Here is a 72089-nt window from a genome sequence, read left to right on the forward strand (position 1 = left end):
TTTTTTAATTTTCTGTGTGTGTAGGTGTGTGGGTGTGCTCAGTCATGCCTGACTTTTTTGACCTCATGGGTTGTAGCCTGCAAGCTCCTGTGTCCATGGAATTTTCCAGGCATAAAACTGGAGTGGGTTACCATTTCCTTCTTCAAGGGATATTCCCAACCCAAGGATTGGACCTGTCTCTTGCATCTCCTCCTTTAGCAGGCAGATTTTTCACCACTATGCCACCTGAAAAGATTAGATGCCAAAGCTTTATCACTACTGTGTAATCTCTTTTTATCAAGCTGATCAGAAAGGATAATTGACAAATTAGTTAGAAATATTGATACAGCAGGGAAATATAACATTTTAAACTTAAAACATATACAGACAATGTGCCTATGTCTGTCTTTGCACCCCCTTACTTTTCTTATATAGGGCTTCCTTAGTGGCTTAGAGAGTAAAGCATCTGCCTGCAATACAGGAAACCCGGGTTCGATTCCTGGTTCGGGAAGATCCCCTCGAGAAGGAAATAGCAACCCACTCAAGTGACCTTGCCTGGAAAATCCTATGGATGGAGAAGCCTGGTAGGCTACAGTCCATTGGGTCGCAAAGAGTCGGACACGACTGAGCAACTTCACTTTCACTTTACCTTTCTTACATATTTCACCCGAAATGTGTCTTATATGGTTACCAATTCCAGTTTCTTAAAATTGAAGGAAGAATTTAGGTGTGCTCATGACACATATCAGACTTTCATATTTATCTTACAGTGTTATTATTTTCCCTATCTCATCAACTGTCTCTATTATACCTAATTCCACAGTATTCTAAGGAATTCTCTTTATTGAGTCTTTTAACATTGTTTTTATTACAAAAACTTCTTTCACATGTTTATTTAATTAATTTATGTAAATTTTAGCAGAATTACATCAGTATAGTAACAAGGAATACTGACACCATCACACTGGGGAAGTAAATTGGCTCTGGGTAAATGTACACAGTCAGCAAATTAAAGTATTAGTATGCCAACACACTAGAAGAGAGACTTCAAACCCTGAGACTGAACGTGTTAAAATGTTAATGTGGCTTACACCATGGAGCAGGAACTACATTTGCCTCTTGAATCTATTATGTGAAGCTTGATTAAGAGAGCTTGTTTCAAAGTCTTATTGTGGAAATGTATGTTGGGTGGCATATTACTCATAATTTTATATGTTCTTGTTTAGTCACTAAGTTGCATCTGATGCTTTTTTGACCCCATGAACTGTAGCCCACCAGGCTCCTCTGTCCATTGGATTTCCCAGGCAAGAATACTGGAGTATGTTGCCATTTTCTTCTCCAGGGGATCATCCTGACCCCGGGATTGAGCCCTCATCACCTGCATTGGCAGGCAGATTCTTTACCAGTGAGCAATCAGGAAAACTCCATTATATGTATTCATTTCATATCACCAAGATGAAGGGTATCTTGCAAAAGAAGAGAAAAATGTCTGAAATCTTGTATAAAAGTCCCATAATATTTAACTAGAAACTAATGATTTATGAATAAAGTTTATCTGAAGAGTAATTTGTGAACCTTGTTGGAAAGGCCACCCACATGCAAAGTTACAGCAGACGAACTTAAATTTCGTTTAAGATCTGAGATGGGATGCAAAGCAGGTATCTCCAATGATTTCCCTGTCCTGTCCTGACAATGGTGTCTAATCAGTCTCCTGGGTGAATAACTGACACATTGTACATATGTCTGTACAGGGGCCAGTACTTAATTAAATCATGAAATTATAAATGATACTCTAGAGTATGATCCACAAGGATTGCTCCACATGAATATTTTATCTGGAGTTAAGAGCCACATTTACAGAATGTCTGAAAGGATAAAAGACATTGTAAAGCCCTTGGCATATAGATGGTGATAAAAATGTCAATCATCTTTATACTCACTTTTTTCCTCAAGTAGTTCCTCCTTGAAAAGACTCAGTAGAAAGATTGTTAGGTCCTAGTATTTGCAAACCTTCAGCTCTACTAGTTAAGTAAGTTGTTAGAGTTGTGCTGTTTTCTCACCACCATGGGTCAGAGTTTCTATTCTGCCACATTGTACTAGTATTTAATATTGTCAGGCTTTAAAAATAAATGTGTCCATTTAATAGGTAAATTGGTATCTCATTATGATTTTATTTACATTTTTCAGATTACTAGTGAAAATGAAAATCTTGCTATATATTTAACAGTTATGTTTTTTCTTTTATGAAATGTCTGCTTACATCTTTTTAAAAATTTTTTCTATTTGAAATTTTTGTCTTTCATTTTCTTAATTCTTATGGGTTCTTTATCTTCTAAACTTTCATATTATCCTTGAAGCATGGATGTGATTTATTTCTTTTACTGCTGAGAATTAAAGGAGTAAGAAACTAAGAGATGTGTGGCAGGGTTGCTGAGACAGCAAATGATGGAGGCCAATCCAAACTCAGCTCTGGATCCAAACTTCAAATCTTGGGTGGCTTCCAGTAAACAATTCTTTATTTTTGTTCATGCCTTCTTAATTTCTGTACCACAAGCTCCCCCTAGATTCTCTGCAAAGAATAATCTCAGTGTGAGCCACATTGCAGTAAGAAGCAGAGAATGGAAATGATTAAAGAAATGGCTGGGGAATAAACAGCATGCAAAAATGAAATAGTGAAAATATTTGGGAGATCTTACTTCTCACTGCTCTCAGCCCATCATTTCCTCTATCATCGATAACAATAATAATGATACTAAAAATAATAAAAAGATTGAATATTATTTACTGAGCACTTAAGATGCACAAAACTGCACTAAGCAGTTTAGAGGCATCCTTGAAGTTAATCATTTGTTAATCCAGTAAATTGGAAAATTGACTCAGTTCTATTACAAAAAAGTAGAAATCCAGTTGTACAGGAGTTAGAGAAACTCTCCCAGGGTCACACAACAAGGAAATAGTAGATCATAGATAAATAATTTTTACTCTGGAGAAGGCACTTCTAATTATCAAGATTAAAGGTCAAATGTCACTAATTAAAATACCTTATTATCTAGTTCAAGTCTCTTTGTCTCACACATATATATGTCTGTCTGTTGTCACATTAACTAGCAGATAATCCTACACTGAGAACTCAAAACCACTGTTGGTATTCAAATAACAAGCCCATTTGAGGCTAATTTTCCAAAGAGAATTATTATTGACACATGTGCATGTTAATAAGAAGTGCACAACTAGGTCTTTTGGAGCAAAGTCATGGCCTCAGAGCTCCAGGAGTCCATGAGAAAAAAATATTTTGACAGACAGAAGAGGTAGGACCTGCATCAACCTTTTATTTAAATGACTCTGCTCCAGAATTGGAGCCGTTTTTCTTTCAAACTCAGTGGAAAATGGCCATCAAGTTTATAGAAAGTCCAGGCACTTCATAAATACTCTTCAGAGAAGGTTTCAGTCTTTATCTGACTTACCTGAAGCATATTATGTTGTCAACTATGAAGAAGACCCCTAGATACAGAAAGTAGCACCCGACCTTTGGTTAGCATCCCTTCAAACATAGCATTTACAGTCCTGAAATGCCTTTTTTATATTTCATTTTTTATACCAAATGTAGCTTATGATATAATGGTCAGATAACCAAATATTTATAATCAGGTAATTACTTTGCTTGATGAATTTTTTTATTGACATCATTTTAAACTGTATGGAAAGAATGCTTTCAAACAGCCTAGAATAAATTAGCATCCAGAGCAGATACCTTCACATGTAGATAGTCAATATTAGTTGAATAAATGAATAAGTGGTTAATCCATATAAGGGATTAATGCCATTCTCACCCAGAACATTTCCTGATGGTTGTTCAGAAAAGTAATTCAAGGTGAGGTTAATCTAGTTATAGTTTCAGAAATATATACTGAAAATATTATTAATATAATGAAGCAAAAAACAGATTGAATTTACTTATATATTAAAAGCACCATACTTTTTAGCAGTATTACCTCAAAAAATAAACAACATTTTTTAAAAATGCATTACCTGGTTTAATCCTCTCAAGGATATTTGTACTATTTCAAGAATGAGAAAATTGGAGAAGCCTGAAGGTATATCGCAAGCATTAATGAGTTGGTGAGCCATGATTCACTCCAGAGGCTCCTTGATTCCAAAGCTTATGCTCTCTCTCCAATGAAACAGGTTTTCATCTCAATACTGTCTCTTCTTTTGGGCAAATACAACCAAAATCAGGATGGGGTATACAGAGAGAAAATAACCAGCATATATAATGACATATTTGAGAAAGATATTTCCTATACATGATCTCACCTGAACATCAACAAATAGTAATAGAATCATTATATTAACTCCACACTTGTAGATGAAGAAGCTGAATCAGAAAAAAAATCTAAGTAATTTACCTAAGGATGAGATCAAAATTTAAGACCATATCTATTAATTTAAAGTTTTCTTTAAGCCATGAGTAGGAGGAAAAGACAAGAGGAAAATGACACAACTTAGGTATATTTAAGTTAGAAATTCTGTACATTTAAAAAATATCATTATATTCAATTAATTTCTACTGATCAAGAAATTGAGTCTCAGAGATTTTGGTAATTTGCATAAAGTAATAGGATCAAAACTTAAAATCCTATTTCTATCCTATTAGAAAATATAATTTTTTAGATGGAAGAGACATTTTAGTTGAGGCTAGGCTTCTACTTTCATTTGTTTTTATAGTATAAAACAAGGTATAACAGGAAAGTTATTACTTGGAGGCTAGTGGAAAGGCAGAGATGCAGAGAGAACACCATTGTTTGCTGTTCACTGGGAAAGAAGTTTCAAGCTATGCTATTGGAAAATTATTTAACAACCTTTAAAGGAATTTAATTTTTTATAAATATTTATTATGATAATCTTTAACTTGGAAACAACTATTTTCAGTTAACTCCTAAAAATTTCTTGGGAGTATGGTGGGAGACATAGTCCCCTTTAACATGATAACAGTTCATCATACATGCTGGGCACTTTATTTATGTTTATTGTATAAATGATAAATGAAACCAAAAAATAAAAGAAAATACTGTCTTTTATGAGAGTAGCTATATATTCAAAGGCATGTTCTATTTTCAACTCTTAAAGAACAAATAATATCCATTTTTTAATCTATTAGTGTATGCATCATCCTTTCCCAGAAATCAAATTTATTTATTTCTAGAAGACACTCTCCTCACTTTGTCAATAGTCCCTCCCATGAGTGTGGAGTGAAAAAATGGTTGCTACAGAATGAAGGTAAGAAAAGTGGGATGGGAAAAGATTGGAAAAACTAAAGATTCTGAAGTTGAGGAGAGTAAATCAGGAAGAAAAGGAAGGAGGTGGTAAGAAGTGAAAACTTCCTGCTTCATGAAGGTTATATATATATCTGTACATGCTGTGGATATATACCTACATGTGCATTTATGTGACAGCAATTATCTAAGAAAGGACAGCTAGAGATAATACAATTATAAGAGGAAGCCATTTTTATTAAATAATTTAAGAGGATGCTGTGCTGTGTGCTATGCTCAGTCGCTGAGTTGTGTCTGACTCTTGGCAACCCTATGGACTATTATAGCCTGCCAGGCTCCTTTGTCCATGGAATTTTCCAGGCAAAAATACTGGAGTGGGTTGCCATTTCCTCCTCCAGGGGATCTTCCTGACCCAGGGATTGAACCCAGGTCTCCTGTGTCTCCTACATTGGCAGGCAGATTCTTTACCACTGTGCCACCTGGGGAGCCCCAATTTAAAGGGATATTTTGATCATAAATAAAGAATTTACAAATAGTTATAAGACAGCAAAATTTTATTACAGAATAATTCTTAATTTCAACTGTCAGGAAGGCAGAATTTAGATTCTCTCCAACTTCCTTGAAAAATATGCTAACTTAGGGGTTCTTTGCAAAGAATAGCACAGGAAAGGGAGAAAATAATAACTGTACAATGAGGAAACCTTCAAAAACACTATGTTATTCAACTGGTGAAGCTTTACATCATCAGTGATGGCATGCACCCCTGATATAAAGAAAAGAGAGAGGCACTTTGCTTCTGTGATATTCTTCCCCAAGCCTATAGTCCCAGTCTAATCATAAGAAACACATCAGAGAACCCAAATTGAGGGAAATTCTAAGAGTATTAACAAGACTGTCAAAGCCATGAAAAACCAGAAAGATTCTCATAGACAAGAAGGACAGTGGAGATAGAACAGCAATGAAAGGTGGGTGGGACAAGCTGGCTACTGAGAAGGAGGATTTTAATGGAAAAAATGGTGAAATCAAAATTGAGTCTGGACTTCAGTTAACAGTAATGAACCAATGACAATTTCTTAATTTTGCCAAATGAACCATGGAAATGTAAAGTGTTGACAATGGGGAAAACAAAGCAAAGTATATGTGGGAACTCTATATTATCTTTGCAACTTTACTGTAAGCCTAAAAGTATTATAAAAGTAAACATAGTTTCTGGTCTTACATTTAGATCTTTAATCCATTTTGAGTTTATTTTTATGTATGGTGTTAGAAAGTGTTCTAGTTTCATTCTTTTACAAGTGGTTGACAAGTTTTCCCAGCACCACTTGTTAAAGAGGTTGTCTTTTTTCCGTTGTATATTCTTGCCTCCTTTGTCAAAGATAAGGTGTCCATAGGTTCGTGGATTTATCTCTGGGCTTTCTAGTTCCTAGAGGAGAACATAGGCAAAACACTATCCGACATAAATCACAGCAGGATCCTCTATGACCCACCTCACAGAATATTGGAAATAAAAGCAAAAATAAACAAATGGGACTTTAATGAAACTTAAAAGCTTTTGCACAACAAAGGAAACTATAAGCAAGGTGAAAAGACAGCCCTCAGATTTGGAGAAAATAATAGCAAATGAAGCAACAGACAAAGGATTAATCTCAAAAATATACAAGCAACTCCTGCAGGTCAATTCCAGAAAAATAAATGACCCAATCAAAAAATGGGTCAAAGAACTAAACAGACATTTCTCCAAAGAAGACATACAGATGGCTAACAAACACATGAAAAGATGCTCAACATCACTCATTATCAGAGAAATGCAAATCAAAACCACAATGAGGTACCATTACATGCCAGTCAGGATGGCTGCTATCCAAAAGTCTACAAGCAATAAATGCTGGAGAGGGTGTGGAGAAAAGGGAATTCTCTTACACTGTTGGTGGGAATGCAAACTAGTACAGCCACTATGGAGAACAGTGTGGAGATTCCCTAAAAAACTGGAAATAGAACTGCCATATGACCCAGCAATCCCACTTCTGGGCATACACACTGAGGAAACCAGATCTGAAAGAGACACGTGCACCCCAGTGTTCATTGCAGCACTATTTATAATAGCCAGGACATGGAAGCAACCTAGATGCCCATCAGCAGACGAATGGACAAGGAAGCTGTGGTGCATATACACCATGGAATATTACTCAGCTGTTAAAAAGAATTCATTTGAATCAGTTCTAGTGAGATGGATGAAACTGGAGCCCATTATACAGAGTGAAGTAAGCCAGAAAGATAAAGACTAATACAGCATACTAACGCATATATATGGAATTTAGAAAGATGGTAACAATAACCCTATGTGCAAAACAGAAAAAGAGACACAGATGTACAGAACAGACTTTTGGACTCTGTGGGAGAAGGCGAGGGTGGGATGTTTCGAGAGAACAGCATCAAAACATTTATATTATCTAGGGTGAAACAGATCACCAGCCCAGGCTGGATGCATGAGACAAGTGCTCAGGGCTGGTGCACTGGGGAGACCCAGAGGAATCGGGTGGAGAGGGAGGTGGGAGGGGGGATCGGGATGGGGAATACACGTAAATCCATGGCTGATTCATGTCAATGTATGACAAAAACCACTACAATATTATAAAATAAATAGCCTCCAACTAATAAAAATAAATGAAAAAAAAATAAAAATGAGCAGGAAAAAAAAAGAAAAAAAAAGTAAACATAATTTTTAAATAAACGATGGCAGAAAATATCTTAAACAGAATGGCAGAGTGTGGATGTGCTGTGCACAGGAGTGGATAAGATACAAAGTAAAAGCCTAAAAATATATTACATGCAAGCGTAAGAATTTTCTGTGGACCTGGTTAAATTTCACTCAGGGAACTCTTCTCTAGCCTTGTGCAAAATCTGAAAATCCCCTTCACATACTGGGCTGATTATCTGTGTCAGCAACTATGATTATAATGAATACAGACAAGTTTATAGCAATAAAAGCAAAAGTGAGATGATGGAGAAATATGGGTTTTGTTTTTGAAATAGGTGACAAAAGGTTCTACCATGTGAGAACTTATTTTCCAGGCCTAGAGTATCACTTGCTAGATACACATATTTGGTGGGGGAAAAAAATCCTAAAATAAAAAACACGTGTGAGTGAAGAGCTATGAAAGGATAATTTATATCTCCAGGGATTTGGAGAAGTAACTAAAATAGTCAAGAAAGGCTGTATTTCATTCATTTAACAAAAGCTGGAGTGAAACTCACTGGATTATGCTTAGGGTATGTATTTCTATCTTCCTGGTGCCCCAAACATGGGAGGTATGAATGAATGAATGAATATGGTAGAAAAACTGGAATTGTAGGAAATACCACCACATTCATTCTACCAAGGGTAATTCTCATGAACAGTTTTGATTTAAAAAAGATAGTACAAGAACTAAGAAGTTTAAATAAAGAAGCATAGGAGTTCAGAAGACTGAGGTTTTAATTCAAGATAAGATAAAATCCTGTTATTTGTATTGAGCTTGTCAGGACTTGACCATGTGATACGTTAAGTTTTATTTATTCTCTGGTTTGTGATGTACAGACAAAATGCTTACTTAAAGCAAGAACATCAAAGTTTGAATCTCAATTCCACACTTGATCCTCACACATTTAACTCCCTGTGGTTTCAATAACTTCATCATTTAACATACAGAAGACAAGAATACTCTCTCTCACTGATTTGTTGGGAAAATTAAATTAGACAAAGTTTGTAAAGATATCTGGCAGTGCAGGGTGGCTAGTAAGAGCTGGTGACTATGAATTTCAGTTCAGTTCAGTTGCTCAGTTGTGTTTGACTCTTTGCAGCTTCATGGACGGCAGCACACCAAGCTGCCCTGTCCATCACCAACTCCTCCTGGAGCTTGCTCAGACTCATGTCCATCGAGTTGGTGATGCCATCCAATCATCTCATCCTGTCATCCCCTTATCCTCCTGACTTCAATCTTTCCCAGCATCAGGATCTTTTCCAATGAGCCAGTTCTTCGCATCAGCTGGCCAAAGTATTGGAGTTTCAGCTTCACCATCAGTCCTTCCAATGAATATTCAGGGCTGATTTCCTTTAGGATGGACTGGTTTGATCTCCTTGCAGTCCATGGGACTCTCAAGAGTTTTCTCCTCTAGATAGAGATAAATGATTAAAAGTTCACTCTTCCTAGTCTAGCATCAATTTGATACAACCACAAGGTAATATTGTCATATTACCGATGCTGCAGGGACTACACTGCTTCCAACAGTGTGATTTTAGAAATGGAGAGCAGGTAGGAACTTCCCAGATGCTTGTTAAGCACAGTGTTCAGGTGACCAGCCCAGAATAGAAGTATTTTTCTCTACTGTTAAGATTCAAATTGGTGGTTACCACAACACTCCTATATTGGTTTCCAAAAGTATAGGTTACAGTCTCTCTTCATAGGCTGGTTGATAACAAACATTGATTTTATACATGTAATGGATGGTTTTCAGTAGCACTTCCCTGAGTTAATATAGTAATATAACTTCCATTTTGGACTTTAAAAGTTCAATCAGAAGCTGAATAATGACTCCTATTTTTCAGATACAAAGGGGACAGACAGAAGTCTGGAAGGGTCATGGGTAGTTGGTAGGAAGTACAATAGCTAGACGGTAGATAAACATTTTTGCAGTTCTATTATTAGCCAGTTGGCCTTCAATTTTCTCTCAGATATTCCAGAAATCCTGCAAACTCCTTATTTAATTTTTTTTTAAATTCAGATTACTGTGGCTAAAACTTTGAGGTCCTTGGAATTTATTTTAAAGATCTCCATCTTAGGCATTTAGTGGTTTTATATCCTAGGTTTTTAGTTAGAAGAATGTCACAAAAGCTTAAAAAACAGCAATATTGGCCTTTAAAAATATTTTTACTTGCATTACATTATTTAATGCTCAAAATAGGAATCTGTGGGTCAACTTCATCATTCCTATTTTCCAGAAGAAGAGATTCTAACTGAGAGAGGTTAAGTGACTTGTTCAAAGCAATAAGGTAAGTAAGTCTTCTAACTCTGTGTCTGCAGATTTTCCACACTGTGCCCTGCTATTGGGACTTCCTAATACCTCAGTGTGAATTAATTTTAATTAGCACTTCCTTCCCAGGGCTTTTGGCTTTTAAAAGAACATAACATGTAAAAGGATTCATTTATTAATGCTGGAATTTAAGACCTTACAGCTTTTGAGTAAGTACATATTTAAAGGAAGCAAAAGGACTTTCTGGGTGTTCCACAGATCACATAAAATAAAGGTAAAAAATACCTACTTGTATGTAAGATTTATTTTGATGATATCATTAGACTGTGACCCTGCCTTATTAGTAAGTGTTATATATATATTCCTAAATAATTTAAGATTCTTTTCTGGCTCCAGAAAACTTACTTTACTAAATAAGTACCATAAAATGTTATAAACCAGTGTTTCTCAAATGGGCCATGTCCAAGCTTGCTCTGCTCAGTGGGAATCTGAGGGATGAGGTATTAAGGCAAGGGATATGACTTTAATTGGAAGGCTGGCTGACCCAGAAGATGGCAGACTAATGTCTCAAAATAACCATCTTGTTTGGGTCTGGATACCAGTTACTTTTATGGATCAGAAATGGAGGGAGGTGAGGAAACAAAGTGAAAAATCTATTCAATCTTAAAAATATCTCCTAGAATGGCAAGCCTCAGGCAGGGGATGTGTTAATGTCTTCTTTCCTGCCATCTACAGGTGGACAGAGCTCAGAACAAAGGCACTTTAGCTTAAAAGTCAGGCAGAAGGGCAGGATTCTCTGAGCCAAGCCATTATGTGTGATTATAATAACAAAAGCAGCCAAAGGAACAGATCTAGCATGGAAGAGTCATAATTGACTCTTTGTTATATAACCAGGGAAGATTTAACAGTACCTAGAGACATTTTTGGTTGCCACACTGAAGAATGCTACTGGCATCCTGTGGGTAGAGTTTGGGGATGCTGAAAAATGTTCTACAATAAACAGGACAGATACCCATAACAAAGAATTATCCAGTCTCATATGTCAGTAACGCCCAGGCTGAGAAATCCTGGTATAGCCAGAAGAGCAGAGCAGCAAAAAGGACCAAAGATTCAGTATTATTTGGGTTGCTTAGATGCAAGGAGAATTGTAAAGGTGAAGGTATATAGGTGTTTGAGAAAAATAAAAGCCATCCCAGGCCTGTAAGATCCCATGACCAAAAGAGTTGACAATGAAAGTCATGTGTGGCCTGAAACCCTGGGAATTTAAAACTTGTTAAATTACTTTGTATGTTATCAAAGAGCTTAGAGTTAATGGTGAAGGTAGCATTTTACAATTAACACTTCACTTTATTAATTCGTTTGGTCCTCATCACAACACTATAAACCTTATAATCGTCTTTTTACAGATGAGAAAACAAAAGCATAGAAAAGTTTTAAAACTTGCCAAAGATGACACAGCTTGTATTGATTTTAGTATAGCTTATGGCTTCCTTGGTGACTCAGATGGTAAAGAATCTGCCTGAAATGTGGGAGACTTAGGACTGATCCCTGGGTTGGGAAGATCCCCTGGAGAAGGGAATGACAACTCACTCCAGTATTCTTGCCTGGAGAATTCCAAGGACAGAGGAGCCTGGCGGGCTACAGTCCATGGGGTCGCAAAGATTCAGACACGACTGAGTGACTAACACTTTCACTTTCATAGCTTGTGGTTAAATCTATAATTCAAAACTTGTGACTTGAAGTTCACATAATATAAAAAGAAATGTCCTGTGGTTTACAATACACATACTCACACAAATAAGACAAAATAGAAAAGGGAGAATCAAATCATGTTTAAATGTTATACATAAAAAGCCTTCAGCAAGCAGAAGGGAATAAATAGTATGAAAACTCCTTGGTCCTTATGAAATCCATAGCAGAGCAAGAGATTTGACCCTGTGCTCCTCCTAAGCTAAAATAAGGATGAAAACATCATTAAGTCCATAGATATCATGGTCTGATAAAAGGAAATCAACTGATGTTATTCAAGAGGTGAGAAATATTCCCTGGAACTCTTTTCTAAAAGGAATGCAACCTAAGACAGGCTGTCTTTCAAGGTAAGATGAAGGACTGTTACACAGGCACTCAGGCTGCATGTTTTGAAGCAGACTTAGGCTATTTGTTCTCTCAATAATTAAACATTTAGTCACTTGAGGATGCTGGGAGAGTTTCCTAACTTCTATTCATTTTGACCTTAAAAACGGGGTGATGATGTATAGGATTTAATCAATATGTGAACAACCAGACATTTCCTTAACAGTCTTCATCTCACTCTGTTAGTTTAACTCAGCTGGAAAACCTGAAGCAATGATTAAGTCTGTTGCTAAGGATTAAGCCACTGAATTATGGATGGAAAGAATGTCACCTCCTCCTCCATAAAGGGCCATTTCTCACAGCTGGACAACCAAAGGCCCAATTCTTCTCCTGCTCCAAATCAAGGAAAACATTTTAATTATGACTTCAACAACTGTTCTAGACAAATCCAGAAATAGATTGCCCTGGGAACTATTTTCTCTAAAAGGAATTACAAGTGTCTACCATAAATATATGTTAGATGCATGTTCTTGCTTATGTCTGAGGTCAAGCAGCATGCAATTACTTTACTGGCAATAGTTTCCAGTAGTGAATTTTACATTTATCCAGCCAACATGCATTGAACACCTAAGTTGAGTTGGCGTCTTCTCTAACTAGTTTTGATATTTTTTCTAAATATCACAGGGACTCATTACTGGTCAATTACTTAGATCAAGGGTAGAATACTAAAAAAGTTACGTAACATGTGTTATGTAAACATAGCATAGTAGGTAGCTTCATTCTAGTCATTTATCAAGCACCTACTAGGCCCTGAAATTTACACTGAAATCAAATAGGAGACAGAAACACACTATTTCTCCAAAATGCTCTTATTGACATGGACTGAATCTTTTCTCCCCACATCTGTGAGTTTACTCTCCAGTTGGCAAATTAATTTTTCAGCTGCTTTTCTATAGGGTAACAGGTCTCAAATATCTTCACTCAGTATGAAGTTATTCTGAGCCACAGGGTGGACTTGCAACACCATAAGGTAAACCTTAACCCTAAAGCCACTGGACACCAGAGCAATTCCTATCCCTTCAGATATTTTATTTACTAACTGCAGAAGCAGGTATCAAAGTGTAAAGTCTGACAGCTGTGCCCTGTTCTCTCCCAGCAGTCAAACTCTCAGCATGGTGATTTGCTTGAAAAATATAACCATGCTATTCTTCCAAATATCTGCTGTTTTTTTAATCAGCAGGGCTATAAGCATACCCCCACCACACACATACATACATGCACATACACATGTACACACATGAACACACTCAAAGACACACAAAACAGGTTTCCTTTCTTTTCTCTTCTTTCCCCTATACAAATTTGTTCGCCAAGAAAATGTTAATAGAAGTAAGCTCAAGACAAGCATTCTTCTGACATCTTCTGCAAACCAAATGTGCCCTTTCAACTGAGGTGCTGGGAGAGAAGCAACTGGTCCCATCTGGGCTACAGCTTAGAAGATCCAAGCATGAAAAAGAGCTTGGAAGGTGACCTGGAAGAGGTCACCATTTCCACACTTGAAAGGAGTGTCCAGGCAAGTTTGAATCAATTTGACACATTTCAAACTCCTGGAAAGCCAGGTGCTTGAGAGCCAAATTTTGAAATCCAAAGGTCCTTGAGGGGAGCCAGGGGAAGGAAGGTGTTTATTTTCCTGACTCATAATTTAGTGTTGCTACTTATGGAGACAATGCAATCAAAAGTCAAAAGGATGGATTTCCATGGCAGTCCAGTGGTTAATACTCCACGGTTCCAATGCAAGGGGGACAGGAGTTCAGTCTCTGGTCTGCGAACTAAGATCCCATTCGTCATGTGGCATGGCCAAAAAATTTTTTTTAAATGTCAAGGGATGCTCCTTTGTTTTTAGTGGAAGGGAAGAAAATTACAAAAGAGTATCTTGTTTATCTTTTTACCTTTTGCAATGAGGCTGCCCTTTCCTGCCTCTAGAGACATTATCTCCTGATCTCCCTCATGGAAATTAGACAGACAGTCTAGGGCTCAGCAGGCAAAGTAACACTGATTTATATTTGACAAGTTTTGACAGATAAATAATTCTTGGCTGGTGTCCTAAGTTAAATATCATCAGCTCCTCCTTGTGACTGCCAGGACAGCTGCAGAATATCTGACCCTGGCAACTAAGGTCCAGCGCATGGGAAAGTGGCAGTATAACCACCAACAGATCCCTGGGGTGGTTTGTTTTCAGAGACACTCCTCAGGACAACTTTAACCCTTCAAAGAATGTAGCTGGAATTTGTGACTCAGTATATTTCTAGGGGACAGGCTGGTCTTCACACTATTTTTAAATATTTTTCCATCAACATGGAACCGAGCCTTTGTACATTTTAAGACTCCTTGTGAGGAATTTCATCAAGGAATGGACAGGCTACAATACCTGCTTTCTTTCAGTGAGCATGGTCAGGAGTTGAAATCATTCTTTGTTTTAATACAAAATATATTATGTATGCCACGAGAACTGGAATCTCTGGTTTTGAATACCTTGGAGAGAAAAGTCATGAAGCATAAGGAGAAGAGATATGCTGTTTTGGAAGCTGGACCGAGAGATCATTGTGGGAAAAAAACACAGAGAGAGAGAGAAATAGAGCATAAAGTATGGTGTATATTTACAGTTGTCAGTGACTGTAGAAAAATATTAAGTTTATTACAGGACAATGAGAATAAAATTAATGTGGATATGAATTTTCAAAATTGATCATTTTGTCATTGAATGAATATTACTTTAACCTTGGAATTAAGATAGATGATCACAGTAATAGTAATAATAATAGTTTCCAGTTACAGAGTTGTAACCATGTGCTAGGAATTGTACCTGCAAGAAAAGTATCTGCATCTCTTCTTTAAAGATTGAGGCTCAGTTGAAATAATTTGCTCAAAACTGTATACAGTCTTTAGGCACAGGACTGTCTGAGTAAAAACTAGACATACTTTTAGTTGGGTCAATGTTGTTCAACCACTCTTTTTAATCAGTGTCCTTCACTTGCTGGCAAAGATTTTCCTTTCTGTAGTCTTATATAAGGAAAAAAACAGTCATATGAATGTGCTTTTCAATGTATCCCTTTTCTAGAAGTGCTAACATGACTCCAAAGAGACTTCACTCCTGAGGCTCCAGTCCCCCTCTCTAACCATATCCCTATGTCACTTTCTCTGCTTTTTCAGATGTGACTGAGAATAACCTGTATAGTCAGTGAATTTACTTTTACATTGTACTTAGTCATGTGTGTTTGTCTGGGGGCTGCCAGTTTGCATCATCATAAAGTTTAAGAACACTTCGCATTCTAAAACCCAATGGCTGTGTCTTGCAAATCTAATCAAATGTAAGTACAGCGGAAGGTGGATTCAAGAGGCATCCATGCTTATCCTGGGTTTGAATGGAAAGGAAAGAGGGGGAGCATATAAGACAGTACTGGGTTTGAGTCTCAATCCATCAGGCACCACCTGTGAAAGGAACATGACTCAGGGGTCTGACTGCCTGGATTCAAATCTTGTCTCATCCATTCAATAACTCAGGCTTTCCATATATTACTTTACCTCTCTGACCCTCAGTTTTGTAGTATATAAATCAGGGATAATAATAACACCTGTCTACTGGAGAAGGAAATGGCAACCCACTCCAGTGTTCTTGCCTGGAGAATCCCAGGGATGGGGGAGCCTGGTGGACTGCCGTCTATGGGATCGCACAGAGTCAGACACGACTGAAGCGACTCAGCAGCAGCAGCGGCAGCAATGACAGTGAAATGAGATAATCAATGGCAACTGCTTAGAGCAATCTTGGCACTGGTAAATGCCCAATAAGTGGTAACTTTTACTGTTCACATTATTATTGTTATTTTTATTATTGTGACTACTATTACTATTGTGGTAAATATGATTTTTAATATTTATTATCAGCCTCAAGGCCTTCAGGAAAACAAAGTATCCAAGGAGCTATTTTTCAAATAATTATATTAGTTTTATGAAAATACAGCTTTATAGAAAAGTGGAAAAATTCACTCACATAATGGGACTAACTGGTAAACCTGACAGTCTGTAATCAGCTCCAAAGATTGTCCATTTCACCTGGAAGGCCACCTACCTCCATCTCTCCCTTGACATCAGTCACTAGGTGACTCAGAGAGCATTTGGGAAGTTAAGCACATCCTCCTTCAGAATTTAGCCCACTTATTTCTAAAATCCAACTCCAATAAAGTTCAGTTTTCTCATCTATAAAATGGGACTAATAACCACCTTGAATGAGAGTTGTAATGATTAAATACATAACAGCACAAAGCAATAATTACCAATCTCTTATTTTTTTTAACAATTATTGATCTCTTATTTTTTGACACACATTGGACTAAGCACTTTCAATGTATTAACAATTTAATCTCCATAACTCTCTTCGGCATGTGCTATTTTAATAAATAATTTTGTAACTGCTAAATAAATGGCAACCTTAGTTACTTAAACAAATGCCTTCATTGCGCCTGACATTTGTTTTAGAGACAAAGCTTCTCAAAGACTCCATTTCTAGGAGTGATTTTAGATCACCACATTATCTGCCCAGGTTCCCCACTGCCTGTCTTGCCTGAAGGGCTCCAAGCTGAGTGTGGGAGAATTTCCCAGGGAGAAAAACCATTTAGTTTTACCTGGGTGACAGCAATTATGCAGAATGACAAAAGGAGCAGTTAAGTTACAAGTTAAGGATGATAATTCACTCTCCCCAGGGACTGTCACTCAGAAAGCCTTGAGAAAAAATAACAGCAAAACAATGGCAGGCTCTATTGTTAATAGTCATGTCCCCATAATGCCTTGGCATTCTGAAACAATAAGACCAAAAATGCAGTCTGCTGTCCCTCGAAAGTTCTCCAAGCACATATGCTATAGCTCAAGCTGTCACTCCTTGGAGACTCACCATGGAACTGTTGTCAGGTCGTCCTTCTTAGCCATGGTGGATCCATTTGTAATGAATGGCTCCATAGGACCCTCTAAATAACTAGCTTGCAATCAGGTCCTCCAGATAAATTAACTTGCATCAGAACTTACTTGCAGTACATGAACCAAGGAGCAGAAGAAAGCTGGATAGTAAAGTATAGATTTCCTCAATACAGAAAGGAAGGTGGGGATATTTGCCAAGATAAGTAGTGATATTATAACTTTTGCATATTATGCACAAAGTGCTACTCTGATTTAAAAAAAAAAAAACAGATAAGCAGAAACAAAGTGTGAATATCTGTATCTTCAGGAGTTAAAACATTTTACTGACTTCTAATGCATCAGTACTGATTTGAATATCTTTAGTTTACTTGCTATTGACTGTAGTCTTAAAGAAGCATTGTACTAGTTCAGAGTAAGTTGATGTCAGGTGGCATATTTATTGCTTGAAATATATGACAATAAATAAGCCAGCGTAAAGGAGACTTAACAGTTTTCGAAGGCTTATTATGGCCTAATGTTAAACTCTAAACCATCACAGACTATATAGAATAAAGATAAATTAAATCTCGGAGCCAAATTGACTGGGTTCAAATCCCTTTCTCCCAGATCTTGCTGCAAGACATTTTTTTGGACAAAGAAATCCCTTAAACTCTGTATGCCTCAGTTTTTGGAAATAAAATAGGTATAACGTTCACCCTAAGCCATATAATTGCTGTTAAATGAGTTAGTCCATGTCATTATTGAAGCTTCCCTGATGGCTCAGTGTTAAAGAATCCTCCTGCCAATGCAGGAGACATGGGTTCAACCCCTGGATCTGAAAGATTCCCTGGAGGAGGAAATGGCAACCCACTCCAGTATTCTTGCCTAGGAAATCTCATGGACAAAGGAGCCTGTCAGGTTACAGTGCATGGGATCGCAAAAGAGTTGGACACGACTTAGCAACTAAATAACAATAACATGTCACATTGTCATATACTTCAAACAGTGTCCAGCATATGATAACCACTGGATAAGCATTAGCTCTTACTATGACTTATTTAAAACATTCAACAGCTAATTTAATCATTTAGTCATTTTAATTCCTACATTGTTAATAATGAAATGAGTGCTCAGGGAAATTCCATAATGACACAAGGTCATATGGAAGACCTGGGACTGAAATCACAGCCAGTTGCATCCAAATACTGTGTTTCTCAACTATTTGATTCCATTTCTCTAAGAATAGGAGCTTCAGGGGAGAGTCAGAACTGAGGTCATATCCCTCATTCTGTGGCTTACCAGCTATATGATCTGGGGAAAATTTTCATCAGAATACTGTTAAATTTAGTTTTCTCTTATGTAAAATAAGAATAATCATAACAATGAAATTATAAAGGACAAGTAAGCATTTGAAGAGATTTTTAATTAACTTTTGCCATTCACATTGAAAGATGCTCTAGTTGCAGGTCACCTGGAAATATTGACATAACTCTTGCCTTGCTTTTGGAGGGAATCATTAGTGAAGTTATTGGAGGAAATTTGCACAAGATTTTATTTTTCCAAATAGTTTCTTCCCAAAGGAATACTAGTATTTAGTAAAAGGACTTGTGAAACTTACACAGTAAGATTTAAATTTAAAATCATATGAAAATCTGCATGACCCCAAATCGTTTACTATTGTTAAGGAGCAGGACCCTGTGGGGGCTTCATAGGACAAGACTTCCCCCATATCCTCTGCTTTAGCTACTCTCAAGTATCTATTGAATAGATAACAGTGTTCAATGCACATTTCCTGAATTGTTTTACAGATGTGAAAACTTATCAAATGGAATATGCTTAATGACCATAAGCACATAGCCCCAGGCCTCCTGGAGCCTAAGGACTGGTAAAGTTACTCCCTGTGACACCATTCTGTTCCCTCACCATCAGCTCAATCAGAGAAATGTACAGAAACTAATTACATACCCTGCCACTCCCATCTCTCATCTGTTTTTTAAAAATGTTTTGCTGAATCCATTAGGGGAACTAGAGGCTTTTTAGGGAATGAGCTACCCATTTCCTTGAATGGTCCTGAAATAAACCTTTCTCTGTTCCAAACTCTGACACTTCAGTTTGTTTGGCCCCATTGTGTGTCTGTCACAGGAATTTGCATGAACACTATCACTTTCTACATGTTGAATTCAAAGTTTCAGAGGTTAAAAAGGTGGGGGAATTTTCAAGTGGGTCCTGACTATAAGGAAACCAAGCATCTCCACACTTGAAAGGCAGTGTTCTGAACTATATATTTTAAATAAACACTTAATGAGTGAAACACTGGGAATTAGTGTACTAGCTAAGGAAGCAGATTTGTTGTTGTTTAATTTCCCAGTGTCCAACTGTTTGCAAACCTATGCACTGTAGCCCACTAGGCTCCTCTGTCCATGGGATTTCCCAGGCAAGGATACTAGAGTGGGCTGCCATTTCCTTCTCCATGGGATTTTCCTCACCCAGGGATAGAACTCATTTCTTGCACTGTAGGCAGATTCTTTATTGCTCAGACAATGGAGAAGACCCTCATAGACATGCAGAGACTCAAAATGATGCCCAGCCTTCTCATACCGTAAACAAGCATACTTCCCATGTTTTTAGTGCCTCATTTATGCTTTTTCTTGGTGACTTTTTGGTCCAAAAAATGGCCTCTAACCTGGTGCTTATATGCCACCTAGTGTTCCTAAGCACAAAGAATGTGCCTTAAAGAAAATACGTATTAGTTAACCATTGTTCACTCATGAACCATAGTGCTGTTGGCTATGATGTCAGTATTAACAAACCAACAGTATATAGTAAATGAGTTGGCTTTAAAAAAATGTGGTAAACAATTTATATGTTGACTGGTTGACAAAAATTTTGTGACCAGAGGGTCTCAGGAACCTAATTCTGTATTTCCCCTAGGAACAATGGCTCTGAATTTGCTAATTCAGTGAATTTTAAAACATGAGTATTGTGACTGACAACTGATTGTAGTTCAATAAAGCATTTTGCTTTTTAAACAAACTTTATAATCTGTAACTTCCTAATTTACTATGCTTTACTATTATATATATATATATATATATGTATATATATATGTATATGTGTGTGTGTGTGTGTGTGTTCTTGAGGTTATTCATGTCTACTCTATCATTACAGAAAAAACACAATATAATATGGTACCTTCTTTGCATCTTTGTCTCTTTTCATGCAGTCACAACAAAACAGGTTGAGGCATGAAAGAAGCCTAGATGAGATCATTCTAAGATGTAGGACAGATTAACAGGAAACTTACAAAAGAAATACCTAGTATGGTTCACTCTTGAGACTTGGAGTAGGGAGCAAGGTGGAGGAAAGTCTCAGATACCTAAAACTCATGGTTGGATCAGGAAATAGTGCATTTGAATATAACTCATTCTAAGCACTACTGTAAAGCTGTTGTGAAGGATAAGAGGAAGGGTAGAGAGGTTTTAATGGAGACCAACTTGCAAGGCTGGAGTAGATGTTTTCCTTTGTGGCCCTAGAAGATTTCATGTCCTTCTCTAGCGGCTACAGTGTTACCTATAGATAGATCTCTGTTGATGTCTCAGCCACCAGACAAATAAGAGATCCTTGTATAAAAGACCCAGATCATTCATCTTGTGCCATCAGTCCCAATTGGGGCATTATAATGTAGTAAGTGCCAATAAATATTTTTTTTAATGTATATGAAGAAAATAGTGATGGGGCTTATTACTTTGGTGCTGTGACATTTAAGCAAATGGTGATACAGGCATAGTCTATGTTGTAAATCAACTGTATTTCAATAAAATAAAATTTTTAAAACTTATGAAAATATATATGATTCCATCCATCTAGACTTAATATTAGAATATAGTGTTGATAAAGCAAAGTACAAGAATATGCATTCATCCATTTCTTTATGCATTCATTCAGCAAATATGTACTATATATCTCCTATGTGTTAAGGGCCTTATTAGGTAATAGATGGAAAACAGTACAGACATAAGTTTTCCTTTAAAGTTTTTTTTTTAAGCCTAGAACTGGTTCTGCAATCAAGCAAAAAAATTACATAAAAATTACTCAGTTAATACCTCAGATATGCAAATGACACTACCTTTATGACAGAAAGTGAAGAGGAACTAAGATTCTCTTGATGAAGGTGAAAGAGGAGAATGAAAAAGCTGGCTTAAAACTCAATGTTCAAAAAATGAAGATCATGGCATCCAGTTCCATCAGTTTATGGCAAATAGGGTGTGGAAACAATGGACAGTGACAGACTTTATTTTTTTGGGCTCCAAAATCACTGCAGATGGTGACTGCAGCCATGAAATTAAAAGACACTTGCTCTTTGGAAGAAAAGCTATGGCAAACCTAGACAGCATATTAAAAAACAGAGACATTATTTTGCCAACAAGGGTACCTATAATCAAAGCTATGTTTTTTCCAGTAGTCATGTATGGGTGTGAGATTTGGATCATAAGGAAGACTGAGGACCAAAGAATTGATGCTTTTCAACTATGGTGTTGAAGAGGTCTCTTGAGAGTCCCTTGGCCTGCAAAGAGATCAAAAAAGTCAATACTGAAGGAATTCAATCCTGAATATTCATTGGAAGGACTGATGCTAATGCTGAAGCTCCAAAACTTTGGCCACCTGACGTGAAGAGCTGACACATTAGAAAAACCCTGATGCTGGGAAAGATTGAAGGCAGGAGGAGAAGGCAACGACAGAGGATGAGATGGTTGGATGGCATCAGTGACTCAATGGACATGAGTTTGAGCAAGTTCTAGGAGATGGTGATGGTCAGGGAAGCCTGGTGTGCTGCAGTCCACGGGGTTGCAGAGTCGGACATGACTGATTGACTGAAAACAACAACTTTTACATAGAAAAATAGTAATGCATATTCTTCCATAAATTAGGCATGAGGGAATGATTAAATATTTTGGGGGCAGTGTCTTGAGGTGATTTAGCAATATCTCCCATAGAAAGCTACTGCTTTGGGTCTTTCTTAATTTTTTCTGGCTCTTGTTCCTAAGATCTTGTTTTTCCTACATAAAAATGAATTTACTTGAAAAACACCTTGACATTTCTACTGACAGCAGGTTGAAGGATCTCCAAGTCCTATGAGTCAGGGGGACAAAATTAACATTGATTTGTAGTTCCCTCAAAACATAGTGGAAAAGCAATTAATTCAGTATAAACAAGTAAACTTCCATGATCATTTAAGCCAAAGATTCTCAAACATTAATCTGTACTTTGTCAATGATACTCTATCCTACTTCCAGCTAAGGAACTACAAGTCATTTCTAACCATCCATATGCAAATAGCACAGAAAACTGAAAAAGGAGAAGGCAATTTTGGCTTCCAGGTTACTCCTAATGCAGTGCTCATAATAAACTACAGCCTATCTATATGATCTTATTTCTCATATTTTCTTGCCCCATTCTTTTTTATCACGATGAGTGTGATTAGTATCCAGAGCTCCTGGTAATGTCAGTGGATATTCTGGATTCATCTGAAACCCATGACAAAACTGAGGTTTTGCCTGCCTGAGAGAGTTAAGAACTAACCCTCACTTAAAAAAAAAAAAAACAAAACTGTACTTGATGAACTCCGCCACCACGATTTTCTGAGAAATCAATTGTCTTAATTACGTAATACAGGCTGGTCCCTTCTGAGGAATTTAGTGGGCGTAAGAGACATTCTGAATTTGTTGTTCTGGATAGGTGCAGGGTAAACTTAGTTACTTACACATCCTGGCTGGATGAACCTGCCTTCCCCAGGCTTATGTTTGTAGGTGTTCCTTTTGACTCAGAGGTCACGGGTAGCAGGGAGAGTGAAAAAAGCAGCCTTGGATTTTGTGATTTAGGCACCATTGTGAACTGAACAGTTGAGAACAGTCTAAAATGTTCAGTGCAATAATCTTCCTTTCTATTGTTTATCAAGTCCTCCCACTTTCCCTGTCATGCATTCTGGTGGTTTCTGCTACTGACACTGCTGACATTGGCAAAATTTGCCTTTGACATCCAACAGCTTTCATTTCATTTCTATATTTCTGTACATTGGAGCACCGCACTCTCATGATAATGCTAAGCACCATTGCTCCATTCTTTTTAGGCTCCAGAGTTATTTGTTACTGCTATCATGTCATCTTTTTCTTTCAAGTAAACCACAAATTCTTTTCACCAATGGCAAGATGAGCCCTTTCACAGATTTCTCTGGGTCTTTTATCTTAGTCTTCTTGTAAACATAGAGATGAACCAAATGTCAAATTCTGAATCAGTATGCTATGGTCTGAAGAGCACCAAATTGGATTTGAATCCTAGCTTTGCTTTCCAATGACCTTGAGCATGTGAAAGTCAAGCAAGGAATTACATATAAAGAACTATCTGGTCACATAGAGACCTACCTCTAAATCTCTAAAATCCATCATTCTGTGATTATTTTAGAAGCACATGTAGCACAATTTCTAAAACATTCTCCAAAGAAGTAAATGTACTTGATATTTGTGTGTTAATATTTTATTCAAGTAAAGATAGTAATGTCCACCTTTACTGAGGCAATGAAATGAGTCAGATCAGTACTTCAAAGCTTTATCCTTCATCCAGCTGTTAAATAACATTTCTGAGGAGCTGACCCCTCAATTTTTAAACAAAGGGATAATGAGTTTCCTCTATGATTTTTGTGAGAATTAAACAAGGTAATGTATGTACAAAAGCCTAGCATGAGATATGACACATAGGTGTCAGTAAATAAATGATTGCAATTCTTACTATTATTTACACAAAGCTTTGTTCTTTTCAAAGATCATTTATATACATTATTTTTGCTAACAGATTAGGCCCAATGCTGCCAAGAAAATTCATGTAAAAACATATCCCAGGGTCAGTGACACTAAAAATTCCAATCCTGAAATGAAGGGACTGTCAACTGGTTTTATCTTGTAGAAATAAACTCTTTCCATCTATGTTTCATTCATTCAAATATCTCCTTGACCCAAAAGCTTTGTGGCAAATCTGTCATATTTTATTTATGTAGTCATTAATATGGCAAATATTTATCATGTAGCAATTATGCACCTGGATCTTATTTTATCAGATGCTAGTTTCTTATATTGAAAAGGACCAGGAAAAAATTAAAAGGTTGTTATTGAATAGCAATTTGACTAGAGGTGAGCTGATAAAAAAAATGGGAAGGGGCTTAAATAATTAATTCTTGAGATGAATTTATTTGTATTCATTAACTATAATAACAGTATATTACATTTGCACATTGCAGTAAGATTTACATGGTACTTTTTTTTCCAAAACATGCCTTGGGCCCAGACATTTGCTCCAAACCTATTAAAGCCACCAACATTCAAGCCATCTTTATCCCCAGCCAATACTATTAACAACAGGCCCTTAACTGGTCACCAGACTTCCCTGGTGGCTCAGGCAGTAAAGAATCCGCCTGCAGTGTGGGAGGCCCGGGTTCGATCCCTGGGTTGGGAAGAACCCCTGGAGGAGGGCATGGCAACCCTCTCCAGTATTCTTGCCTGGAGAATCTCCATGGAGAGAGGAGGCTGGCGGGCTACAGTCCATGGGTTGCAAAGAGTCGGACACGACAGCAGCTAAGCACAGCACAGAGCTGGTCACCATGTTTTCGCTTTTGTATCCTAACATCCTTTTTCTTTTTGCAGTTAAATTATTTTTTAAAGTGAAAATCAAGTAATTTTGCTTCCTGGTTTAAAATCTTCCAATGCCTTCCCCCTATCCCTTTCTAACACCATATCCAAGAGCTGCTTCTTACCCTTGCCAACCCTGCTCAAGCCCAGGAGAACTTCGGTCATTGCAGGAGCAGGCCTATCTGGTTCATGCCTCAGGAACTTCACATTTTTTCTTCATTGTATCTGAAACATGTTTTCCTCACATCTTCCTGAGGCTCATTTTCTTTTATTTTTTTTCCATTTATTTTTATTAGTTGGAGGCTAATTACTTTACATCATTGCAGTGGTTTTTGTCATACATTGAAATGAATTAGCCATGGATTTACATGTATTCGCCCATCCAATGGATCTCACCCTTTTTGAGCACTCAGTCTGAACGTGCCCTCTCTACCCACTATAGCTATCACACTATAGGGTCACTTTTTTTCCTCAGCTCTTTATCATTACTTACAAAAATGCTGTCTATCTTACAAGGAAACCAGCCATAGAGAGATTATATGACTTAAGCAAGTAAAGGGGATTATAAACAGTATCTAAGATGACTATCAGCTATTCTCCTTGGTGTTTTATTACACTTCATGGCTGGAGAATTTGTGCATATAAAAAAACTCAGTCCCTTGTCTCAAGGAATCAGAATTTAGGTCTTAAAACAAGATATTATCTCATCAATAATAATAATTTAAGAGTTATTCTGCAAGACAACAATAATGTTGTAATGTAATAAGACTGGATAAGATTGTATGCCAAAATAATCCAAGATAGTAAGTGCTCTGATTTTATATAGAGAATTTAAACAAACATGTTACAAGAATTATGGTTTTTTTTTTTCCTTTTTACAGTAAATACTACAGATTGTTTTTTGAGTTCACGCTTCTTGACTCTGTGGTTATTTGCTTTTTCTGTTTGTTTAACTAAATGTCATATTCTAAGGTTTCCTATAATTGCTATATTTCTTGTAGTTATTTTGTAAATTAAAGTTATTTCAAATCAGCTCTCTCTTGACCATTTTTAAGAATGTTCCAAAACCGTTTGAAATAAATGGAGATACAACACTACTATTGCAAAATCAGCATTGTGGTCTGGGGAGCAGGGCATCCCCTAAGTGGCTATTTGGGAAAATCTTCGCTTTTAGGGGAACTCAAAGAAAATAGTTTATATGACCTGTTTATCATATTTCACTACAGTTTATAATTAAAAATTATTGTGAACATTAAATTAATTCTGAAATTTATTTAACACTTTTTCATAAATTCTGTCTGAAATCCTTTTCCTTCTTCCATCTCCTCTATGCAGACAATACCAGCAAATCACCCTCTAATGGGAATAGTCACTGTTTTAAAAACATGGTGAGAGGCCTTACATACTCAAGATGATTTGAATGAAAAAAGCCAGACAGCTCCCTCCAGAGAGAGTTGAGATATATAGATAGATAGATAGATCTAGATAGATATTTTCTTTCTTGCAATAATTGTCCTAGTCTGCCTTTCACCATTCTTGGTTCCATCTGAGCCTATACATTGTACCCCATAAAAAATCTTATGCTCGTTTAGCAAGATAACAAATGCGATATATCACATAGAAGGCACCAATTGTTAATATTTCCAAAGTGATATACAATTTAGGAACTTTTTTCCCTCATGATGGGACAGATATTAAATATTTTAGGTTTTACAGGCCATTTATCTCTCTCACCTACTCAACTATGGCACTGTAATGTGAAAATAGCCATAGATAATACAGACAAAAATATGGATGTAGCTGTATTCCACACACTCTATAATGAAATTACATCAAATATGTCATAAACTTCATAGCATTTGCTATAAAAAAACTTGTCAAAAAAAAAACTTGTCTTGAAAATAGAATGATTAAACTGAAAAAAATTCAGACCATAGGAGATAGCTTTATCTCTATAAACTACTTCTATTTGCCATTTAAAATATAAGTATAATTATATTTATATTTTAGTAGAGGCTTATTGGAGAAGGAAATGGCAATCCGCTCCAGCGTTCTTGCCTGGAGAATCCCAGGGATGGCAGAGCCTGGTGGGCAGCCGTCTATGGTGTCACACAGAGTCGGACACGACTAAAGCGACTTAGCGGCAGCAGCAGCAGAGGCTTATAATTTATAATTATATATATTTGAGGCTTCTAAAATTTTGAACTTAAGTAAATATATACCCAAAAATATCTATCAAATATATACACTCATTCCTCTACTCCCCTCCCCTCTGGCAATCACCTGTTCGCTCTCTGTATTAATGAGTCTGTTTTGTTAAGTTTGTTCATTTACTTATTTATGTTTTAGATTTCATTGAAAAGCGAAATAGTATGGCATTTGTCTTTCTGTCTAACATGTCACTTAGCATAATATCCTCTAGTTTCATCCATGTTGTTGCAAACAGCAAGACTTCATTCTTTTTAACAGCTGAGTAATATTGTGTGTGTATTATATATCTGATATTTGGCTAAGTCTTTTCCATTTATTATTTTTAATCATCACAACTCCCTTCTGTGGAAGATGCTAGTCTCATTTTACACATCCACTGTCACAGAGCTAGTAAGCTTTTCAGCCGTATGACTGTACAGTTGATCTCCTATTTCAGCATAGGCATGCAATAACATAAAGTTGTACTCTGTGTCAAATCAAATTGCATAGATAGTTTTGTAACTAAAAAAACAGGAAGAGTATATTGGATGTAAACATTCAGGTCAAAATTTAAGTAAAATTAGCAAAAGATAATGGAAGAAAATATTTTAAAGAGAGAAAACAGTAAATAGTGAATTAGAAAATTGAATATAATTTTCTAAATGCCAAATGTTTAGATTAAGAAAAGAAAATAGCTACAGTCTAGTAAATTTGGGAAAGCCAAAAAGAAAAAGCACAAATCTAGTATAAATAAATATGACTCTTGGAACTAAAATCTGAAACTAGCATAATGGCAGTATATAAGATTAATATTCAAAACACAATCACTTTTCTACATATCAGCAATAAACAAATGTAATTTGAAATTTAGAGCACAACACCATCTATATTAGAACCTCAAAACATAAAATACTTAAGTATAAATCAAACAAAATATAAGATGGATATGAGAAAAACTACAAAAAATGACAAATGGAATCAAAGAACTAAACAAATGCAGATATGTTTCTTATGGATGGATAGAAAGACTGACAGTTATAATGTCAGTTCTTTTCAACTTGATGTATAGACTCAATGCAGTTTTAATCAAAATTCCAACAAGTTATTTTGTGAATACCAACAAATGATTTTAAAGTTTACATGAAGAGACAAGATCTAGAACAGCCAACACAATATTAAAGGAGAAGAGCAATGTTGGAGGACTGACACTATGGGACATCAAGACGTACTATAAAACTACAATAGCCAAGGCAATCTGGTCCTGGTGAAAGAATAGACAATTAGAACAGAGTAGGGAGCCTAGAGACAGACTTGCATTAATAAGTCAACAAATCAGTGACAAAGAAGCAGTGTAGATAAAAAGTCCTTTCAACAATGGTGCTGGAACAACTAGCCATCCAGGTGCAAACAAATTAATCTAGACACAAACCTTCCCTGGACACAAAAAATAACTCAAAATGAACCATAGACCTAAATATAAAGTGCAAAAATATCAAACTCCTAGAAGATAACATAGGAATAAATCTAGATATTTTGAGGTATATCAGTGACTTTAGTTACAACATCAAAGAACAGTCCATGAAAAAAAAAAATGATAAATTTGACTTTATTAAGGTGAAAAATTTTGCTCCATGAAGGACTTTTAAAAGATTGAGAAGGCATCACAGATGGAGAAAATATTTGCAAATACGTCCTATTTCTGATAAAAATACTATTGTCTGAAATAAACAAAGAACTCTTAAAATCAACAATAAGAAAATGAACAACTCAGTAAAAAAATGGGCAAAATACCTGAACAGAAACTTCACCAGAAAAGATAAACAGATGGCAAACAAGTACATGAATGTATGTTTAATAGCATTTGTTATTAGGGAATTGATATTCACTAATTAAACATTAAAACAACAGTGAGATACAGGAAAGCTATGACCAACCTAGATAGCATATTAAAAAGCAGAGACATTACATTGTCAACAAAGATCTGTCTAGTCAAGTTTATGGTTTTTCCAGTAGTCATGTATGGATATGAGAGTTTGACTATAAAGAAAGCTGAGTGCCAAAGAATAGATGCTTTTGAACTGTGGTGTTGGAGAAGACTCTTGAGAGTCCCTTGGACTGTAAGGAGATCCAACCAGTCCATCCTAAAGGAGATCACTCCTGGGTGTTCATTGGAAGAACTGATGCTGAAGCTGAAACTCCAATACTTTGGCCACCTGATGCAAAGAACTGATTCATTTGAAAAGACCCTGATGCTGGGAAAGGTTGAGGGCAGGAGGAGAAGGGGATGACAGCAGATGAGATGGTTGGATGGCATCACCAACTCAATGGAGATGAGTTTGGGTAAACTCCGGGAGTTGGTGATGGACAGGGAGGCTTGGCATGCTGTGGTTCATGGGGTGGCAAAGAGTCGGACACAACTGAGTGACTGAACTGAACTGAACTGAACCACCACAAGCCTATTAGAAAGGCCAAAATTCAGATGATCAACAGTCTACATGCTAGAAAGGATGTGAAACTCTCATACATTGCTGGTGAGAATGCAAAGTGGTACAGCTACTTTAGAAGACAGTCTGGCAGTTTCTTATACAATTAAACATACTCTTACCACATGATACAGCAGTCATCACATTCCTTGGCATTTTTACCCAAGGGATTTGAAAACATATGTCTATATAAAAATCTCTACATGAATTTTTATAACAGCTTTATTCCTAATTGCTGGACTTGGGAAACAAGATATCTTTCTGTAAGCTAATGGGTAAACTGTGATATGTCCAGACAATGGAATATTATTTAGTACTTAAAAGAGATGAGCTATCAAGCATGAAAAGACACGAAGGAAACATAAATGCATATCATTAAGTGATGGAAGCCAATTTGAAAAGGGTGCATATTGAATGATTCCAAATGTGTGACATTCTAGGAAGAGAAAATTTGTAGAGACAGTGAAAAACTCAGTGGTTGCAGGGGTTAGGGGAGAAATAAAGATGAATAGGAGAATTTTTAGGGTATCAAAACTATTCTGTGGGATACTATAATGGTGATGGCATGTCAAAACCCGTAGAATGTATAACACCAAAAATGAACCAGAATGTAAGCCATAGAGTTTGGATGATAATAATGTGTCGATTTAGGTCCTTCAATTGTAACAAACTGGTGAGGGTTTGTGCTTGTGCGGTCAGGGAGTAGATGGGAACTCTGTACTTAATTCTCAGTGGTGCCGTGAACCTGACACTACTCTATATTGAAGACAGACTACCAACAGGGACCTACTGTGTGGGAGGGGACTCGCTCAGTATTCTGTAATAATCTAAACGGGAAAAGACGAAGAAGGCAATGGCACCCCACTCCAGTACTCTTGCCTGGAAAATCCCGTGGACAGAGGAGCCTGGTAGGCTGCAGTCCATGGGATCGCTGAGTCGGACATGACTGAGCGACTTCCCTTTCACTTTTTTTTCATGCACTGGAGAAGGAAATGGCAACCCGTTCCAGTGTTCTTGCCTGGAGAGTCCCAGGGATGGGGGAGACTGGTGGGCTGCCGTCTATGGGATCGCACAGAGTCGGACACAACTAAAGTGACTTAGCAGCAGCAGCAGCAGCAAATGAGAAAAGTATTTGAAAAAGAACAGATGTATGTATATGTATCACTGAATAACTTTGAGGTACACCTGAAACTAACACAACATTGTTAATAATAAATACATATTTTTTAAAACTACTCTAAAATCAAGTCTATTTAAAAGTTAGAAAATGAACATGATTTACATGGAAGATATTATAATTTTTATATATTCATAAAAACCATTATTTCTAAGGTGATATGTAACAAAATTTATTCAGGAGGATAAAATAGAAGACCTTAACAGAAAAATACATGGGGGTATTTTGACCAGGTTATTAATACATTATTTTATATTGAGATTAAAATTCAAGAGAGGTAACAGCTTTTCTTTTAACATTAAAGAACAGCCAATTTCTATAAAATAGTCACCATATATAAAAAGGAATAAAATCACATCAAAATAATAAAAGTGGCCATCTACAGGTGGGAACTTAAGAAACTACTTTCTTCTTTCTAAGAGTTTACTTTTATTAAATGTGTATGCAATAAGTGTTAGTCGTTCAGTTGTGTCTGACTTTTGTGACTCCATGGACTGTAGGCCACCAGGCTCCTCTGCCCATGGAATTCTCCAGGCAAAAACACTGGAGAACATTACATAAATGCACAATTATGAATGTACACAATTATGCATTTATGTGAAATAATGTAGTTTTTTAAAATTAAAATGTATAAATAGAAACATTTCATTTATAGCCTACAGCTTAAAGATAAAAATCAAATTAAAAAATAGGGCATAAATCTCTGTTACAAAGAAATAGTTTAATGAGAATTGGATATTAGCCCAAAAAGAAGTAGAGAACTAAAATAAGCATCCAAATAATCCACTTTGAAGGATAATGCACATGTGGTGAAAATACTCATGTAAAATTTTGTATATTATCAGTAGCATCCACTTTTTTCATGAATAGACTCTGATCTATAAGTGTATGAGCCACATATCCCTCAAAACTATATCTCCAATAACAAAGTAAGGTGGGGTAATTTTTGCTTGTTTTGTTCTTCAGGATATCCCTAGGGCCTATAATAGCACTTAGCATATTGTAGGCAAAAGATAAAATCTTTCTTGAATGAATGATTAGTCACTTAGTGTAAAAAAAAAATGCACATAACATACACACATGCAAACACACAATTTCAATACTATAGTTCAAACTTTATCAGAAACTTCATTTTTATATTCTACCCTTGGATGACTTTGCCTGCTTCATTGATTTATCTGCTTATTTATAATAGTGTGAGTCATTATTGCTGATCACCAAATATGTGGAGCTTCCTGTCTTCCAGGGATGTGGCAGGATTCTATTTCCCAGGCCTCCTTGTAGCTAGGTGGGGTCATTTGCGCCCAATGAGCTGTGAACAGAGATGATAAGTGCTAGAGAATTTCACTGTTAACCCAGAATACTTTAGTGCTCTTTTATCTATCTGCATGCTAACCTGTGATGCTCAAAATGATACTGTTTTGTCCTTTTGAATCCAAGAGTCAGGAGTCATGGACGGTGCTCTGAGGTGACTTGCAATGGTCTCTTGAATGAGTTAAAAACTAAACCTTTGATGTAGGTCATCAAAATCTTGAGACTGTTGCTACAGACTATCCTGGCCCATCCCGATAGACATACTCTTCTTTAGAAAACTGTTTTAATCACCCTAGGGATTTCAGTATCTGGTGTAATATATTCTCATTTATTTCATTATTTTCATAAGTATTACCCCACATTTATTTCCAATAAAATCTAATTGTGTTTTAACTGAGATTGCACTGAGTTTTGAGATGAATTTTGTGTGAATTTAAAATGTTTATGACAATGAGTCTCCCAATACAAAAATGTTCAATTACTTAAAATTTCATTTATGCTCCTCGATAGAATTTTAAAAATTTTATCTTTATATGAATCATGCATATTTTTAAGCCTATTCCTAGGCAGTTTATCTTTTTTAATTTAATGTGGAAAATTTTCTTCTATTATGATTCTTATCTATTATTTTTACATAGAAAAGATATTAAAGTTTTATTAGTAGTGAAAGTCGCCCAGTCATGTCCTACTCTTTGTGACTCCATGGACTGTACAGTCCATGGAATTCTCCAGGCCAGAATAATGGAGTGGGTAGCCTTTCCCTTCTCCAGGGGATCTTCCCAAACCAGGGATCAAACCCAGGTCTCCCGCATTGCAGGTGGATTCTTTACCAGCTGAGCCACAGGGGAAGCCCAAGAATACTGGAGTGGGTAGCCTATCCCTTCTCCAGTGGATCTTCCCGACCCAGGAATTGAACTGGAGTCTCCTGCATTGCAGGTGGATTCTTTAACAACTGAGCTATCAGGGAAGCACAATTAATGCTTTATATGTTAATTAGTAAATTGCTTAAATAAATTTCCTTCATTTTTCTAGTATTTCCTGTACTTCTGTTCATTGTCATTTTTTATAACATTTAAAAATTTAAAAGATAGTAATTTTGCCTCCTCCTTTGGCATATTTATACCAGTATCATTTAAAAAATTATGTTAAAGAGGAAATATTTATACAACAAAATAGAGAACAAGATCCCATAAAATAGAAATTGTAAATCATATGGCACTAACTGTAAGTGGTATAAATAGCTTGGAAATTAAAATGAAGTATTACCACAACTTAAAAGGTCATTATGTTAGGAAAAAGTAATTTTCCATAAGAATTACTTGAAGCTACATAATTGCAAAAGTATTTTACTGCTACAAAACAACAGTGAAATGGGGTATTAAAACCTGTACATTTCACTAGTTTTGATGTTGGCCATAGTCAGAAATATGTTTCCCTACTTATGTATGCAGACTGCAGAACACCCAACAGAAAGCTTCTACATGGTTTCTTCAAGTTGCTGTATTTATGATTTGTCGCAATTAATATTTAGGTCTGCTTCTTAAGCCCAAACGTTGCAGGAATTTAGGCAAATTTCTCCCTGCAAACCGTCAGGGCCACAGCAATCCCTGCTTTACTTCCTTTGGTCTGTATTCTCTCCCTTCTTCCTGTTGGTTTCCCTGACATCATATCTCTTCCAGAATTATTTACATGCTAGTATCTGATTCTTGGTAGAAGTATTAAATATTTTAATATCTTCACTCCATTCCTATTTTTTGTGTGTGTTCAAAATGAGTGCTATTTGTGAGCAAGTGAATTTTGAATGCTTTTACTGACAAACAGACCTAAGGTTTGGGATTGAGGCATCAGCCTTTTGTGGCTGGGGAACATTCTTAAATTATAGTACTTCATATCCCAGTATCTGCTTTTCTAGCCCACAGCTCCCTCTTTAAAGGGAGTGTGGAAATGTAGAGGGTGACTTTTGTTCTCATAATGAGATTGGGAGCACTTACTGACTTTTATTTGGTATAGCCAGAAATGCCAAATATTTTGCAGTACAAATTATTAATCGCTTCTCTAAACCAAAACCAAACCAAATAAACAAATAAAAATATATGTGAGACAGTCTATATCCTTAAAGCAACCTCTCCACCAAGGAAATAACAGACTTTTGTTCAAGATATGATTCTTGATTCTCATCCCCCTACGCTTCTTTCAGACATAGGATACTAGGGTTGTGTTTTCTGTCTCCTTTCAGTTTAAGCATAGTTATGCGGCTAATTTAGGCCACTGAAATGTGAAAGGAGTTGAGATGTGTCACCTGCAGATAGAAGCTTTAAAAATCAGTGCACAGTTCTCCAAGTTTTCTTTCTCCAGCATCCAAGCTGATGACGCATGTGTCAAGATACTGTTCTCAAGACCGTAGTTAAGAAACTTAGTCAAGAAACTAAGTCCTTGAGAAAGCACATGAACAGAATCCCTGCCAAGCAGCACCTACAGCATGAACAAGAAAAAACATTGATGGCATTAACTCACTAAAGTTTTAAAATTATTCGTTACTACATCAGAGCCTAGCCTATCCTGATTGGCACTAGACAATATTGGACAATAGCAAAGTATCTTTTACAGAGGGTATAGTGAAAGTGAAAGTGAAAATCACTCAGTCATGTTCAACTCTTTGTGACCCCATGGACTAATACAGTCCATGGAATTCTCCAGGCCAGAATACTGGAGTGGATAGCCTTTCCCGTCTCCAGGGATCTTCACAACCAAAGATCAAACCCAGGTCCCCTGCATTGCAGGCGGATTCTCTACCAGCTGAACCACAAGAGTATTGTATCCAGCCAAAATTCATAGATGCAAGCCCTGACCCCCAGTGTGACAATATCTAGAGACAGGGTGTTTAGAAAGGTAATTAAGGTGAAATGATGTCATAAGGGTAGGGTACTAATCCAGTTGGGCTGGTGTTCTGGTAAGAAGACAACTCCTGCGCTGTGAAAAAAAGAGGAAAGGCCAGGTGGGGAAAAAAAAGAAAAGAGAGGAAAAGCCCAGAAAGAGGTCTCAGGAGAAACTAAACCTGGCAATCCCTCCATCTTGGGTTTTTAGTCCCTAGAATTGTGGGAAAATAGGATTCTGTTGGTGAAGCCATCCAGCCTGTGGCATTTTGTTATGGCAGCCGGTTCTACCATCTTCACAATAGACTTTTCAGTTTAATAACAGACTCAGCTACCACAAAGAAGCCTTGCCCTGATCTTGTCCCAGACTGTCCCAGACTACCCCTTGCTTGCTTGGAACAGGTGCTTTAGAGTTTTATTTAAAGTGTGGTAAGTCCTCCAACCTGGGTTTGACTCCCAGCTCTCTGATGTGTCTCTGTGTTAATCCTAGCTCTGTCTTAAACTGACTGTGAGACACTGCCCCCCCCCAAAAAAAAAACTTAAGGTAGAGGTTTATTTATAGTGAGTACAAAGAAAGAATATTAATTTTCACTATCATAACCTCTAGCTTGGAATGCCCTTCTGCCATTGTTTGCTGGAATCACAAAATATCTTGAGAAGTTGGGCAGGACTGGGGTGAACCACGTGAGAAGCTTATATGACTCTGAGAGAAAGCATCTCCTTAGATATTGCACCCCAGTTGCCTTCACTTGCCTTCACTCTAGTCCTAGCCACAGTAAACCTGATAGACCTTTCAAATTTTGTGTCTCATTAATTATCAGCCTTTATAGCATGTGGAATTCCTGAGCTTAGGGTCCTACTCAGCTGTATGGACATTTTCAGAATATTAGTTCTAATATTGCCTCAGCCAGCAATGTGGCAACTAGATTCCCATATATTTTATACTGAAGCCCATTCATTTTGTAAGGAAGCCTTATACATTTTCAGTTCCCTAAACAATAATGATAAAAAATTAAAGTTCACTTGGAAATTTATTCCAAAATCAAAGAACTTGTAAGCACACTTAGAAATGCTTTAAAAAGATACCGCATGCAGGGTTTGGTAGCGAAATGCTACTAAATACTTTATTTGAATTTTATGATGAGAAAATAAATGCCAGAGATGTGTTCCTTTTCAACTGAAGGAAATAGCTTCTATCAGCTAGAAGATCAGCTACAATAACTTCAGGGATTTATTTGGCCTTATTAGGTCTGTTGCTATTGTGATGGGCTAAGAAGTGTCTTTTGAAGAAAAGTAATTACTATACCAGAGCCCCTAGTCAAAGAAATGCAATTGTGTTTTTAAAAAAAGCACTTGCTCAGCACAATTCAGGCTCTCTGTGCCTTTCTGTAAGCTGGATCAATAGCTAGCAGATACATAGATCTCCATGATGGCTAGAACTTAAATTCTCTCACATTTTCTAGTGATACTACAATGGAAAAAAAACCACTGTGTGAAACATACTTACCAAAAGCTAAATTAGTACTTGATCACATTCACAAAGCAGTCACTACTGTTTCATTGTAGTGTTCAGCAGAAAAGTGGAGGAAAGAATATTTGTTGAACACCTACTTTTGTCCAGGCACTGCAGTAGGTGATATATTTGATTTATTTGATTAGAATTATATGATCCTCACTGTTACCACATGCCTGTGGGTGGATAATGCCTGAATCGTCCTCGTTATAAAACACAAAGCTAAAACGAAAAGAAATCTGAACCATTGTAAAGCAGTTACACAGTTTTATTTAGTGAATGTTTAAAAAACAATGCCTCAAATGCCTATAACATATTTCTTCCAGTTATACAGTACATACAGACTGTAAAGCCTCTATCTCGATGCGTGTTAAACCGTATGTGGTTTGAATGAGTATCCAGCTTTCTTAAATAACCTTTTTTTTTTCATTTATTTTTATTAGTTGGAGGCTAATTACTTTACAATATTGTAGTGGTTTTTGTCATACATTGATATGAATTAGCCATGGATTTACATATATTCAAATAAGCTTTTTATCTCCCTAAAGCCCCTTTGAACAATACTTCTCTGCCTGTTATGGAAAGACCTTGAAACTGAACAGATGCACTCAAAATCATGACAGTGAAATTCTTAAGCCAAAAGTGGACAGAATCTTTTACTGATGGACACGTGTAGAGTTTTACTTCTGACAATTTCTGTCCAGAAAGCCTGCTTCCTAAAGTGAGGGCCACCTGACACAATTCTTTCTAAACTTTGACAAGAAGTACAGCCACTCCCTCAGTGTTGGAAGGTTTATACTGGTTTTGAGTCGAATTTCCTCTCAACCAGCTCAGTGAAAGCCTCAAGCAAGGACCTTTATTTAAAACAATTAATGCAAAATTCAGTTTAACATAATCTGAAGAAGACTGACATCTCATAATTCTGAAATGGGAAATACAAATTAAAAGTAAAACGATACCTTCTCTAATGTCCTGCTGTGGCAGGCCTCAATTTGAAGGGGAAAAAAATCCATCTGGCCTTAATAAAGATGTCTGCTTTCCAGGTTGTGGGGGTATATTATTTCCTTCACATTTTTACAGTGAGGGCTAATTTTTAGTGCTATGGAACTAAACAATTTATTTTATTTTTAAAGAGATCAGTCTTATTGATTCCATAAGTCTTCATTAAAGAATGAATGAATAACTGTTGAGCATCTCCTCAGAGACAGTGGGATAAGTCCTACGCCAGAGTGAAGTGAGATGTGTACGCAGGAGAGCACTTTCATCCGACCCACAAGTTAGGCAAGACTCCCCTGAGAATAAGGACGGAGGTCAAATTTTGAAAACAGGCAGCAATGACCAGGATGAAGAATGGGAGGAAAGACTTCACAGGCAGGATGAGAGGTGAATGCAAATCACATTAGTGAAGCCTGATTATGATGCATCTCCATCTAAACCCTGTGCTTTCTCAGATGTCTTGTGACCATCTCTCATCTGCAGCCCAGCACATGTGCACTTCCATCTGGATTCCCCATCTCAGGCAAAAGTATCATGAGCACCTATTCCTACCTTCCCAGAAGCAAGAGTTAACTCCACTCTTCCCTCTCCTTTAGCTATAGTCTTAAAGGAAGTACCAAACGTCCCCTATTCCATCTGCTAGGTGTTTATTTAAGTATATGTGTCTTCATCTCCAGCAATATTTACTTATGTAAATGTCTTTCTCTTTAATCTGCACAAATGCCATAGCCAGTTTTTATTCAATGATTGTCTATCTTGTAAATTCAGCAATTGTTGGCAGTTATAATAAAATATGTTCAAAGTGTTGGGGCTATAATGATGAATATGACACTGTCACAGGCTCGGATCATACCTAACGGAAGAGATAGAAATATAGAGAGAGAATTTTAATGCAAGGTATCTTAAAGATGGGCTTCTCAGGTGATTCAGTGGTAAAGAATCTGCCCGCCAATGCAGGAGACGCAGGAGACGTGGGTTCCATCCCTTGGTGGAGAAGATCCCCTGGAGGAGTAAATGACAACCCACCGCAGTGTTCGTGCCTGGAAAAGTCCATGGACAGAGAAGCCTGGCAGGCTACAGTCCATGGGGTCACAAACAGTCAGACATAACTAAGTGACTGAGCACATCTTAGAGAAAGACACACAAAAACACCTTCCTCTCTGAAGAGGAAGGCTGGAAAGTCTTCTAGATAGATGGAAATCCTGTGGTGAGACTTCAGGATAAGGAGGAAAGACCACAGAGAAACTATTCCAGAGAAAACAGAATTAGCAAAGGCACGGATATAAGATACAATGAGCTATAGTAAATGTTGCTGAAACAACATTTTGGGAGGAGGAAATGACAAAAAGTCAAGGTACAGAGGAAAGCAGAGGCCAAGTCATGCAGAATCTTGTGTGCCATGTTAGAAAGAACAAAAACAGTAATAATACATTACCAAATGCCTATTGTGCTCCTATATATAATTATGCACTTTTGTTTCATCACAATAACTATATTTTGAAGGATATTATTTCCATTTTACAGACAAAAAAACTAAGACTTGGGTAAGTTAAGGCAGAATCTTAACTTTGAGTGCATGGGTTCTGATGTACTCAAATTCAAATTTGATCTACAACTGAATTATCTCTCTTATTTCTGCCTTTCCCAAAAATCTATTTATTTTATTAACAAATACTTTTGTTTGTAATTTCAATTATACCAACTCACCAAGGGAGTATGTTATTCTTCTGGCTTTTGATGGTTCACCTTTGCCTTTTGCAAAAGGTTCAGATTTCTTAATGTGGCTTTCACTGTTGTCTGTGTTTTCCCCTTCCTTCATCTCAATCTCTTTACATTCATCCTAAATTCTGGATATAATTAATTTCTTGAATTTTTCTGAAGTTGTCTCTATATCATGGTATGTGCTATTTCACCTTGTTCAAATGCCTACCTCTACTTTATTTCTTCCTGCATACCTGAAAAATACATATTTACCTCGAGCACCCATAAGGAAGCAAAGTTCCATGTTAATTTCTTTCACAAAGATATAGCCTCAAAAAATGAGGATTCACTTTTTTAAAGAAGACTATGAAGAGACATTGAAATATGTGATATTTAACCAAAGATCATATAAGAAATGTAACCTTCTGTAAAGTCATTAAGATAACTGTATGAGGGTATATAATAGACAGATATATTTTCCTTTAACTGGTACAGTAGGGAAGGATGGTCATTGCTACTGATGTATAGCTATCTCCGAATTTTCTATGCCTGTGCTTTATAATGTAGATACTTAGAAAATAGCATGTATAGTCTAGCCAAAGGCTCTATACAAATCAAAGCATGACCCATTCATTTCTGTTCTGTCATATGGAGATTGAAAATGGTGTACTTTCCATGTTCCACGACATTAGCCTAGCCTAACACCAGATTCAGCTGCATAATGTCTATGCCTGAAGGTGGACAAGGGAGTTGAGATATTCAAATATGTGACTGCATGGACAGTTGAAACACAGATGTAATTTATTTCTGATACCCTAACTATTTTGTGGATCTACAAACTTCCATTTACCTTAAATAGAGACATGACCAAGTGCCCACCATAAGTAAACTCATGATTTTGCAGAGGAGATCAAACATAATATACTAGAGTATGAATAATAATATAAAAGAGCAATTTAGGAGACATAAAGTACACAGGAAAACATATTAAACAGTTCTCAATAGTTTAAAGCACTAAAATCAGATATCTGGGTTCCTGTCCCAATCCTACTATGTGGTACTACATATGATGACATGTAGCAAGTTGCTGCTGCTGCTGCTAAGTCACTTCAGTCGTGTCTGACCTGTGCGACCCCATAGACGGCAGCCCACCAGGCTCCCCCGTCCCTGGGATTCTACAGGCAAGAACACTGGAGTGGGCTGCCATTTCCTTCTCCAATGTGTGAAAGTGAAAAGTGAAAGTGAAGTCACTCAGTCGTGTCCGACTCCTCGCAACCCCATGGACTGCAGCCTACCAGGCCCCTCCGTCCATGGGATTTTCCAGGCAAGAGGACTGGAGTGGGGTGCCATTGCCTTCTCCGAGAAAGTTATTTAAACTCTTTTAAATTTTGAGTTCAGCTAAATATACCTGTTATGCCAACTTCACTAGACTTTGGAAACAATAAAATTTAAAAAGTGATTCTACAATTACAAAATAATTCACAAAGTATGATGCAAGATAATTTTCATTCAAGGAACAACATTTTAGCAGACCATGTACTCAGTTTCTACTTGAGTTCTCTCTTTTATTTGCTTTTAAGGTAGGTTCTTCTTTGACTACACTTATTACTCAAATCAATATGATTGGCTATTTTTATCCAATAATGATTTCTTGAGCAATTACTATATGCCAATCACCATACAGTGCAAAAGATCCAACCATGGACATGTCATATGAGGACCATAGTGAGTATTCAAGAAATGTTAATTATATACATATATATCTAAATTGAATTCCATATTTAATGGGAACATATAAAAAGGCTATTGAAAGTGAAAATGACTTGCATGATTTAGAAACTCTTCAGATAGAGTGAAAGAAAAATTTTGATTGCTGTGACAAAGGTTTGCAATACAAAATACAGCAGAACTGATAAAAAAATTTATACTAAGTTAATTGTAAACTTCAGCCAATAGGCAAGGTACAGGAGCTGATAGCTCACAGCAGGAATAAGATATATATATAACAGACAAAACTTTGACAATTTTTCAGTCTCATAAACATGTGTGTGTACCTATATATATGCACATATATATATATACATATATACCACATATAGTACAAACATATATGCAAATGAAATGAATGAATAATTGAAAAATTATAAAATGAAAATACTTAACATCTGAAATTATGAGGAAAAATAATATATTTTTAAACATATAATCTCTCTGGAGAGAAATTTTAAAATGTCTTGCTATATTGGAGTGAGGTCACTATATGACCTGATAATACTACTGTATTTGTATTTCTTCATGGTACTATTTCTACATACTTAGCAGCTTAAAACAGCTCATATTTATGGTATCACAGTTTCTGTGAGTGAGGAGTCTGGCCATCTATTTATTGGATCTTTCTTCAGGTCTCACAAGACTGCAATCAAGGTGTCAATCAGGACTGGGATTTCATCTGATGTTAAGCTGGGAAATGATACACTTCGAAGCTCACTTGAGTTGCTGGGATATCAGCTGCTTACTGTTGTGATACTGAGGCTGTCAGTTTCTCGCTATTGGCTGGAAGCTGCCTCCACCTCTTAGAGGTCATCCACTATTCCTTGCCACATGAGGCTCCCCAACATAGCTGATTACTTCCTCAGCCATCAAGGCAGAGCCTCTAATGAGATGATCACTACAGTCTTATGTAATATTATCATACACACATAACTACACACATTCTATTTGTTCAGAAGCAAATGACAAGCCACCACCACACTTAAAGGAAGGGCATTACACAAGGCTGTGAATAACAGAATGTAAAGATCATGGGGATCTTTTTAACATTCCATCTGCCATAACCACTTTACAGAATGTATTCTAAGGAAATAATTCAACAAAAAAAGAAAGATTTAGATGGTATTGTTAATTGGTACACTGGGTATTATTTCTGGTAATTGGGAGCAGTTTCAATTCAAAAATAGGCAAAGGCAAAAAGAGAAGAGAGTATAGATGACTAAACTCGTGTAAATTAATGTAATTGTACATTATTTACATTAGCCATGAAAACTAAGAAGTTATATACATATAACTGGAAAAATAAATAAGGCGACAATGAGAAAAAGAAGACAGAATAATGAATAAGTGAATCATAGCAACTAGACAAAAATGTATCTGAATAAATATTTAGAGTAAAATAGGTTAAAATATTTGTCAATACTTTTTGGTAATATTTTAAAGAGTTTATTTATTATCTACTATTTTTAAAAAATCAAAGAAAAATAGCTATGAAAATGTGATCATTGAAATATAGAAAGCAAAAATAAATTGCAGAAATGATTTTTTAAGACTCTATAGTGTGATTTTTTTAAAGGATTGCTAACTTGATAAAATTCTACTTAAGAAAAAAGGAGAAAACAAAAATACATATTATTAAGGAATAAAAAAGATGGCATAATCACATATTCAAAAGAGTTTAAAAACACTTTAACATAAATATTGTATGCAAAACTAGGGAAACTAATTGGAATATCTGAAAAAAAATAGGTGATTAGGTAGCAAATATAAATTATCAAAATTGATCCCAAAGATTATAGAAAATTTCTCAAATAATTATAAAAATATAGTGGGATTAATGAAAGATTTTACCATTTACAATGTTACTAGCCTAGATTATTTTAGAGATGAGTTATATATAATCTTTAAATAACATGTAAAGATCATTAAAAAGAATGCTATTAAAAATTTTTATGGATCACAAAGAATTGATATACCATATGCTATTTTTATCAATTAACAAAAACTGTATCTAAATATGTCAAGATGAAAAAAAATTCAAAAACTTTACATCAATAATGTTTTGAATAACAATGTACAATTTCTAAGTTAAAAATAATAAATTTGGAAATTTGTTAACCTTTTGCTCAATTTTGCTATGAACATAAGGCTGTTTTAAAAAATAAAATCTATGGAATATTACTCAGCCATTGAAAAGAATTCATTTGAATCAGTTCTAATGAGGTAGATGAAACTGGAGCCCATTATACAGAGTGAAGTAAGCCAGAAAGATAAAGACCAATACAGTATACTAACACATATATATGAAATTTAGAAAGATGATAACAATAACCCTATATGCAAAACAGAAAAAGAGACACAGATGTACAGAACAGACTTTTGGACTCTGTGGGAGAAGGCAAAGGTGGGATGTTTAGAGAGAACAGCATCGAAACATGTATATTATCAAGGGTGAAACAGATCACCAGCCTAGGCTGTACGCATGAGACAAGTGCTCGGGCCTGGTGCACTGGGAAGACCCAGAGGGGTCAGGTAGAGAGGGAGGTGGGAGGGGGGATCGGGATGGGGAATACATGTAAATCCATGGCTGATTCATGTCAATGCATGACAAAAACCACTACAATATTGTAAAGTAATTAGCCTCCAACTAATAAAAATAAATGGAAAAAATTAAAAATAATAATAAATAAAATCTATTAAAAAGCTAAAACAAAAATTAGATAATAGGCGTATGACTTTAGAATTTCAGTGAAAGGGATGAGGCAATGTATAGGCTAAAGCTAACTATAAAATAAATATCTAGATATAAAAATTAGAAATTGAAGAAAATTAGTATACTGTCTTATTTTAAAACTTAATATGATAATGTTGAAGTTCATATGAAAGAATAAATATTTAACATAACAAACAAAAAGCAACATGAAGAGAACTTTGCCTAAGTAGATACCAAAACTTACAATAAACTCATAATAATAAAAATAGGATGGCAACTGCATAGCTATCAACAAAGTGGTCAGAATAATGAGTTCAAAATAGACTCACTTGAAAGCGTGACTGAATGTATAACAAGTTAGAATTCAATAAGGTAGCAAAATGGAAGTTTATTTCATAGCCAGAACAAGGAGTTAGCCATCTATAAGAAAACAAAGAACCTGACACATGAAAAGTAAATCCTTTATAGAACAATTCAATGTAAGATTATCAAATAGAAAATATTTATGTTATATAAGTACTACCGCACAATCGCACTCATCTCACATATTAGTAAAGTAATGCTCAAAATCTCCAAGCCAGGCTTCAGCAACGCATGAACCATGAATTTCCAGATGTTCAAGCTGGTTTTAGAAAAGGCAGAGGAACCAGAAATCAAATTGCCAACATCCGCTGGATCATCGAAAAAGCAAGAGAGTTCCAGAAAAACATCTATTTCTGCTTTATTGACTACCTCAAAGCCTGCGACTGTGTGGATCACAATAAACTGTGGAAAATTCTGAAAGAGATGGGAATACCAGACCAACTGACCTGCCTCTTGAGAAACCTATATGCAGGTCAGGAAGCAACAGTTAGAACTGGACATGGAACAACAGACTGGTTCCAAATAGGAAAAGGAGTACGTCAAGGCTGTATATTGTCACTCTGCTTATTTAACTTATATGCAGAGTGCATCATGAGAAACGCTGGGCTGGAAGAAGCACAAGCTGGAATCAAGATTGCCGGGGGAAATATCAGTAACCACAGATATGCAGATGACACCACCTTTATGGCAGAAGGTGAAGAAGAACTAAAAAGCCTCTTGATTGAAGTGAAAGAGGAAAGTGAAAAAGTTGGCTTAAAGCTCAATATTCAGAAAACTAAGATCATGGCATCTGGTCCCATCACTTCATAGGAAATAGATGGGGAAACAGTGGAAGTAGTGTCAGATTTTATTTTTTTGGGCTCCAAAATCACTGCAGATGCTGACTGCAGCCATGAAATTAAAAGACGCTTATTCCTTGGAAGGAAACAACCTAGACAGCATATTAAAAAGCAGAGACATTACTTTGCCAAGAAGGGTCCATCTAGTCAAGACTATGGCTTTGCCAGTGGTCATGTATGGATGTGAGAGTTGCACTGTGAAGAAAGCTGAGCACCGAAAAATTGTTGCTTTTGAACTGTGGTGTTGAAGACTCTTGAGAGTCCCTTGGACTGCAAGGAGATCAAACCAGTCCATCCTGAAGGAGATCAGTCCTGGGTGTTCACTGGAAGGACTGATGCTGAAGCTGAAACTCCAATACTTTGGCCACCTGATGTGAAGAGCTGACTCATTGGAAAAGACCCTGATGCTGGGAGGGATTGGGGGCAGGAGGAGAAGGGGACGACAGAGGATGAAATGGTTGGATGGCATCACCGACTCGATGGACATGAGTTTGGGTAAACTCCAGGTGTTGGTGATGGACAGGGAGGCCTGGTGTGCTGTGATTCATGGGGTCACAAAGAGTCGGACAGGACTGAGAGACTGAACTGAACTGAAACTGAAGTACATGTAAATAAAAAATAAAAAATAATGATAGTCATACATAATTTATAGCTTTGCACATATATTTAAAGTTCTTTGAAAAATAAAACAACACATTAGAAAAATCTAGGAGCTCTCATACAGTATTTTTGGGAAAACAGACCTGCAAAGTGAGAGGAAATCCAGATGTTATAAAGGAAAATGGATGTAAGATTTCCATAAACAGAATCAAATCAAAAGAAAATATGTGAGTCATATGGTAGATAATTGATTACTATCACAAACATATATAAAATTATCTGACAAGAAAAATATAAAAAGTAAGGAAATTATTCAAATAGACAATTCACAGAATAAGAAATCCAAATGGCCAATAAACATAAAAATCATCAGTCTGGATAACAGTTTGAAGTTGAAAATGTGATGAAAAGCCACATTTTATCTCTAAATTGAAAAAATTATGTAATGTAAATCTGATCTAGTGACCTGGTATGGGAAACACACGACTGATGCTAAGAATGTGACATACCACTGCACTTTGGAAAATAATTTGGTAAAAGCAATTAAATACAAAAATCCCACAGCCTTCACATTTTTACTTTTGATTATCAGCATTACAGAAGGAAAGCTCAGAACGCAAAGCAATAGGTATGAAGATGTGTGCATGCTCACGCACTTCAGTCTTGTCTGACTCTGTGACCATATGTACTGTAGCCCACCAGGTTCCTCATTCCATGGGATGCTCCAGAGAGGGGGTTGCCATGCCCTCCTCCAGGGGATCTTCCCAACCCAGGGATCAAACCTCTGTCTGCTGCATTTACTGCATTTCAGGCATATTCTTTACCACTGAGAAACCTGGAAAGTATGAAAATACTTACTGCAGTATTGGTGGGAGGAAGTGCTAACAAAGGAAACAATTAGAAATAGAAACAACCTGGAAACAACCCAAATATGGATTAATTGAGGGAGTTCAGTGCTTCAGATATTATGTAATATTTAAAAACAAGGAGTTAGTTTTGTTCTTATTGACCTAAAGAGATATCCATGCTATATTATTAGGTGGGTGAACCAAGATGAAAATTAATGCCTATGTATATAAAAAACTGCAAGACACATATATACATATGTGTATATAACCTTGTCCATCCCTCAGATGTCTTCCTTACCCTTCTGTCTGAGATTCTCTTCTCTTTCCAGTGACAGATATATTTGACTTGTATTAGAACTGTTTTAGTTGTTGTTCAGTCATTGTGTCCAACTCTTTGCAACCTCATGGACATATGTCAGTCTCCTCTCTCCTCGACTATCTCGTAGAGTTTGCTCAAATTCATATTCATTGAGTTGGTGATGTTCTGTAATCATCTTGTCCTCTGTCATCCCTCTTCTCCTTTTGCCCTCAATCTTTCCCAGTATTAGGGTCTTTTCCAATGAGTAGACTCCTCACATCAGGTGGCCAAAGTATTGGAACTTCAGCTTTAGCAACAGTCCTTCCAATGAATACTCAAGGTTGATTTTTTTTTAGGATTGACTGGTTTGATCTCCTTGCTGTCCAAGGGACTCGGAAGAGTCTTTTCCAGAACTACAATTCAAAAGCATCAATTATTTGGCACTCAGCCTTCTCTTTGGTTCAACACTCATATATCCATACATGACCACTGGAAAAAAACGTAACTTTGGCTATACAGACATTTGTAAGCAAGGCGATGTCTGCTTTTTAATACTCTATCTAGGTTTACCATAGCTTTCTTTCCAAGGAGCAAGTGTCTTTTAATTTCATGGCTGCAATGACTGTCTGCAGTGATTTTGATTAGTATTAGTACTGTAATTGCAATAGTATGGTTATTTCTGATTCTCCCATAGGACGTAAGGGACTTAAGCAGCCAAGGACAATGAGTTAAGTTACTCTTTTCTCCCTGAATATAAACTAGGGGGCATTCAACAGATGTAGGCTGAATTGTGGAAAGAAAAAGGAACTAAAAAGAGGAAGAGAGGAAAGAGACAAAATATCTAGCAAATTGTCTGAATGATCTTTACAGAATGTCATCAGCTCTATCTCTCTTTCTCACTTTGATTCCTCTGCCCTGCATTTCCTTGGTCCACATACTGCTCAGTTTCCTGATTCAGATACAAATTCAAGCAACAAAAAGGTTATCCTGTGATTCATCAGTTCCTCACCTTCCATGCTTGGCTTTTCTGGCTGCATTTCAACCCCTGGTGGGAGATCCACAGCCTTTGGCTCTGCTTGCAGAATGGCCAAAGAGCACATCTGGATTGAGCATTTCATTTTCAATCCAAACCTGGTTGTATTAACACTCTGTCATATTTAATATACACTGGGCAACATGTATTCCGCCAGATCTGGACTCACTGGCAAAAGACAAAGCATGATATTGTTGAGGCCATACCAGCAGGGGGTATATTTCTTTGTAAAGCTATATAATATGTTCCAAATATATTGCAGCTGTTGATAGGTTTTATTACATTTGCATTTAGGGACCTTATTATATTTGCAGGAAAGATTTATTATATTTACTTTTATTACTTTAGCAGTTTGGGTATTTTCATATTTGTCATGAACTTATTCCATTTATGTTCACTGAGTTTATATCTTAAGTTTGCCACATGAGCAGGCTATGAATAATTTCACCTGTTGTCATTAGACTTGCAGTCAATTCTCATTACCACTCCACTAATATTTCACAGTATTTGCAGGTGCTGCATATTACATTAGTGGTTTGAATATTTTAAAGTCAGCAGTAATGGGGCAGTGCAATCAGCTGAACAAAGGGCACACACCTAGCAAATGCTAGACTCTTGGCAGGTGGGGGAAAATATGCCGGACTGCAGAAGTTGGCTATGATAAACAGACTCACTTTAAGAGTACATGTCCAAAGGATTTAAACCTTAGTCCGATGTGCTCAGGCTCACAAACTCCAAATTGTATATCTTATCACTTCTAATTTCTAGCCTTCTTCCACTAATTAAATGAAGATTAGAAATAAAGGTTGAATTTATGTCAAATTTATGCTTTCAAGGCAATACCTTGCCTGAATTATCTCTACCTTGAAAGCCTGAATTATCTTTACCTTGAAAGGCTAGGAGATGCTTATATAAAAACCACATTGTAGGTGAGTATAGGAGAGTATTTAGCTAAATTATTAGAGTTGGGGGCAGAATTTGACAGCTTAGGCACTATTCTAGACTTATGCCATTTATAGCCACTGCAGTCTGTTAATAGATGGAGAATTTTGATGCAAACCTGCAAACATTTGATTGAAGTTACATGATTTATTGTTGCTGTTAATGGAACCAGTAAGGAGAGTAATTTGGGGTAACAGGAAACTTGGAATAATTATGGCACAGGCTGGTAGCAGCAGCTGCAGAAGGAAAATAATAATAATCATAGCAGCTTAAGTTTATTGAGTGTTTACTACTTGCCAGTCACTGTTGTAAAGTACTTTACTTGTATTAAATTAATTAATCCTCATAACAACCATATGAGCTGTTTACAAGGATTAGATCCATTTTACAGGGGAAAAACCAAGTCACAGAGTTAAGCAACTTGCCTAAGGGCAGAGTAGGAGCCCTAGATCCAGGTAAATTAAATTAAACCAGGTAATTTGACTTCCAATCCTTAGACCATGATATTAATTCCTAATTCCCCAATTCCACTAAGGAAGATAGCCTCCTATTCTCTAACTGAAGTATTATGTTGAGTTTTTACTTATGCAATGGTTTATGTTATGTTGACTGGACTTTCTCCAGACACACAGAGACACCTACTTAACCATTATTTAAATAAATATACTTTCTTCCAATTATATGTGACTCCAGTAGTTCACAGAGATACATAGTTTTCTCTCCCAAAACATTAATGATTATTTGAACATCAATTTAAAAGCAGGTAACCTCTCTGCCCCCAATATAAGCTGAAATAATGTATGCTGAAATGAACTATAGTAGTTAGGAGCACAGAATTATCATTCTTGAATCATCCTTCAAGCTAAAACAGTGAAAGCTAGGGCTCTGGACCAGCAATGAAAAGACCTAGAGGTTGTTTCTGCCGTATAGATCACTAATTGCATGACAAGAAGAAAGCCATAGGCTTGAAAAGGATCCATTTCTGATACTGCAGAATATCAGTTTTCTAAACTATAAAATCAAATAAGAAAAATACTTGTTCTGCCTCTCTCATAGATTGTTATGAGGTTGTAGAATTACCAGATTAAAAATAAATAAAAATGCAGGAAGCCCAGTTAAATTTGAACTTCAGATAAAAACAAATATATATTTTAGTATATGTCCCATGCAATATTTGGGACATATTCATACCAACAACACATTTATTATTTGTCTGAAATTCAAATTTAACTGAATATTATATATTTTATTGAGGAAGCCTTTAAGAAGATTGAGTGGGATAATGCACATAATACATTTTGACACAAGACATTGATATGGAAAATATGAAAGTTAAAAGAGAAAAGCAGGAAAAGAAATTTTTTTTTTTTCCAAAAGGTATTCTCTAAAACCCTAGTCCCATTAAACATTTTGGATTAAATACGCTTCCCTGGTCAAAAGTTTTGGGAACCCAATGTGCTATATATGCTTCTTGGAGATTAAAATGGCAAACTACCATAGATAGCCTCTGGAAAGCTATTCAATACCAAAAAGATGGTTTAACTTCATTTCACCAAGAATTTTTGAATTTGAATAGAATATGAAATATTTTTAATCATAGAGTGTTATGGATGGAATCTTTGTTGCCCTCCAAAATCTGAATGTTGAATTGCTAACTTTGATGTGACAGATTTAAAAGGTGAGGCCTTTGGGCAGCAACTGACGTCATGAGGGTAGAGTCCTCATGATGGCATCAGTGCCTTTATAAGCACAGACCAGACAGCATGCTTTCTTTCTCCCCTCATGTGAAGATACAGCAAGAAGGCAGTCATCTGCAAAAACGGAAGAGGGTTCTCACCAGAATCCAACCCTGCTTCCCAACCTCCAGAATGGTAAACCATCCAGTCTATGATATTTTGTTATACTAGCCAAGCAGACTTGTTATAGTAGCTAAGCAGACTATTTTGTTATAGTAGCCAAGCATATCACAAAGTGTGTGTTAAGGCAACACTTCTTAAAAGTTTGTGCATATACCCATAAACTATGACTCTTTTTAAAAAAGATTTTGGTTCAATAGGCCAGGAGCAGGGTCTAAACTTTAGCATCTCTAGCACATCATGGGGACCACACTTTGAGTAGCAAGATTTTAAGAAAAATACTTTGGGAAATACAGCTCTGGCTACAACCTCAGGCCCTTCATAGTCCACTTCTGTGTCCTCTTCACTTCAGTGCTTCCTTGATAGCTCAGTTGGTAAAGAATCTGCCTGCAATTCAGGAGACCTGGGTTCGATCCCTGGGTTGGAAAGATCCCCTGCAGAAAGGAAAGGCTACCCACTCCAGTATTCCAGCCTGGAGAATTCCATGGACTGTATAGTCCATGGGGTCGCAAAGAGTCAGACACGACTGAGCGACTTTCACTTTCACTTTAGTGACTGAGCTCTTGTACAGGGTCTGGCACATGGAGATCCCCATAACTATTTTAGGATTACATGTGTATATAAAAGAATGGATCACTTAAAGCCTTGCTCTATGATAAGGTTCACAAGTCAGGTACCTTTCCCAACAGGTTGAGAAAAGGATCCTCATGTGGGGTGAGGGAATAAGAAATATGGGAGGAACGAATCATAAGAGGCAGCAAACCTTAGGTAATTGGAGGGTGATGATAAGGTACAGAGCTAAGGGTCCAGTGTCAGGCCAATGGAGGGCCTGAGGAATTACAAATGTGCACAGTGATGGGAAATTAACAGGACTCTGGAGCAGTTGTCTTCAAATCTCTTCAGACCCGATAGCCTAAAGGTTAAAACGTGCTGACCCCAAAACCACTGCTCTACAACTCACTTGAGAGGAGATTTTCAACTGGAGATGGTAGAGCTGAGTGTCAGAACCTCTGAGCAATTTAGCCCCCTTCCCCTCATTCTGATATATGACCATATTGCTTCCTGCTGCTGCTGCTGCTGCTAAGTCACTTCAGTCGTGTCTGACTCTCTGGGACCCCATGGACGGCAGCCCACCAGGCTCCCCCGTCCCTGGGAGTCTCCAGGCAAGAACACTGGAGTGGGTTGCCATTTCCTTCTCCAATGCATGCAAGTGAAAAGTGAAAGTGAAGTCGCTCAGTCGTGTCCAACTCTTAGCAGCGACCCCATGGACTGCAGCCCACCAGGCTCCTCCATCCATGGGATTTTCCAGGCAGGAGTACTGCAGTGGGGCGCCATTGCCTTCTCCGATATTGCTTCCTACTACACACTTAAAACCATCTGTCCAAAAAAAGCACCAAGAATTTTTTTTAAATGATGTTTTATAGGAAGGTTCTGTTTATTCTCCTAAGCAACCAACATATTCTAATCATCATTATTGCCATCAAAATAAGTGGAATGAGAAAAAAATTATACCAGGTGCATATTTATAAGAACATCTCTTTTTCTTATTGCTATTAGCATGCAATCACTTCATGGGAAATAGATGGGGAAACAGTGGAAACAGTGCCAGACTTTATTTTTTTGGGCTCCAAAATCACTGCAGATGCTGACTGCAGCCATGAAATTAAAAGACGCTTATTCCTTGGAAGGAAAGTTATGGCCAACTTAGACAGCATATTAAAAAGCAGAGACATTACTTTGCCAACAAAGGTCCATGTAGTCAAGGCTATGGTTTTTCCAGTGGTCATGTATGGATGTGAGAGTTGGACTATAAAGAAAGCTGAGCACTGAAAAATTGATGCTTTTGAACTGTGGTGTTGGAGAAGACTCTTGAGAGTCCCTTGGACTGTAAGGAGATCCAACCAGTCCATCCTGAAGGAGATCAGTCCTGGGTGTTCATTGGAAGGACTGATGCTAAAGCTGAAACTCCAATACCTTGGCCCACCTCATATGCGAAGAGTGACTCATTAGAAAAGACCCTGATCCTGGGAGGGATTGGGGGCAGGAGGAAAAAGGGACAACAGAGGATGAGATGGTTGGATGGCATCAGCGACTCGATGGACATGAGTTTGAGTAAACTCCAGGTGTTGGTGATGGACAGGGAGGCCTGGTGTGCTGCGATTCATGGGGTTGCAAAGAGTCAGACACGACTGAGTGACTGAACTGAACTGAACTGAGTGAACTTAAGTTTCTCAGATCATTTAAGTTCTCAGTGCTTATTTCTTCACTTAAGAAATGAAGTTCAGAATAGTGATGATGTTTCTTGGTAGCACAACAGTAATTCTCCAATTTTCATGTTTCCAGGTAGAGAAACTTCAGGTCCATAAAGTCGCTTGCCTCTGTCCTCACTCCGCTTTTTCCTCACGGAGCGGGGAGAAGTCAGCCAGCTGATTGGTGTGGTTAGAAACAGAAGGTGAGCACTGCTTTGTCAGTTGCCTCCTCTGTTCCTTTTGGGGTCTTCCTGATTACATAGAACTCTGTCCTACTTTTCCACGCACCAAATAATTTAGTCGGTGGACTCTACCATGTAGGGCAAAGTCTTCAATCATGTAATACTGCCTATGGTTGAGTGGATTTGTCTGCTCAATTTAAGAGTAACGTGTTAGCAGTCTCCCTTGCCTAGAGGTGTATAGCCAGGGTCTACATTTACCCTAACGTCTGTGAAGCAGATACTGTGGTTACTTTCTCTCTGATAGTAACTTATCTTGGTTCTGTTCTGAACGAAGGGTAGGGAAAAATTTAAGTTCTCCTAAAGTCCAATATATGCATGTACCAGTTAGAAACCTGAGAAAAGTCAAGAAGTAACTATGCAGAATAAAATATCACACAGAGAGAGAAAGAGATTGGCCGAGAGCTTCATCCTTAAGGCTTTAGTAAGTGTGGCCTAAGTAGAATTTTGTCCTTGGTGGATCATTATGGTTTATGACAGCTTTGTTCACAGTCAAGTGGTTTCACTGATAGAGGTAGGGCTATTTTTAGCAGGCATAGCTCATAGAAAATATAGATCTTTAGCAAACAAGGCTTGCAAGGACCTTAGCAAACTGGGACAGCTCCACCTTATTGAGCAGTCCATGTTGGCCTTGCTTTATAAAGATACAGCTTGATCTTGAAATCCAAAAGCATGACTTGACCTCTGCAGAAGCCAGTGAGGCATAGATTAGGCATGATATGTAAGTGATGCTAAGGTGAAAAGAGTATAAAACTGAAAAGGTCTCTGGCAAGTCTGACTTTGTCATCCACACAGTAGACAGGAGAGAAAAGCAACTTTTCGGGTGGGGCATGTTATGCCATGAGATCCTGTCTGAGAGAAGGCAAAAAGACCCAAAAGAAGCCTGGTGGGCATCATCTTGGTTTGGCAGTTAAATTGGCTGTCAACTCTCCAATTGATATAAAGTAGACTAGCTCTAATCTAGTTATACACGGCTTAAGGGAAAATCAAATGGTGAGGCCAACTCACAATACCCAGGCTTATGGATAGAATAAGAGAGATTTCACAAACCTGAACCACAAATTTACCCAGAGAAGGGTCATACATTTCATTAATGTACAAATGAAAGTGTTGGACTGCTTTCAGGGAAGTAATAGAGATGATACTTTTATCTTTGTTTGCCAAATTCTTATTTCTATCTCCCTACTCTTTAAGAATTTAGAAACAAGGTCCTATCATATAGCACAGGGAACTATAGTCAACATCCTGTAATAAACTATAATGGAAAAGAGTATGAAAGAGAATATATACATATATATGTATATATATGTATGTATAACTGTATTTTGTTGCACAGCAGAAATTAAAGACAACACTGTAAATCAACTATACTTCAAAGGCATTTTTAAAAATAATTTAGGAAAAAAATTTTTTAAGTAATTTAGGTGGAGAAAAGGTATATTATTTAAAACCTCAATAATAAAGATACACATTTATTTTTAACTTTTCAGTTAATTTTTTATATATTCATCTTATCACAATAGTGCAAGATAACATATAATGATAGCAATGACTTAAGGACTGAAAGTGCAATGGTGAAAAACTGATGAATTCAGAATATCTCTTAGAAGCAGGGTAATAGAACTGGCAACTGGATGTTTAACAGAGATGAAGAAAATATGGAAAGCTACTTCCTGGGTTGTAGTCTTGATTAATTACATAATTATGATAAATTAAAATAGTAAATGCTGAGAAGGAACAGGTTTGAGGGAATAAGACAGAGCCTGTTTAAATTCAGGTGAGTATTTACTTGTATTTATTATCTTCAAATTTTTAAAACTGAACTAATATTTTCTTGATCCTTCAAGTTTTATCATGATGAACAAGTGAAATATTCTATAGAAAAGTACCTTTGAAAGTGGCAAGTCTTCTGAAAATACCAACTCTTAACTGAGGCAATTATCCAGGTAATAGAAAGAAAAAGTAATTCATTCTTCTGAATTATCTATAGATCTGAGATCAATAATTGCTCCTATCTTTTAATTTTGTGGAATCTACCATTGATCCTTGAGAGTTTCTTAAATGAGATGATTTGACATAAATGGCAATCGAAAATTTTTAAAGAGAAGATTTTTTCTTTTTAAAAAAGGAGAGGATATGATAGAAAATCTAACATGAAGGGAGTAACTAATATGTTCCAGGCCCAGGTCACCCACTTTATAAGTATTACTTTATACTTACCTGATTACTTAATCTTTACATCAAACCTGGGAAGCCATTATTATGCCCCTTTGTCAAATGAGATTCAGAGAATAAAAGTAACTAGTACAAGGCAGCAAGTTTAGTAAATAAGTAAATCCAGGATTTTATCTGAAGTTTTGATAAAAAGAAAATGCATTCAGTTCAACAAATAGGTCTTTAGAGTCCCACTATATGCCAGGTGTCCTGGCCTGGATGTTCATCCCAGCAAACTTCCTCAGGTCCATAATAGGAACAAAACCAAGCAGGCATCAAAAAATGAGACCAATGCCCTAGGCCATAATCAATATTCAGTGCACCTTTTTACCTCCAGGGATATGAGTTTCCCTAATACAGATTCAAGAGTTTTGGGTAGTGATTCTGCACAATAAATCTGAGACTAGAAGACTGTTAAGACTGTTGCCCCTAGTTTAGCTGACATTTTTTTTCCTCCATATCAGATAATAATCTTCCCCAACAGTTACATACTTTCCTAAATTTATTTATGTAGCAAAATTAACAGCATTGCCAAGTGGCTATGAGGCGGGGGCGGTGGCTGGGGTGGGGGCGAGGAAGGTGAAGAACTCATATGCATTGCAAAGTTCTAGGTTAGGCATAGAGCAAAGTGATGATTCAGATTTACCAACCCCTCTTCTTCTCCTAAATAGAGCAAATTACAAAGAAGTCATTATTTTCTAAATGATGTCCTTTGAAAATATTCCCCCAAACTGTGATATAAGGTTGATGAAGTGTCTGTAAGTATATTCAGAAGCCATCTTGTTAAAAATGCCAGATTTCTCAATTTAAGAACCAGATTAGGACTTTAGACACTTCCGACCGTGAACTACGTGTTTATGGATGTATTCAATATCCTTTCAATTTATTTTTTCCTCTACTGAATTGTAATTGCATTAGAGCAGATGATTCTGGTGATGTAGATTATGACCAAAAAAGTATGACCCAAAGAATATAGTAGTTGCTTATTAGATACCTATGGATTTTAGCATTCAATAATCTGTTTTTAATCTCATTGTTTTCTGCTTGCAAACCACTTTCCTATACCATAACATAATGACCTTTTGTAAGAAAAAGAAAATAGGATTCTGTTATACAATTGGGGGGAATCCTGATAGAACTTGAAAGAACAGTTTCTGAGCTGTTCCAAAACAAAGTTCTGAATTAGACTCCAACTGAGCAGTAGGAAAAGGTATATCCTTGTATGTAATGTAATATATGTTTTAATTACATGATTACAATTATTGTTAGTTGCATATCTTAGTCTGCTCAGGTTGCCGTAACAAGAACTGGATGGTTTCAATAACAGAAATATAGTTTCTCACAGTTATGGAGGCTGGAAGTCCTAGATCACTGTGTCAGCACAGTCTAGTTAGCGCTCTTTTTCTGGGTTGCAGGCAGCCACCTCCCTCTTGGAAGGACGCCTTCTATATGTCCTCATGTGACCTCTTCTCAGTGCTCCCATGTGAGGAGAGAGAGACAGAGATCTCACTCTTCCTTTTCCTATAAAACCACCAATCCTACTGGATTAAGAACCCCGCTCTTTGATCTCATTTAAACTTATTTTGTCTCTAAAAATCCTGTCTCCAAATATAGCCATATTTGGGATTAGGGCTTCAACATATGAGTTTTAGGGAACACAGTTCAGTCCATTGCATTAATACAATAACAAATGTTTCTTTTTTAAACATTCCCACTGTAGCTTTGTGCAGTCTTCTAACAGACAATAAATACTTCATAGTAGTGATGTTTTGTATGCATTTTACCTTATAAAAGCTTTTTGTTAATATCTTATATTACTACTTACTAAGTATACTAAGTAAAATTTTTGGAGTGGAGCATTATGTATATTTTTACTTTTTAAAATCTAAATGCTTGATGAGAAAAATATTTATTTTCATTTGAAAATGTAGCCTCAATTTATACTTGAACGTGCACTTTCCATTTAGAGCTTAGAAGAAACTTGAAATTATGGCTTGTAATGAGGGTCAATAATCACAAAAAAAAGCAGCCTGATCAACTGAAAATAAATAGATAAATAAATAAAGCACATTCTATTGATTCAAATGACCTATTTATCCATGAATAGTAAGAAAAATTATAAATCAACATAGCACAATAATTAAATTCATTGGTAATAAAATATATGTGAGTTAAAAATAAAGAGCACATTTAATGTCTAACAAATGACTGAAAATCATAAATTTCCAATGATGATAAACCTTTAAAAAGTATCTTCATACAGTAGTTTAAATTATGTAATAAGATTCTCATTTAAAAATCCATAAAAATATTCACAGCTTTGACCATAGAATCTTTCTACTAGGAATATTTCATGAGAATATTATTCAAACATTTTTCTGAATTAGAGAAATAGAAGGATTTATATGTTTAAAATGAAGAGAAATGCTGTGCAATTTTATATAAATGAAAATTTATTGAGCCATTTAAACAATTATGAAGATTATAGAAAATGGGAAACAGTTTATAATATAATAAGTGAAAAAAGCAAAACAAAAATTATGAATACCTCAAGTTTATAAGAAAAAAGTATGCATACAGACAGGAGTCAGCAGGCAACATTCAAGTGCACACATAGACACACACACAGCTATTAAAATACTTGAATTTGGGGTTTTGAGTCATCTATTTTCAAAGATTTTTTTTTAATTTGACTATAATGTTTAAATGACAAGTAGTCTATGAATATATATATATGACAAAATAATTTAAAATGAATGTATAGTCAATATAGCCTTTTCATACACCTCATATTTCTGCACTCAGCACTGTTTTTTTCTCTATTTAGCTCTAGCAGCAAAAGCCAAAATGAAAAGGAAAGGTAAATAAAACTTGACTACCACAATGCCGGGCATAGTATGACAAGTTTAAATAATACTTAGATTGTATTATAATAAGGTCAATAGCCAAATTTATAAATCCATACATGATTCATGAGAGAATGCAGAGAAGTAGAGAAGCATTTTAATATATCTAATATTTTTAATTTTTTATTTTGTTCTCAGTTGCTAGTGCAAGGCCTGTACAATGCAGTGAAAGTGAAAGTCACTCTGTCCTGTCCAACTCTTTGGGACCCCATGGACAGTCCACGGAATTCTCCAGGCCTGAATACTAAAGTGGATAGTCTTTCCCTTCTCCAGGGGATCTTCTCAACCCAGGGATCGAACCCAGGTCTCCCGTGTTGCAGGCAGATTCTTTACCAGCTGAGCCACAAGCTCAGTACAATGTAGGCACTCAGTAAATAATCATTGAATTGAGTTACATTTTGTAAAAAGCATATGATAAATTAGATGTTAATAAATGGGTTTCTTTGCATAAATTATATTAATTTATATAAATATGGAAACTTCCATATTGCCTTTGGAGTAGATGAAATTACTATAAAGAAAATAATATAAACTTTGGAATTAGATATTGTAGGTACATAATATTTCTTAAATGAATAAATGAGTAAGTTAATACATAAATAAATACATCTTCCTTTTCTTTACATTGCTCTTCCTGTACATATTACTTATATCAGTGTTTCTCAAAGTGATCCCCGACCAGCAGCATCAATATTACCTGAGAACTTGATAGAAATGCTCACTCTCAGCTGATCCCAGAGGCTCTGGGAGAAAGGGCCCTGACATCTATGATTTGACAAGTTGTCCTGATGATTTTGATGCAAGTGATGCAAGCTCAAGTTGGAGAACTAATTATATAACCCAACAAACAATGGATTCAGCAGTCCTGCATCCCAGCAAAACAAGAGGAAGCAACTGGGTTCACAAAACGCATGCTCTGAAGATAACATATGTAAATGTCAAATTTAGTCCTAAATATTTAAGTAGAGCTTGAGACGAGTTTCAGTAAAAACTTCAGTTGAAGACATTAATGATATAGAGCATCAAAATCTGAAAACCATAGAAAACAGAATATTTATAGGAAATCCCTAAAGTAAAGAAAAATAAAGTATGTTTGAAAATAGGATTTAGGTAAGCTAGGTCAACATTTGATCAAAGTATACAATGAAATCCACATCAGGGTGAAAGACTGAGAACCTAGTTTGCCAAAAGGCCAACCAAGGGGTCCCCATGGGAAGAAATCTATACTTTGGATGCTTATTTTAAAAAAATGAGTTTGGAAATCAACTTTGTCATTCATCAGGGAACTCACACAGGGGAAACTCTACAAGCATTTCTGTTGTGAGAAAATCTTCAGACAAAAGTCTAAATCCTATTTCTCCAGAGAATCCATTTTAAGGGGAAGGCCAATAATGTGATCAGTGTGGGTTAGCATGCTGTCAAAGGTGATATCTTCATGTTTAGTCATGAACCCATACAGGAGAGAAGCTATATGAAATAAAATCAGTATGGGGAGAAAACTTTAGACATGCTTGCAAAAGCTACATAAGAAGCATTCTTAATGCACAATCAAGTTAGTTATGGGTTGCTTGCTCTTAAAGAATTACTTATGCCACTATACCCCTTTGTTGCTGGAGGTAAATGAAAAAATTCTACTCAATGAGACAAAAATTACATGTGTGGTTACTGTGTGTAAGGAATAAAAATTTTTTTAAGTCTACAAATGTTATAAAAATGAACAAAGCATAATGCCTTTCCTCTGAAAAGACTGCAATCAACCCACAGTGATAACTCAAATGTACTCAAATTTCTAAAAGTTAAAATTCTAAATGTTGCATGTGATGTTTTCAAAAAGTAACAAAATAAGAGGAAAGGATGCATTTTATCCCAATTAGTAGAATCTGGATAGGAGGTGAAATATGAGATGAAATTTGAGAATATGTAGATAAGCTTTCAAAATCTAAAGAATCATAGACAGAAAATCCTGAAGTGGGGAAGGGAGGAAAGTATGGGGCAGAATGACAGAAGTTGACAGAGGGAAAACATGTTATGTAGGCAGAATACTGCCCCTTCCAAAATATGTTCATGTCAATTCCCAGAATATGTGGATATGCCAGGTTACATGACAAAAGGGAATTAAGGTTGTACATGGAATTAATATTACTGATCACCTGTCTTTTAAGATAGAAAGGTTCTCCTAGATTATCTGGGTGGTCTCAGTCAGTATGAGGAGAAAAATTTAATTAGACATCTCTTGCAAAAGCCACATAAGGAGCATTCTTAAAGCTTCTTTGAGAATGAGAGAGAGACAGAAACAGATTACAAAATAAGCAAGGTTGGAGCAATGAAATTGCAGTTCTTGAATACGGAGGAAAGATACCCACAACCTAAGGAAAAGGAGCAGCTTCTAAAAGCTAAAAAGGCAGAAAAATAGCTTCTTTTCTCTAGCCTCCAGAAAGAAACACAGACATCATGACACCTAGATTTTTAGCCCAGTGACTTTCATTTGAAGTTTGACCTCCAGACCCATAAGACAACAAATTTGTCTAGTCTCGAACTACCAAATTTAGGATAATTTGCTAGAGCAGTGATAGAAAGCAATAAACATGGATCATGGGAAATGATTAAATCACAGTGTGTTCTGTAGAATTTAAGGCAGTACATGGAAGACTGATTAGTCCCATGGTGAGAAGATAGATCTACTTCTGTATGTGGAGTTTAGAGCCTGGGGTAAAATGGAGGAGTCATAGCATTTCAAAGGCAGATAAATGAAATACATATATTATTAAAGAAGACAAAAGAAACCAGGGGAATAGGGGAGACAATGAAACAGTGTCAGTTTGGAACATCTGAAAGAGTAAAGTTATATTTTTATTTTTAAAAAGTAGAAGATATATTCATTGTATCTGTACAGTATTTTATATATGCAAATTGAGGCAGAAATTCAACTGCTCACCAAAATTAACTTTCTCCTTCCATCAAAATGGGGATCATAGCTGGATACAAATCTAGACTAATTTCCCAATCTCCCTTGCAGTTAGATCATGAAACTAGACTCTCTCCATTGGAATGTGACCAGAAATGATGTGGGGAAATTCTTGGCCAGAATTCTTAAGAGAGTTGGTGTTCCACATTCACACTGCCATTCCTCTTTCTTCCTGAGGGAGGACAGAGCCCCAAGCTAGAGGGGAACAGGCTACCAATATGACTGAAAGGACAAGAATTGCTCTATTTAAACAAGCTCCCAGAACACTTAAATGAGAAAGAAATAAACTTTTATTTTCTCAAGTCACTGATATTTTTGTTTCTCATAGCTGACCCTTCCTTAGCAAACACATAAAGCACATAAAGTAGAATTTCTGGCACAAAATGTGACATTGGTAAATCCAGCTGTGCCTTTCTGTAAATAATGTCAAACTCTATCTATGCGGATTTAAATAGTCTCACCCAGGATCATGGACATCCAACTCCTTTCAACACTAAGCTTCTTCATTCATTTGCAAAGACAAGATAGAAATGTAACTCTTTAGAAACATATTATGTTGCATAAACTGAGAGAAAAAAACTATACTAAACTTATCAACAAGACATAAACAAAAGAATAATTCAAAGGAAAGTGAAAAGACCAAAAAAGGAAAGGCATTTATTATCACTCCAACTGAGAGATCACCAGGACCCTACATTTCCATAAAATCAATGCACACATATGTACGCACACACACACACACACACGCACTCACAAATATAGTGTAACTAAGAAAATCCCTGTTGTCTCAAAGGTGATAAGTTGACAGTAGTTCATAAGTGATTTGTGTTACCGTACAGGCCATATTTCTCAAGCATGACAAAGAAGGAGCCAAATGAATGTCTTCTAGAGGAAGACTTTCTAAACAAAACTTCATCTACCTTTATATGTTTTAGAATGAACTACAAATGTATCACCTCGCAGCTCATTAAGCTTAGAGAAGGAATAATTTAGCTAATCATTATCCAGCCTTAATGATGCATGGAAATGGGCTGAGCTCAGCTCCAGGCAGAATGACCTTATCTGAGGAAAGGGCACCCAGGCCACTGTAGCTACTTCCTGCTTTAAGCACACTGAGAGTCAGATCAACTGAAGGCAGAGAGAGGGCAGCGGAGGGAAAAGAACTTTCAGTTTTGATGTTTCAACATTTCCATGTTATCAAGGACTTCATATATGGTAATCCAATATAGGATTAAAGTAAACAAAACATCTGGGTATTTGCCAGTTGGGTTAAGGAGTATCCTGAATATTCTGTAATTCGAGGACAAAGAAAAGACAAATATTGACTATATGTTTATAAAAGAGATTTTGTGCAGCCAGGTTTGCCATCCTGCCTTAGTTCATCGTTAACACATTTCCTTTTTCACTCTAGCCTCTACAACTCCTTCATTGGGTGAATTTTGCTTCCCAGTCTATTATAGGTGCTTGCTAGTTTCTTTCACTGTTCTTAGCAACACTGCAAAAGAATTTTTAGAGTTTGTGCATTGGACTGTGTAGTTTCAAAGAGCAGGAAATAGATGTCTTAGTTTCCTTGCCAGTAAAAAAAAAAAAAAAAGAAAGAAAGATAATTATAATAACATTACTAACCTCACAGGGTGGTGTGTTAATTCATACAAAGCACTTTGAAACATGCTTGGCATACAGTAAGCACTCTGGAGGTATTTGTCATCATTGCTATCAATAGTTATTTTTCACATGACATTGACATTGTTCATTGTTAAAACATAGTCTCTGTCCATTAGGATTTCAAACTATTTAGATTTTAAATTTTATTAATAAAAATTAAATAAAAGTTAACATTGGTATCCTTAGTCACATTGGTCACATTTCAAATGTTTAATAGCTACAAGTGGCTAGTGGTTACCATATTGAACAGAACAGAAATAGAACACATTCATCACAGAACCTTCTGTGGACAGTGTTGATTTAAACTGCTCTCACGTCAATTTCCTAAGTTCCCTTTTTCACTAAAGAGAAAGGATCACATCTATTTCATGTATCACTTTATTTCTAGCATCAACATATTGTTAGTGAATAAATTCTATTAAAGTCAGCTAAGCCTATAAATCCTCCCCCACATTTTAAAAGCCACCCAAATGTGTTCCTCATGTTTCAGGCTTATAAACCAAACTTCTGCAGGACATCTCCAATAAAAATGTCCTAAAACTTCATATCAAAGATAGTTAGCATCCAAGCATCACTCTTCTTGCTGTGTATTGTTTACATTAATGAGGCACATCAACACAACAGCACAGTCACATACCAGAGTTTTTTATATTACCTTTGGGAGAGAGAGCTACCTGTCTCTTAGAACCTGTTTCCTTCTCCTTTGCCTAAATACATGATTCAATTTATCCCTCCATCTTTGTGTATTCAGATGTGGCTATGAGACTAGCAGATAAGGTGGAAGTTATATGTATAATCTTCAGGCTGGAGCTTTTAGAAAGCATATCTTCTTAATGCATTATTTCCCCTTCTGCCAAATGGGTGAAAGGATTCCAAGGCATTAGCTCATCGCAGAGCACAAAATGGCACATCCGGGGTCCCTAAGTCACCACATGCAGAAAAGACACTCATCAGCCAGGAACATCTGCTTTGGAAAGTTGTGTGAGAAATAAAGCTCTGTTTTATCAAACCATGGAGATGTGGATATTTCTTGTTAGAGAATCTAGCATCCCTTTTACTAGTATGGCAAACTTTTCTTTTCTCTGATCCTTAAATTTCATCAGACATAAAGCATGCTGAACCATTCACCAAGTAAATATTTTTACTTGTATCTAGTATCTTCTAGCATCTTCTGTCTCCTCTATTTCAATTCTTGGTAATCGTTATATCTAACTCAAAACATTTTCCATTTACTAAATTAACCAAGTAATCTTCATGTCATCAGTCAAAATCCAAATCAATCTTTCTAGTGCTCTCTTTTTTATGTCAAACACTGTGCCCGCATGAAGTCAGACTTACTACTTTAGTGTTGGCTACATGTATTCTCACCTACATGCCATTCTTCAAGATGTTCACTTTGACAAAATACTCATAGCTGCCTTTCAAAATCATATTTATCTCTTCAGTTCAGTCGCTCAGCCGTGTCCAATTCTTCATGACCCCATGGACCACATCAAGCCAGGCCTCCCAGTCCATCACCAACTCCCAGAGTTTACCCAAACTCATCTCCATTGAGTTGGTGATGCCATCCAACCATCTCATCTGCTGTCATCCCCTTCTCCTCCTGCCCTCAATCTTTCCCAGCAATAAAGTCTTTTCAAATGAGTCAGCTCTTCGCATGAGGTGCCCAAAGTAATTGGCATTTCAGCTTCAACATCAGTCCTTCCAATGAACATTCAGGACTGATCTCTTTTAGGATGGACTGGTTGGATCTCCTTGCAGTCCAAGGGACTCTCAAGAGTCTTCTCCAATACCACAGTTCAAAAGCATCTATTCTTCAGTGCTCAGCTTTCTTTAAAGTCCAACTCACATCCATACATGACTACTGGAAAAACCATAGCCTTGATGAGATGAACCTTTGTCAGCAAAGTAATGTCTCTGCTTTTTAATATGCTGTCTAGATTGGTCATAACTTTCCTTCCAAGGAGTAAGTGTCTTTTAATTTCATGGCTGCGATCACAATCTGCAGTGATTTTGGAGCCCAAAAAATAAAGTCAGCCACTGTTTCCATAGTTTCCCCATCTATTTGCCATGAAGTGATGGGACCAGATGCCATGATGTTAGTTTTCTGAATTTTGAGCTTTAAGCCAACTTTTTCACTCTCCTCTTTCACTTTCATCAAGAGGCTCTTTAGCTCTTCACTTTCTGCCATAACTCTTAGGATACTTAAAATTTCATTACTTCTGTTATATTCTTCTTCTCACATTTTGTTTTTGAAGTAATTCTTTATGCCCTGTTGTCCCCAATATACCATCTTTAATGATCATCCCTAGAATACTGTACCATGAGAGAGTGAGAGACTATATGTAATAGTTCTGTACCTAACAGAACTATAATAGCTATCTTAAAGGAAGGAATCTGCCTTATTTTTAAGTTAAAAATAAAAGTACATGCAGATACAGCATATGGCCACAGTAATTGTTTTAAATATTAAAAATAAGCAAACACTCAGTTTAATGTCCAAAATACCAAACAAGAGCATGGCTTATGAAAAAGCCACAAGGCTGAATCACAACCACTTTCTGTCTCTAGGAGCTCTCAGTCTAAGACTGTCAGCTGGAGGGACTCAGGCCAATGACCTGGACAGCCTCCTTAGCATCTGGAGCTCCGTCAATCCCCCAACTCCTTAATCCATCAGAAAGTCTCATTAGTGTCATTTGCTAAATAGAGCTCAAATCTGGCTTGTTCTCTCCATCTAATCAAAATCACCACCTGTCACCTTGGCACCATGTGACATTTGTGTCACACAAACTGAAAACAATATGATTTTGTTATTTGCTGATGTTGCTGCCTCCCTTTAAAACTTCTAGCAAGTTGCTGTTTATTTTTGGATCATGACAGAACTCCAGAGAGGTCTGATCCTTATGTCACTCTTAGCTCACCTTTTGCACAGTACCCCTTTGCCTTCACTGTTTCAGCCCCACAAAAAGGCCTAGACTGGTTCTATGTGTGTGTATCAGTCACTCATTTGTGTCCAACTCCTTACAACCATATTGACTGTAGCCTGCCAGGTTCCTCTATCCATGGAATTCTCCAGGATAGCCATTTCCTTTTCCGGAGGATCTTTCCATCCTGGGGATTGAAGCTGGGTCTCCTGCATTGCAGGCAGATAACATCTGAGCCACCTGGGAAGCCCATATTTGTTCTATAAGCCATCAGAAGGTCTTACCTTAAGAATGTGTTTTCTGCTGTGCTGAATTAGACCAAATTATTCTGTCATAGGTGTTCTAACAGTGTCCTCACCTTCACAGAATTTAAAATTATTGTAATAATGAACTCGCTTGTAGGATTATTTGATAGTCTCCCTTCCAACTGGGGAGATAGGTCCATATAAGTTTGATGAAGACAAGGACTATGTGAATTATTATTACTGATTACTTACTTGACACATGACAAACACTTCAAAAATATTTGTTAAAATGAAGAATGAATTAATGAACCTAAATCTAACTCTTTTTCTTTGTGAAGTTTTCTTTTAAGGAGCTCATGTTAAGTAGATGAGTCAGATATGTAATCTAGAATTACACTGCATTATTACAGAAATAAATGAAAATAATTATAAAAACACAAAAGCTCCTGATTTGCCAGGTAGTAAAGGGAAGTTCAAAATATGAAAACTGTTCAGCTAAATCATAAAAAATGGATCAGAGTATGCCGAGAAGATGTGTTGTAAGATATAGAAAGAGCATTTTTGTTCTTTATATAGAACAAAAATCCATGAAAGAACTTTGCCTTTGGGGTGGGGTAGGAGGAATACACATTCTGAGAAATACAAGTAATGAAGCAAGTTAAAGGCCACAAAGCCTATAGGGGAATCAGAGAAATAAAGATAAGTGTAGGCCATTTATTCAGAGAAGTGCAATTTTATCTGTTCTGAGAAAAAAAAATTATCTTAATTAACATAAGTGTTAAGTCCCTTGGACTGCAAGGAGATCCAACCAGTCCATGCCAAAGGAGATCAGTCTTGAGTGTTCATTAGAAGGACTGATATTGAAACTGAAACTCCAATGCTTTGGTCACCTGATGCAAAGAGCTGACTCATTTGAAAAAACCCTGATGGTGGGAAAGACTGAAGGCGGGAGGAGAAGGGGATGACAGAGGATGAGATGATTGGATGGCATCACCGACTCAATGGAGATGAGTCTGGGTAAATTCCAGGAGTTGGTGATGGACAGGGAGGACTGACGTGCTGTGGTCCATGGGATCACTGAGTCAGACATGACTGAGCGATTGAACTGAACTAAACTGAATTAGCTATATACATAAAAGTGATAGCATTTATTAAAAAATTTCTTTAACTCATTTTTTCTCTCCTGAAGAGTCTCTTAATTGGCATATCTGGTCTTAGGCATATACAGTCATGCTTTTATAATATTAGCTGCTAATCCTGTTTTTTATCCTGAAAGTGAAAGTCACTCAGTCCTGTCCGACTCTTTGCAATTTGCAACCCCATGGACTATACAGTCCATGGAATTCTCCAGGCCAGAATACTGGAGTGGGTAGCCTTTCCCTTCTCCAGGGGCCCTTCCCAACCCAGGGATCGAACCCCAGGTCTCCCATGTTGCTAGGGGGTGGAAGGTGGATTCTTTACCAGCTGAGCCGCAAGGGAAGCCCAAGAATACTGGAGTGGGTAGCCTATCCCTTCTCCAGTGCATCTTCCCGACTTGGGAATAAAACCGGCGTCTCCTGCATTGCAGGTGGATTCTTTAGCAACTGAGCTATTAGGGAATCCTGAAGAACAATACTAAAATTGCTATTTTTGTTTTCAGGTACTGGTGCATTTTTCTGCAAAGATTCCAAGGTAACTATTTCTTTAAATAAACACTGAATATACTATTCAAAGCTTACATAGAAAATAAATTACTGTTGCATATTTTCTGCTTAGTAATTTTATAATAAAATTCCCCAAAATACAGCTACACATTTCTTACTATTACCAACTCTTTCCTTAAAATACACTTACACACACAGAGACACATAATGTTCTCATTAACTGCTACATCTAGAAAGATATGTATTCAAGTTTTCAACTAGCTAAAACATTTAAAGGATATTAAATAGATAAAGGTCCCCTTCTACCCACCCTTGCCTTCTACCTTGGCTTTCTGTTTAGAAAGGTTACATTTTGGTTACAAGAACTTTTGACCAATGACTGCAGTGACAAAAAATACTGAAAGAAATATTAGAATAATTAATAATGCATTAAGAACAATCCCTTACATATTTAAGATTTTACAATTTATTGTGTATTTGTATGTATGTGTGTGTGTAGTCTTACTGCATTCCCAAAAACTATTGGTAAAACTGACATTTTTAAATGAAGATATGACTCATAGAACTTAAATGACTTAAGTGACTGGGTCCAAGTTCACCCAACAAGGTAGTAGAAAATATCAGCCAACAAGATGTCTCATAATTAGCCCAACTAGAATTACAGTACAGTTTACCATCGGAAGTGAAAGTACTTACATATTTCATAATATAGATGTTGATAGATGCGATAGGGCTATTTCTTCTTAGTGATTTAGATATTTCTTCAAAAATAAGAGGCTGCTAATACCCTTTACTTTACTGGGTGCCATGATAGCTCTCGGGCTTCCCCCTGAGGCTCAGTGGTAAAGAATTCACATGCAACTCAGGAGTTGCAGGAGGCACAGATTCGATCCCTGGGTTGGGAAGATCCCTTGGATGAGGGTATGGCAACCCATTCCCTTATTCTTGCCTGGAGAATCCCATGGACAGAGGAGTCTGGCTGGCTACAATCCATAGAATGTCGCGAAGAGTCTGACAGGACTGAAGTGACTTAGCATGCACATGGTTTCTGGTGTTATTTTTAGTTTAAGTAATGAAAATAATAACATTCTCCTTAAATATTATATTTTTATAAAAATAAACTGAGTTTTTAATTACTTGAAATCTTTGCTACAAATAACAGTATAATAGAAGTTACTAGGTGCACTACCAGTTAGAGTATAGTTGATAAAATGTTTTTTTTTTTCCCCTCTGAATACTTTGTTGGGTAGTAATGAATCATTCTTACTACAGAAATAACCTTTTAATAATAAAGATTGGCTTAAATATGCATTTTCATGTATGCATTTCACTGATTTTTGTTCTTAATTTTGAGCCTTTGTTAATAATAAGCAAAAGAATCAATGTATGAATTTCCCTTCATTTCAATTACCTGGATATTGGAACTTTATAAAAATAATGCACAGAGTTTTTGAACCTAATGAACCTGGTTCAATATTGCAGCTGCCACCTTCACTTAAACACCTTAGTAAATTGTACAATACTATAATTTAGAAGAAAATAGCCTTAAGTCTCCTAGGAGAATATTGTTGTTGCTTAAGGTAGAAAAGTAAAGTTTAGCATCAGGTAATCCTAGGTGTGGAAATGTATGGATGTGAGAGTTGGACTGTGAAGAAAGCTGAGCGCTGAAAAATTGATGCTTTTAAACTGCGGTGTTGGAGAAGACTCTTGAGACTCCCTTGGACTGCAAGGAGATCCAACCAGTCCATCCTAAAGGAGATCAGTCCTGAGTGTTCCAATGAACACCAATACTTTGGCCACCTCATGTGAAGAGTTGACTCACTGGAGAAGACCGTGATGCTGGGAGGGATTGGGGGCAGGAGGAGAAGGGGACGACAGAGGATGAGATGGCTGGATGGCATCACCAACTTGATGGACATGAGTTTGAGTAAACTCCACGAGTTGGTGATGGACAGGGAGGCCTGGCGTGCTGCGATTCATGGGGTCGCAAAGAGTCAGATACGACTGAGCAACTAAACTGAACTGAATCCTAGGTTAGTCTGATTCTCCACTTTGCCATGAATAAATAAATTAAACTACTGAGAATTTGGTTTCTTGCCTGTAAAATGTGGTAACAAAACTCATCTCTTAATGTTGCAATGATAATTAAATAATATATTAAATGTTAAATAATGTTAATATAAAACATTATGTAATTGACATTTTGTTTCATTCTACAGAATTTAACTTCTCAGACTGAGGTTAGGATGCTACAGGAAACAATATTTTGAAGAACTTTCTTTTTCACAATGCTTTCTGGGTATTACTTTTTCCATCCATTATGAAGTCTCAAGTTTGTTTTTATTTGTGGTATCCTTCCTCAACTCTGTATCTTTCTGTAATTGCGATAAGTTGTAGAGAACTTTGCCAATACAGAGAAGTTATCTTTGTTGACTAAAGCAATTTTCTCTGAAATAAACATAAACTTTGTGGCTACCCAAGAACCCTCTTTATGTGTATTTAGAAAAAACTAACAATGTGGTTAGTTGGAAAGGTTTGGCAGCAAAGAGCAATGTAAACAAAATTTTGTAATTTTAAAAGGTTAACAAAGTAACTTGAAAGAGTTAGCTTGTGCCAACTTTTGAGTAACTCTTTTGAGATGATTTAAGATGAACTGACACAGCTGATAATTTTGGCCTTTAATCAATTAAAAATGTGTTGTCAAGGTGTCCACATTTAAATCATGACTGCAGTGAATATCTGTTGATTTTGTTTGCCCAACATCTTCACCTTTCTTCTAGTAAAACACGTTATTTTTTCAGGATCAATGACTTGACCCCACCCTAGCCCAATATCCTCATGTTTCTGATTCTGGAGAAAGACCCTTTTGCTCATATTACATCTGAAATGGGTTTAAAGACACTAGCCAAACTTTCCAATCACAATTCTCACAATTCATTTCTGCATCTATCATCTATCAACCTGTTTATTGTACATCTCTTTCCTCTGGATTTCATTATTGTGATAAGATGCAAAGATGGATCTCCTTATGACCATACCCCGCCTGTCCCTCTGTCACATGTGGAAACCTATCTGTAATAGGTGAGAATGAAACCAACAGAGAGGAAAGTAGAACCCACTCAATTTCTCACTCTGTTAACCAGTCATTCATTCAACTTACACGGATATCGTATTTATCACAAGCAAGTTCTAGATACTCGAGGTATTTTAAAAAACATAAGAAATAAAAATCCTTGCCCTTATAGAGTTTACATTTTTGTAGGTGAGAGACCTAGAGGGAGAGAGAGAGAGTTGGGATGGAGGCAATAAAGAGTATTCAATGAATATGATGGAAAATGTTATATAATGCCTTAGAAAGAAGGTAATAAATGCTATATTAAAAATAAGTCAATTTGCAGGAGATCAGAACTGTCAGGCTAACTTTACATAATTCAATGGGATGGTCAGAGTATGATACATTAAGGAGATAAAACCTGAGCAGAGACTTTAAGGAAGTTAAAATATTAATTATGTGGATGTCTTGGAAGAAAGCTAGTTTAAGCAAATGCAAAGGTCCAAAGGCTGAAAGTAACCAAGAAATAGATAGGAGGCAATGTGCCAAGAGCAGAGAGAGAGAGAGAGAGAATAATAGGGAATAATACTAGAGAGTTAGCTAGAGTATAGATCATATAGGACCTCAGCTAGTACACCATACTAACAATCCTATGGTTACCAGAGGTGAAAGTGGGGAGGGATAAATTGGGAGGTTGAGATTGACATATTCACACTACTATATATAAAACATAGCAATATTAAATCTATTGCATAGGTGGTGTCATGGTGCTAACTGTGGGAAAGTCCATTTTTTGCTGACTACAAATTAAAAATGTTTATATGTTTTTTAAAAATGTTTAAGATATCTTCTATAGTCATTGGTAATTAATAAACAAATATCTAATATTGACACAGAAAATTATAGCCTGGAGTACTCAGGTAAGAGAGATAATTACAACATAGGCTACATTCTTTATCCAATACAACAGGGAAGCCAACTAATCAACTAACTCTAATCCTAAACCTAATTCCAGACTGGATGGTCTGCTATGCAGGATCCATTATTAAGAATCAAAGTTCTTCTTAGAAAACAAAATCAACTAATAGAGAAATACTATTTAAAGAACACAATTTTGTCTAGTACATGAACAAAATATACTTTTTTCTGCTGATGAAAAAACAAAAAAAAAAGTACCAAAGTTGATGACACAGCACAGAAATTGTGAAAGAAACTGAAAAAGATTATCAGTCAGTGGAGGAAAGAAAGGTAACTTAAGCCACAAAAGACATGTTGGGTTGCTTCCATGTCCTGGCTATTATAAACAGTGCTGCGATGAACATTGGGGTGCACGTGTCTCTTTCAGATCTGGTTTCCTTGGTGTGTATGCCCAGAAGTGGGATTGCTGGGTCATATGGCAGTTCTATTTCCAGCTTTTTAAGAAATCTCCACACTGTTTTCCATAGTGGCTGTACTAATTTGCATTCCCACCAACAGTGTAAGAGGGTTCCCTTTTCTCCACACCCTCTCCAGCATTTATT

The sequence above is a fragment of the Odocoileus virginianus genome, chromosome 21 (genome assembly GCF_023699985.2).
Source record: "Odocoileus virginianus isolate 20LAN1187 ecotype Illinois chromosome 21, Ovbor_1.2, whole genome shotgun sequence".
In the NCBI taxonomy this organism is placed as follows: domain Eukaryota; kingdom Metazoa; phylum Chordata; class Mammalia; order Artiodactyla; family Cervidae; genus Odocoileus; species Odocoileus virginianus.